The sequence below is a fragment of the Rhipicephalus microplus genome, chromosome 5, assembly GCF_043290135.1.
Source record: "Rhipicephalus microplus isolate Deutch F79 chromosome 5, USDA_Rmic, whole genome shotgun sequence".
NCBI lineage: Eukaryota > Metazoa > Arthropoda > Arachnida > Ixodida > Ixodidae > Rhipicephalus > Rhipicephalus microplus.
The window spans coordinates 145,549,683-145,621,771 of NC_134704.1; the positions used below are offsets into that span (position 1 = coordinate 145,549,683).

The 72,089-nt window shown below is 48.1% G+C and overlaps 2 protein-coding genes across 2 annotated transcripts; both read left to right on the forward strand.

Annotated features, from left to right (window-relative positions):
• Nucleotides 1-14,569: 14,569 nt before the first annotated feature.
• On the forward strand, nucleotides 14,570-29,118 carry LOC142817179 (calcium-activated chloride channel regulator 2-like). Its single transcript, XM_075894242.1, has 2 exons — nucleotides 14,570-14,998; nucleotides 28,904-29,118. The coding sequence occupies exons 1-2, from the start codon at nucleotides 14,842-14,844 to the stop codon at nucleotides 29,116-29,118; spliced, it is 372 nt and encodes a 123-aa protein (XP_075750357.1). The 5' UTR covers nucleotides 14,570-14,841.
• Nucleotides 29,119-59,324: 30,206 nt separating this feature from the next.
• LOC142817399 (uncharacterized) lies at nucleotides 59,325-60,899 on the forward strand. Its single transcript, XM_075894421.1, has 2 exons — nucleotides 59,325-59,600; nucleotides 60,283-60,899. The coding sequence occupies exons 1-2, from the start codon at nucleotides 59,339-59,341 to the stop codon at nucleotides 60,837-60,839; spliced, it is 819 nt and encodes a 272-aa protein (XP_075750536.1). The 5' UTR covers nucleotides 59,325-59,338; the 3' UTR covers nucleotides 60,840-60,899.
• Nucleotides 60,900-72,089: the final 11,190 nt, after the last annotated feature.

Below are 72,089 nucleotides of genomic sequence, written 5' to 3' on the forward strand. Positions count from 1 at the left end.
GAGAAGAATTCAGCTCCCTGGAGGCTGTCAAGGGCGTCGTCGATGCGCGGTAATGGATAGACGTCTTTCCGCGTCACCTTGTTTAATCGCCGGTAGTCGACGCAAAATCGAATCGATCCATCCTTCTTTCGAACTAGAACGACAGGAGATGCCCAAGGACTGTGCGATGGTTGAATGACGCGACGACGTAGCATCTCTTTGACCTGGTCGTTGATGACGTGACGTTCTGCAGCAGAGATACAGTACGGTCTTTGACACCGGTTCACACCAACCATTGCGTCAATGTAGTGGTGCACTGCGGAAGTCCGACCCGATTGCGGCTGAGAAACGTCGAATGAATTCGCGAAGTGCTGGAGGAGATTAAGAAGCTCGGCGCGTTCATGGGCACTTAAGGTGTCGGCGATAGAACTCGAGAAGGTGTCACTCTACGAGCATTCCAGTGGGGAAAGGGCATGAAGTTCGGTCGAGGCGCTACTGCACGATTCGTCTGGCATGTTAAGGAATAAAGAGGAATCGAGGTACTCCACTCGACCGAGACATTCGCCGGCAAGTAGCGTAAGCCGTGCAGAAAGGTTGTTGTGGACGAAAATATTGCTTCGGCCAGCAGTGACGTCAAATGCACCGAAAGGCAAGGAACCGGTTCTGCGGCTCATGAAGATGTCGGAAGGTGTAAACATTACTGTAGCATCGTTAAGGTCATCGCAGCAAACAGGGACAACGGCAAGAGAGGCTGGCGGAATTGCACTGTCTTCACGCACGACGAGTTTCGGGGACCACTCAAGAGTTTCGTGCAAAGGTTTGTCAGACAGGTGCGAAAATTGAACTTCAGCGCATGCGCAGTTGATGAAGGCATGATGATGTGACAGGAAGTCCCACCCGAGGATAACGTCATGCGAGCACACCGAAAGGACGATGAACTCGACAACGTACATAGAGCCTTGGATGAATATGCGGGCTGTACAGGTGCCGAGAGGTCGAACTGGTCGTGCGCTAGCCGTACGAAGCGATAGTCCAGAGAGCGGCGTGGTCACTTTGCGTAGGAAGCGGCAGAGCTGGGCGGCTCTAACAGAAACGGCAGCACCTGTGTCGATGAGGGGAAAGGTAGAAACACCAACGACAGATATGGCAACGACGTTAGCAGGTGGAGTGCGAGGACTTGCGCATTTCGACGACGGCGCAGTTCTTGCCTCTGGAACTGCGGCGTTCAGTTTTCCCGGTTGGAGGAAGCGGGTCGGGGACGCATTGGGGGCAGAGATCGCCTGCGAGGAGACGGCGAGCGGGGAGATTGAGTCAGAGATGGGGGCTAGGGTGACTGAGACTCGGGAAGGTTAGTGTAGCCATACTGCGGGAGGGGTAGGGAGCAGGTAGGCGCGTGGGCTGCGGGTCATACGGTAACGGCCAAGTAGCGTTGTGCTGCGATTGGAAGCCACGACGACAATATCGTGCCACGTGTCCTGGAGTACCACAGGCATAGCAGATAGGTCGATTGTCAGCAGTGCGCCAGGAACTGCTGAATCGCGGTGCGGCACAAGGTGTCGAAAGAGGGGTAGAGTGGGAAGCAAGTGCAGACATGGGTGGCAAATGCTGCTGGCGGGGTCTGCTGCGTACCACATGGGCATAAGTAAGAGGCGTGGTGACGGGCTGCATAGCCGGCGCATGGAGAACAGGCATGGCCACAGGCTGCTGGTGGGCAGTGACGAGATGCCTGAGCTATCTCTTCGGCAATAACGTCGCGGAGTGGGGAGGGCAGACGAGAAGACGGCGGCTGCTGCGTGAAGGGAATCAACGACAGCTGCCGAGCTACTTCTTCACGCACAGTGTCTTTGATCTCTTGCCGGGTTGTTGAGTAATCAGGAACAGAAATAAGACTAGATAGTGAGTCATCGTGTGAGGAAAATGGCCGAGTCAGGGTGCGCTGCTTCCTCAACTCGTCGAAACTTTGACATAAAGTCACAAGTTCCGCAACGGTGGCAGGATTGCGCGCCAGAAGCATCTGAAATGCGCCGTCATTTATCCCTTTGAGGATGTGTTGAATCTTCTCTGACTCCAGCATGGCGGTGTTCACACGGTTGCAAAGATCAATAATGTCTTCGATGTAACTGGTGAACGATTCAGATGGCTTCTGTGCGCGAGTCCACAAGCGTTGTTCGGCTCTGGACTTGCGAACAGCGGGTCGCCTGAAAACGTCAGCAAACGACGTTTTGAAGATGGACCACGTCGTAATGTCGTTTTTGTGGTTGTTATATCACATTTCGGCCACGTCAGTGAGGTAAAAGATGAAGTTGGTCAACTTGTCCGCGTCATCCCACTTGTTGTTTGCGCTCACTAGTTCGTAGTTAGCGAACCAGCCTTCCACGTCGGTCTCATCAGCTCCGCTAAAGACCTTGGGCTCTCGCAAACGAAGAACGCCGGGGTTGCTGGGGGATGGACGGGAGGTAGCGGACGGGAGGTAGCCATGACGGGAGGTAGCGTTCGGTTGCGCAGCTCCAGGTTTAGGTGACGGCGAATGGCAGAACCCAGGTTCAAGCGACGGGGAATGTCAGCACCCTCCACCAATTGAAAAGGGGTTTATTGGCGACTGTTGCGACGGTGGTCCTACGATGAAACACGATCGGGAAAGAGCAACGGTAGAGCAGATGCCGGCGATGATCAGCACGAGCCGACCGAGAGAAGCCCAGCACCCAGTACCCAAGCGGTGGCGATGTTGCTTGCCAACGATGCGCTTTCTTCATCACAATACATATATATATATATATATATATATATATATCATCAGCCTGACTGCTGACTACGTCCACTGCAGGACAAAGGCCTCTCCCATGTTCCGCCAGTTAACCCGGTCCTGTGCTTGCTGCTGCCAATTTAAACCCGCAAACTTCTTAATCTCATCTGCCCACCTAATCTTCTGTCTCCCCCTAACCCACTATATTATATATATATATAACCTGCTATATATATATATATATATATATATATATATAGAGGGAGAGAGAGCATGGAACGCGCTATTCGAAGGTCGCAGGGTTCGATTCCTGCCCACGGCAATTATCTTTTCATCCGCCATTCTTTCTTAATATTTACGTTACAATTCGGTCTAATATCGGTCTAATTCGGTCTAATACCTGTGTGCACATCAATTCAGTCTAATACCTGTGTGCACATATTCGCATCACTTAAAAAATAAGCCCTCCGTGAAGTGACTTGACGAGAAAGACTGTGCAATTTATAGCTGCTTTTTAAATAACATTAGAAAACTGCCTACCAGCAACATGCACTACTCTATATTTGGGTCACGTGTTCATGGTCTCCTAGACTTCCTGTCCATAGCCTTTTCTGACCGTGTTTAAAAACAGTGTAGCAAGGCCACTTTAAGAACTCTCGGTCAGAGTGCAGTGATACGCGCAAAACTAATTGTATTGCAGGTGCTCAACACTACAGATGAGAAACCGGAAGGTGGCATCATTGTGCTGATGAGCGATAGTGAAGAAAACATGACGCCCAAACTGAATGACGTCCTGCCAGAACTCATGGCGGCCAAGGTGGGAGTCAGTACGATGGCGATAGGAACATCAGCCGATCATCAGATCGAGAAGCTGGCAACCATGACCGATGGAAAAGCGTTCTTCTTCCCTGGCCTCCAGCCAAACACGGCGATTCTCTTGCAGATAGCCTTCGAGGAAAGCACCACTCGAGGAGAACGTAGTGTTGATATCAGGGTGCGTAACGAGTGCGAATCACTTGGGGCCTAGTTTATCGCGTGCAGTCATCTGCTCTCATCTTATGTCATCAGTTGGCGTCACCTCGGTAACGACATCTATAGCATATATCTACGTAAATTATAGTATTTCAAGCAACGTCAAGTGAAGAGACGGAGATTGGGGGAGGAGAGTAAAGATAGCATATAACCATACACTGTAAAAAATACTTCGAGGTAGGAGGAAAATGCTTTTCCTCTAGCGTCCCCCATATTCGGAGGAATTTTCGCTGCGGACCTTCGGAGCGAAGTGTTTACTCCGGCTGGCCGGTGCAATTGCGTGGCACATCCGGAGCACTTTTCACTGATATTTTCCTTCGGCGCCGGAGCGATTGCGTAGCGCCACAGGAACATTTTTTTTACCCGCCTTTCGCTCCGGCTAGCCAGAGTGATTACGTGGCACCTCCGGAGATTTTTGCATGGGTTTTTCCTTTCCGCTATCTGGAGCTTCTGCGTGGTGCCTCCGGAGTATATTACGAATGTCCTTACTTCATCCGGACCGAATTTAAGTGAGGTGCATCGGCATTTTTAAGTGTTTGCTCTGTATTTATTTATTCTATAATGGTCGAATCAGGCGTCGGTTATATGAAGAAATTCTCAAATTAAATGCAAGCACTGCAGAGTTGCTGTGTATTTTTTCTCACAGAGCTCTAGCACATAAAGTTCAAGAAAGCACTCAAGTTCATACTGTTCGATTTAATTAAAATAAGCTGCCGTTTCTGATTGATGACTACACATTCGTGAAAAGAATACAAGAAGAAAGAAACATACAAAAAGTTACCAAAGAGAAAAAAAAACACAAGACCACTCACATGAAGTCCACAGCATTCAAGTTTTAAGCGCAGCACTTCGAAATGAAGGCCAGAATTCTGCTAAACGATGCACGACAAACGAAGCAAGTATGGCCACCGGGAACAGCTGTTCACCATGCCCGAAGGATCATTTATCAACTTCATTGACGATGCAAGGGTTCCGCTGATTGCTTCTTGCATAATTTAGAAAAAAATACACGAGAACAGCAAATGACGCGAGAGACACGAAAACTGAGCACACTAAAGCCAGGGTACACATTATATCCTATAAAGTCTGCGAGTACACGAAAACAACTAGCTTCTTAAACCGGCCAAACACAAACACACACGCGCACACAAACACAAACTCACAAAAAAATACAGGACAGGCGTTCTATATCTATAGGTAGATCTCGATTTCATGTACTTCGGTGCCAGACAGCGGCTACGTTCACATCCTCGTGACGTGAACAAAAATTCAAAGCGGGCGGAAGTTTCCCATACATTTCTAGATCTGTAGCTCTACTTTTTCCGAAACATTTGAAAGCTTTTTTTTTCACTAAAATTTGCGAAATTTGGTACTCTCGAAGACAGCATCTGGACTCCCTACCTCAATTGTTTCTAATTTTATCGATGCTATTGCTGATAATTTCACTCACATTTTAATATTTGCTCATCGTCCCACTTCTCGCAAATTAGGCCTTCCTTTACAGTTTCTATGGTTGCGACCTGCCTTTAACAAAAGCGTACCTTCATTCTCCTTTGCGAATAGTCTTTGAGAGATGTTGGCGCTGTTTTTGTTTCTTTTTTTAATTTGCATGCCCGCTGTTTCGATACTTGTAGTGAACATTTTTCAAAGTTGGTATTGCGTGAATCGCTTCAACCTCAAGCCCAAAATAAAAAAAGTTTACTACAACGTAACAAAATAAATTACGATAAAAGGTACACACATCACGCCACCTAAGCCAGCTGCATTTTCATCATACTAACAGAAATAAGAGGAGGTTGGCCAGTTTACTGAATTTACAGGTGCGTGAAAAACGTCGGAGGTCATGGAAGGTGTTCATGTAGAGGCGTCATGACGCGTCCACCAGGATTCGAGGGGTTCGCTTTTACCCTGTCCTGTGTCCTGTTCACAGGCCAGCGTTGTTGCTTCTGGTATCCGAGCCTTGTTCGTTAGAGAGAGATTGAACGAAGCATTTTCTTTTCACAGAGGAGGTGGATAGGACGGCGAACATTATGAGTTTTACCTGTTTGGTCGGGAAAACTTGACTCTCGCTCTCAACCCTCCCTCCAAATAAAAAGAAAAAAAAAAGCTGCATTCACGGCCATGCCAGCGGGAATGAAAAGAGAGAAAAAAAAAAACGCTGCAGCGTACTTCCTCAACTCAAGAACACAGAAACTGCGGCTAGTTTCTCGAGACGGTGCCCTCTCTTTTCTCTCTTACTCTCATAACCATGCCCCTCCGTTCTATGCTGAGCTGTGCGGTCAGATGAGTTGCAGAAGTGAGTGTTTAAACCCCAACCCTGTTCTACAAAAACGTCGGATGTCCCACAACCCTTGTTGACGGTGTTTTACGCAAAAATATGGTTATGAAAGAGCACAGAGAGTGCCTATCTGTGCGCTCTTCCTTTTTTTGTTTTTTTTTTCTTTTTTGTGCAAAAAGCCGTTCGCATTGAAATTCAAACTCACCCAACGCTCGGTTCATCTAAGCTCTACAAACTGTTTTGCCAAGCGAGCCGACCCTCCTTTTTTTACGCATCATTCGTCACTGCTCTCGTCAGCTCCTTTCTTGCCTCTTTTTTTTTGTCTCTAAAGAAGGACAACGCCCGAAGCGCCTAATATTTTAGATACACTTATACAAGAGAAATCATTTCACCAAATTGAGTGTGTGTATCCGTTCTAAAAGTCTGCACTAAACAAACTGCCCTAGCTCAATTCACTATTCACTACATTTATAAAGAATAAACGCTAATTTCAGTTATTCAAGTTTTATCGGTGCAGGTAACACGATATATCGAAATAATTTATACGCAGTGGTAGATCTCGTCCAGGCGTTTGTTAATATGGAAAGCGCACAATTATTACTGCTTTTGTATGGTGACAATACCAAAATATTTTTAACCTGTTAAGCTTACTTATAACAATTATTACGTTTTTTATAGAAGTAATCCACAACCACGACATTTTCCATTACTGCACATCTGATTAGCGCTCCAAATATTAGAGTGTGATTGAAATTACCAATGCTATGCTAATAAAAAGACTCGTAGGCCAAACAACACGTTATCAGAATTTCCGCTGACGTTTACTGACGTCCTGTAAAATTACCCTACTATTGATAACCTGTTTTCTCATCAACCCACCATTACCTATATTAGCCTCACGGGACAAGAATAACGCAGATAATGCAAGAAGAGCTCACTCACCAGTTTTGCACCGCACCAGCGACCACCGAGTCGCTCATCATACGCGAGATCACAATGTGTCGTTCGCTGCTTGGAAGCATCACACGATTAAGATTCCCACAACTCCCTTCTGTCGATGACAACATTCGTTGTCATTTGTAGTCACCAGTGAAATCCAGAAGGCCCACAGAACAATTTCCTTTTCGCGAACGCGGTCGAAGGCTTCGCACAATCCTGACCGCGTTGGCTTTGTCTGCGCCATGTTAGTTTGTGTGAGGAACAATGGCCGCCTGGCATCGAGGCTGCCTACATTACTCCTCGAACAGCCAACAAATGCCGCTGAGAGATGAGCCGGAGCTTTTGTGGAGCATCCACCGAGGCAAAAATGATGAGCCGGAGCATTTCCGGAGCAACCACGTGAGCATAATCAAGGGATTGGCCCAGTTTTTCTCCGGTTTCCTTCGTCCGGCGACCACCGTTGGAAAATGGTGGAAAACGAATGTATTCGCTCCGGTACACTGCGGTTTCAGTGAGGCCACCGAAGCAGAGCGGGCGCATCATTCCCGGGTTCCTCGCAGCTGGGTATAGTTTTGTTTACAGTGTACATAGGCAAAGCCAGGTGTAATAAAATAGTTAAGCATAGTACAGTAAAGAAGGAGGTGCGAAAGAGTAATCAGGGTGAGGAGGCAGAAAGGGGAGAGATCAAATCAGTATATAACAGTGAATGCTGTCACGTAGGCAAAGTCCTTTAAAGCAGGCGCCTCAGCACAAGGCCTGCACATGTCTTTATCCGACATTCTTTTTTATGTTACTAATATGTATGTTCATTAATTACGCAGGCATTATTGATCGAAAGCATTGTTTCCGTGAGGTCCTCGTGTGAGCACGATGTGCTGAAAAACATAACCATCAAACGAAAACAACATTTCAGAATCGGCATACAGTCAACATTGACATTGGTATCGACGTGGTATTGGAATCGTGGCACTGAATTTCCTTGAGAAATGCTCCATATTGTTACGTTTCAAAGAGACTGGTAGACGTTGAAAGGGGCCGTTTATTAGGTCGTGAGGGGCAGCTCAGAAGCGGCCGGCTTGTTAAAGATCCTCCTGATCCTCTTCTTCCTCTCTCGCTCTGGGCGACCAGTGCGTTCACCGTATATGCTTCTTTTTCTTCGTGCATGTACGCAACATTCCTCTCCGCGCAGACGAAGGCCGCCGGACGAGTCAGTCGAGTTGTCGGGGCGTGTACAGTTTAAGGCGCGCAACATGAACCACTTGAGTTTTGGCAGCTCGTCGACCACTCGCCGTGAGACGAGCTATTACATAGTTGACCTCTGTAAGTCTGTCGACGATGACAAAAGGTCCATCGTAAGTGGCCAAAAACTTTTGGCATAAACCGCGCTTGCGCATCGGAGTCCACAACCACACCAGATCACCACGGCGATAAATCACTGGTCGATGGGAATGTCATAGTGTGCCTTCGCTTTGTCTTGCGATGCCAATGTGCGTAGTCGAGCTATGCGACGCGCCTCTTCGGCGAGGCAGAGAGTCTCGGCGACAGTGACGTTGTCGTGGTCACGGAAAGGCAATATTGTGTCGATTGTGTGCCGGGGCGAACGTGCATAAAGCAAAAAGAAAGGGCTATAGCCTGTAATCTCATGCTTCGCGGTGTTGAACGCGTAATTAATGAACGGGAGTACGTCATCCCAGTTTTTGTGGTCGCATGAGACATACAGAGACAACATGTTGATAATAGTGCGGTTGGTACGCTCCGTCAGCCCATTAGTTTGGGGGTGGTATGGTGTCGAGTGACGCAGGCGCGATTCACATAAACGGAGTAGCTCCTCCACGACATCCGCTGTGAATTGTCGTCCACGATCACTGATAATCAGGCGAGGTGGGCCACGTCGGAGGATGACGTACTGTAACAAAAACGACGAGACTTCACTGGCAGTTGCGGAGGGGACGGCTGCCGTCTCGCAGTAGCGTGTGTGGTAGTCGACGCAAACAATTATCCATCGGTTGCCCTTAGCCGATTTTGGGAAGGGGACCAGAAAGTCAATGCCCACTTGTTCGAAAGGTGCGCTTGGAGTAGGCATCGGCTGTAGAAGACCAGCTGGACCAGTTGATGGACGTTTGTGACGCTGACATTGCATGCAGCTTGCCACATAACTCTCAACAGACTTCTGCATACCCGGCCAATAAAAGCGCTCTTTAGTCCGGTGAAGCGTCCGCGCCAAACCTAAATGTCCAGATGTAGGGTCGTCGTGCATGACACTCATAATAACTGTTCGCAGGCTCTCCGGGACCACTAGAAGGAAACGCGCGCCACTGCTGGAGAGGTTCCTTTTGAACAACAGTCCATCACGCATACAGAAACGGCGTGAACTAGTGGAAGCGGATGCAGCGGCAAATAGTGGTGCTAGTTTGGCATCTTTGCGCTGTTCTGCTCTGAAACTGGGATAGTCCGGGAACGTAGGCGACACAGACGCTACAAGCTGGTCAAGGTCATCGGATTCACAATCTGTTGTGCTAAGTGGCATACGTGAAAGACAGTCCGCGTCAGCATGTCGACGACCACTCTTGTAAGCGACGGTAAAACTGTATTCTTGTAGCCGGAGTGCCCAGCGCGCAAGGCGGCCACAAGGGTCACGAAGGTTGACAAGCCAACACAACGAGTGGTGGTCGGTTACGACTGTGAATGGGCGTCCGTACAGGTAAGACCTAAACCGCTGAATTGCAAATAATACCGCCAGGCATTCTTGTTCGGTAACAGTGTAGTTTTGTTCCGGCCTGCTTAGGGAGCGACTTGCGTATGCGATGACGTGTTCGCGGTCGCCGTAACGTTGTACTAGGACGGCTCCAATACCTATGCCGCTAGCATCCGTATGAAGCTCTGTCGGAGCAGAAGGACTGAAGTGCTGAAGGACGGGTCGTGACGTCAACAAAAACTTCAATTGACGAAATGAAGAATCGCACTCCGGAGTCCACTCAAAGGAATTGTCCTTTCGTAAGAGGCATGTGAGAGGGTACGCAATGTCGGCAAACTTCGGAATAAAGCGGCGGAAGTATGAACAAAGCCCCAGGAAACTACGAAGCTCCTTGACGGAACGCGGCGCATTGAACGCCTCAACTGCTGCTGTCTTCTGGGGGTCAGGGCGGATGCCATCCTTGTCAACGAGATGCCCGAGCACAAGCGTCTGGCGGTCTCCGAAGTGGCATTTCTTCGAGTTTAAAATTAGGCCAGCGTTTCGGATGCAGTTCAAAACAGTGTCCAGACGAGAGTTGTGTTCACTGAACGTACGCAACAATATATGAGTCCTGGAAAATGCTTTCTTTGAAGTGACAACGTGTCCGACAATTTGTACAATATGCTGTTAGCCAGCACTTCGTCCTCTAGTCGTTCTTTTTTCATCTACCAACTCAGTTTTTCTTCTTTTTTTACGATGAGTTTTGTGCTCTGTCACACAATTCTCTATCCTAAAGACCGTAGCAGTGAAGCCTCTGGTAGCCTTCGCATGTGGGAGAGTCATGCAAGAACGTCACGTATGACGTCACTGCTAAGGCGGCACGTCGCTCTCTGCTCTGGCAGAAGGAATGCTATTAGAGTAGTGAGAACGGTGAAGCGGCTCTTCGTACTTTACTGCGACTGGACTTATAGTCTTGCTACCGCATGCTTAGCTTCGCCACTGCGGCGAAACTGAACTTATTAAAAAGTATCTAAAATCCAATTCACACCTGAATATGGAAGGTCTTGTACTAATATGACGTCACATTTTTGTGTCATCTACAGATTGCGAATTTTGCAAAGGCTTTCACGACCAGGTTGGAGGAAAAGTTCATTCTTGACTCAAGTTTGGGTAAAAGGACCGTCGTAATTTTTGACCAACTGAATACCACACCCACTGACGTCTCACTCGTCCTAATCGATCCGAGCGGGCGAGAATGTAAGAAGTGCGTAGAACATGGAAACAAGAAAACGAAGAAAATCTTTGTACCAAGCCCGGCGCAGGTAAATTACGGCTTCTTTTTCAGTACAGCCAATGCTACTGCTCCTGATCAACTGACACTGGTCAAAAAGGTTTAACACAGCGCAACTAAGTAATATGTCACCTGGAGAAAGTATGTCACGTTGTGTTTTATGTTTTGCAACGCAGAACGTTATACTAGAACGGACTATGGTAAAAAATTTTGTGAGGTGCAACGGAATATCATATCATATCAATCAATCAATCAATCAATCAATCAATCAAAGGAGTTTATTTCCATCAAAAAAGCAAACATTTGCGGTGAAAAAAGGTGGCCGGGAAAAAGCTGTCCAATGACAGCTTGACAAAGCCCCATCCACACATCAGCGGTGAGACGAGAGGGTACAGCATTTGATCTCAGAGAAATAAAAAAAAAGCTAAACATTTCAAGTGTGCGTTACGAAGTACAATGCGCGAACGAATCCAAATATGCATGCACGTATGATAGACATAAATATATTGCACAGTATATGAATACTGAAAGAAAAACAACTTGCAAAACACGCGTATCTTCCATTGTTACAAAAATATGTTAATTTGAGTAGTTAAGTGAACAGCCCTCTAATTTCTTTTTTGTGTGCAATATGTCTGTTTCTTGCATTTCGAAATAATTTATTGTTGTTAGGACGGTGTGTCGAATGCGTTTCATTCCATATTGCGTGCGTGAGAATGGAACGTATCAAGGTGGTTGATGTCGGACGTGATAAGAAACTTCGTTTTGTTTGAGGTTCGCGAGTTGAAGGAATGTGTCGGACTTTCCGAGTGCTGCCTTTTTATAGCAGCAGATCAATTCGAAAGTATAAAGGTCTGATATTTTAGCGATTCGATACTGTTTGAAAATAGGGACGGTGTGTCATAGAAGGGGAGCATTTGAAATCATTCGAACCATTTTCTTTTGTAACGCCCTCAGTTTTGACATGTTAAAGGCTGTTGTTTTTACTCCACACCAGGAAGCAGTAACTTCGACGGGAATTAAAAAGTGCATCGTAAAGTAACCTTTTCATTGTAGATGGTAGTATGTGCCGATGACGGTTGATTAGTTCCACGCACTTAGCCAATTTCAATTTAACCGCAGTTACTTGGTCATTCCATGACATGTGCTCATGAAAGATGACGCCAAGTATTTTAACATTTTTCGAATGCGAACAGTGAACGGACCTAGGACAAGCTCCCTACGTACTACAGCCAGCGTTCCGCGAGCACGATATGCAAGACAGTTAGTTTTGGCTTCATTTAATACAAGGCTGTTCACCTTGCACCAGTCATTCAGCTTCACGCAGAACGTGCTTACTTCAGCTTGAATACTGTGGAGTTCCTGGCCTTTAAAAAATATGGTGCACTCATCAGCGTAAATGATGAACAGACTAGTGGTGTTTGTATTGTGATATCATTTATGTATAAGAGGAAAATTATTGGCTCTCAAATGTTCATGTGTAGTACTCTACAAGAGATACGCGTCAGGTGTAATTTGTGAGTGCCTAACTCGGTAAATTGAAGTCTATCATGTGGGTAAGCGCGAAGAAGTTGTAATGCGACTCTCCTAAATCCATTACATTCCATTTTCTGTAAGAGATCATGATTGAAACAGTCAAAGGCTTTGCTGAAATCGAGATACAGCCCAATTATCTATGTTTTCTTTTCTATGTTTTGTAATATAAGCCCTTTTTGAAACAAAAGTGCATTCTCTGAGGAGCGATTTTTTTCTCAAACCGTTCTAATAGGTAGTTAAGAGATCAAATCCTCTACTAAAGCTCTTGATGTGGGTGTTAATAACTTTCTCGAGGCCTTTCGAAAACACTGGCAACATTGAGACTGGACGGTAGTTCGAGAAGCTATCTTTGTCTCCGCCTTTATGAATTACTGCGACTCTAGCAATTCGCAAGCTACTTGGAAAAACGCCGCATAAAATAGCCTTGGTATTTATGTGTGTAATGAAAGGAGCGATGAAATCTAGTGCATACTTAACAGGTTTAATTACTAATCCGTCTGCATCAGGGCTACCGTTGTTCCGAAGACCGGAAAAAAAGGGTAATCACATCAGAAACAGAAGTAGACTGAAAAAAGAAAGACTGTGGTCTCCTTGGAACATCTATGGAGGTAACCGGAGAAGTACCAGTGCTTTCCACCTATACAAAAAAGTCATTGAAACTGTTCGCAAGGGTTTCCCCGCTTAGTGTTACATGATCAACCACTATACAGTCAACGGTACCTCCTACTGACTTTTATTCAAAAGATTATTAATTTTTTCCCAGACCGCGTCACTCCTTGGTAGGCAGTCTTTATCGAAAATTTGCGGGGGGGGGGGGGGGGGTTATACGCCTATAACTCCCCGCCCGCCCTCGCCTCCGCCCATTTCCTGACTTTACGTCATTTTGGGATTTCATCCCACTACTGGCCTCTCTTACAGACTTGTGGCTTAATGCAAAGCGATGGGGACAGACGCTCTGTCATTTCAATTGATTGATTGATATCTGGAGTTTAACGTCCCAAAACCATCATATGATTATGAGAGACGCCGTAGTGGAGGGCTCCGGAAATTTTGACCACCTGGGGTTCTTTAACGTGCACCCAAATCTGAGCACACGGGCCTACAACATTTCCGCCTCCATCGGAAATGCAGCCGCCGCAGCCGGGATTCGAACCCGCGACCTGCGGGTCAGCAGCCCAGTACCTTAGCCACTAGACCACCTCGGCGGCGCTGTCATTTCAATTCAAACTCGAACCTTTACAATTAGCTCTACATTGTCACCGTGCTTTAACATATTTAATTAAATTTGTCTTCCACCGGCAGACTATTGAACTTCCTGACTTGCGTCTACAGCCGTCCTACAGATATAAACGTTCATGTAGCTCGGTTTACAACCAATGTTGGTTAAAGCATAAATGAATGGTTCAAAAACAGCAGGCTATCACAGCAGTTACTTGAAACTATTGTTTAAGCACGGCTTACATCTTGAGTACAGTTTTCTACAAAATCCACTCTTTCAGTAAAGCTGTTGTGCTCTAATGGGGATACACAAATGCTGAAGGAGTAATATGCAAATTTGTGCGTATGTGATAGAAAGACGTGCAAACACTTATCAACACTTATATTTCCTGCAGGCAAGTGCTAGGTTATCAAAAAATTCATTTTTTACGGCTGTACTTCAAGTGGTTGTCCCTGTTCAAAATTCTATACATTCAACTTGTACTTCTGTATAAAATATATTTCTCAACTGTGGTTCTTTTGCACATATATATCTATATAATGTCCTTGCCTTCACGTGTTTTGCTGAGCTTTCTTCGGTGCCTATCAATGTGTTTTAGTTATTTTTTTTCTGTTGTAATAATAAATTCGCCATACCTTGTACAATTTTATAGTTCTTGTTTATCAGCGTCTTACCCCCCTCTCCCCACACGCACACAATGTTCCAAACTTAGGATCCCGTGAGGTATTTGTATAAATAAATAAATAAATGAATAAATAAATAAATAAATAGATAATTTATTTATTTATTTATTTTTTTTTCATTTATTTATTTATTTATTTATTTATACAATTACCTCACGGGTTCCTAAGCTTGGAACATTGTGTGCGTGTGGGGGAAGGGGGGTAAGACGCTGATAAACAAGAACTATAAAATTGTACAATAACTGTTCAGGGCACCATGTGCCGACAGCTTAATGTCTTCAAACACGTGCAGCCCATATGCCTTTGAATGTCAAAGTTTGTTAATGATGGGTCTACGAACCCCCTTATAGGATGGTGAGTGGACGATTCGTTTGGACAGCCCCAGCTTGCAACAAGTGGCGGTCAACATCCAAGTAAAGTCCCAAGCAAAGGATCCTAACGACAAGCCGATTCTAGCGACCGGCGAAATGGCCAGCCTACAAGTTGCAAAACCGGACGACGCCATGATCCTCACCGACGTCTACAAGGGCGGGAAGGTTGTCCTCGATGCCATCGTGGTCGCCGATGTATATGGCCCCAACCCGCCGTACAAGACTACCGTACCACTCCATGACGACGGTAGCGGTAAGATTTAAATCCCGATTGCCTCATAATAATTTTATTGGTGCTCATAGGTTGAAAACAAAACATGCGCGAGAGCGAAAGAACGAGAAAACCGGCTCGTATTTCACCATGTAGCTACTCCGCTGTGTCTGAATCAGATTTAAAGATATATAGCACCTACGGGCCTTCAGTTTACTTAGAGGCTTGTCAATAACTTTAAACAACACCACCATACTTACCTTCCTACCCCCGCCCCTGTAACATAGGGCATATTTTAAGCGTCGCTTTTAAGAGTTGAACGCGATAGTGATATCCTGTGCCTAGTGCGTACTCCAAGAAATCGGTGCATACTTTTAACTGTATTATGCGGCTCAAGAATATTAAATTGTGGATTGCTACAATGCAATAAATAAGGTTAAAAGTGACTTCTGTCAGCAAGCTTTCGTATATGGCTGCAATGTGCGTAATGTGTAGTGTTGAAAATGAACCGGAACGTAGCAACTAATAATTAATATGTGTGGTTTCACGTCCCAAAACCACCATATGATTATGAGAGACGCCGTAGTGGAGGGCTCCGGAAATTTCGACCACCTGGAGTTGTTTACCGTGCACCCAAATCTGGGCACACGGGCCTAACACATTTCCGTCTCCATCGGAAATGCAGCCACCACAGCCGGGATTCGATCCCGCGACCTGCGGGTCAGCAGCCGAGTACCTTAGCCACTAGACCACCGCGGCGGGGCGTAGCAAATAGAACGTGTGACACCCGGAGGGAAGGAGAGAAAGCCGAAGGAACAGAGGTCACTAGGGACGGCAAGACAGATAGGTCGCAATGATTTCGGAATAAAGTCGCGTTTTTTCTTACGGTTTTAGAGCCAGTCATTGCCGCGAAACCCAGGACTGCCCTTCGAGAGACGCCTTCACATAACGGCGATGGCGAACTCGGACCAGCTGCGAAAGACACGTGGTGCACTCAAAGCTGGCGTCACGCGAGCCCTTAACCAGCTCACGGATCTTCTGCGGCAAATGGATCTTGCCCTCTGGGAACTTCACATGCACCTTGACTACCTCAAAGACAAGGAGCTTGCACTGTCGATACTGGACGACGCAATTTTTTCGATAACAGGTGAAGATGATGTTGATCGCGAAGTCGAAACGGCGCAGGATTATAGCGACAAGATCAGCTATACGCCATCACGCGCGCGAAGTAGTGGTTGCAAGGTCGTCAGCAAACAACCACGACGCATGCCGAAGGTTCTTGATCAGGATCAAGCAACGCAGACCTCCCGAGTTCCGTCGATGCTCCGGACCATAGAGAGAGCCACGCACAGATAGGTTGTACTGCCCAGGCTACATATACCTACGTTCGACGGCAACCTGCGTGACTGGCAGGCTTTTTGGGATAATTACGACGCCACGATCCAGCAGAACCCCGAACAACCACGCATCGAAAAATTCAAGTATTTCCTTACCTACATAATTGGCAGCGCTAAATGGTCAATCGAAGGAATCTCGTTAGCTTAACAGAATTACGACCTCGCAATTAAAAAGCTCGCGGATTGGTTCGGACGGCAACATTTCCTCATCAATGAGCTCGTGGATCATCTTTTGGCGTTGACGCCATTGAACAGCTTATCAGAAGTTGCCAAACTTTGAACACTTCACGACAATGTGCTGTTCCGAGTGAGTGCTTTAGTAGGCCTCGGCGTGTCCCCGGATAAATACCTCATGGTACTGAATCGGATTATGATGCGCTGCTTGCCAGGCGATCTGGCTATCATGTACCGCCAAATGATGAATGAGAATAACTGCGCCAATAGTGGGAAGGAGACTTCCGAAGACAGACTGCGCGGAGCGAAGGACCTGTTGGCATTTCTTCGCATCGAAGTAGAAGTGTGGGTGGAAGGTCGATTGCAATCACGCCGACACTCTTGCGAACGTGAAGACAGCATGGCGGCAGAACACACAGATGACACGCAATTCATTCCATCGGCTGCATCTCGTACGGGTTCCACTGCATTCATCAATCAAGTCTGCCTACTTTGCAACAGCCGAGTGCATTTCCAGTATTAGGTCCTGCAATGCCAATCTCTCAGCGGACGAAAAATGACTGAGATTACATAATAACTGCTGTTTCCGCTGCGGTACTCGTTACCACATCGCAAAGACATACAAAAAAGCCATCAGTATCACGTCTGGCTCCTGCAGTCATCGCCTCCTAACAACCCTGTGTGACCTTCCCGGACCCACCGTCCAGGACCTGGTGCCTGCTGTTGAATACGTTGCATTGCGAAGACAAGACGCACTTCACCAAAGCTTCGAACCATTACAACCACCCAAAGCACGCACATTGTATGCATGGCTGTACTACTGCAGACGGGCGCATATGGACTAGGTCCAGAAATCGACGCCTCCTCTTTCGAGTTCTGTTGCACAGTGGTAGCCAGCGTAGCTATATTCACGCAGACGCGGCCATAATCCTTGAGTTTTCTGTCAATGGAAGGGAAGAACTTTCAAGAATGACATTTGGAATCTTCAAAGCTCAGAAGCGACTTAGCGCCGGCCGTATCTCCGCCCGGCTGCGCAGCCGATTTAGCAATGCTGAAGGGGAGTTAGCAGCCCTGACGATTCAAGATATCTGCTCTGTAATGAGTCTGCCGCTAGAGCACCATATTTTGCAGGCGCTCCTCGAAAAGGAGTACCATGTGGCTGACGCATGTCAATGGAATACGTGGCGAAAAGGCGACATCACTGTGCTGATAGGATCTGACGCCTTTTAGAGGTGACCACCGGCAGGATTGACCTCATCAACGAGAAGGTAACAGCAAACAAATAACATTTAGATGGATTGTACAAGGACCCTTATCGTAGGACATCCAGTACCCGTCTTGTGCACTGTTCATATCGAGCTGCAATTCATCTTCACAAGACATAGACGTACCTTCGATGTGGCATATTGACGCCATCGGAATCGATGGAAGCTGTTTACAACCGTTGGAGATCTACGTGCACCTCTCCGCATTTGAGCGCTACAGAACGAAGCAATGTAGACGTTATAAGGTGCCGCTCAAGGTGGAACAGCCAGGACTACCAGCCGGAAACAATATCGCCGCGACTGGCAAAACGGTGACTACAACGCCAAATCAACTGTTTCCGAGAGCAGCCAACATTACTAGAGAAATACAACCTGGCTATTACCGCATGTTTCAATGACGGACATGCTGAGAAGGTGCAAAAAGAGCAGCCAGTCAGTGATAATGTATACTACATGCCTTCTCAAGCAGCAGCTCAACGGGATGCCATCACCACGAAGCTTAGAGTGGTGTTTGGTGCGTCATCACAAGAAGCTGGCCGTCCCTGCCTCAGCAATCGAAAAGGATCGAATTCGGTGTGGACAATGTCCAGCTACTACTAAACTTTCGCTGCCACTCTGTCGTTTTCCCAGCCTACATAAACAAGGCATACCTCCAGCTGTTGATTCCGCCAGAAGATCGCGAGCTTCTAAAGTTTTTTGTAGCTTGAACAACGGCCAACCAAGAAAGAGACCATGCCACCGAATACATCTTGGAGAATGACCAGAGTACCGTTTGGAGCTGCATCAAGATCGTTTTTTTTGGTCACTACAAATCATCATCACCTGTTATCTTGACAGCAGAACTATCGAGAAACCGCCCCACCGCGGTGGTCTAGTGGCTAAGGTACTCGGCTGCTGACGCGCAGGTCGCGGGATCAAATTCCGGCTGTGGCGGCTGCATTTCCGATGGAGGCGGAAATGTTGTAGGCCCGTGTACTAAGATTTGGGTTCACGTTAAAGAACCCCCGGTAATCGAAATTTCAGGAGCCCTCCACTACGGCGTCTCTCATCATATGGTTGTTTTGGGACGTTCAACCCCACATATCAATCAAATCAACGATCCAGAAACCGTAGTCTTATTAGAACACGCGTTCTACGTAGATGATCTTATCATTGGGCTAGCACGCAGGGAGGCATGAAGGTATATGAAAACACGAAACAAATATGCTACGAGGCAAGCATGGGAATTTGCAAGTTGCGACGAGTTGAAAGAAAGATTCTTACGTGACAGCTGCGCCATCGTATATGAAACTGGAGACAGTCACATAATAAAGATTTTAGGTGTTCCCTGGGAACGTTCAGGTGATCACCTTATCTTGAGCACCGAGAACGCAGCTAGGTTTACCGCCGGAAAGCCGGCTACCAAAGGTATAGCACTGGAAACATTGGCTAGAGTATACGACCCACTAGGTTACCTCAGTGCATTCACCATAAAGGCTCAAATGGTATTCCAGAATCCATGGAAGAAAAATCTTGCATGGGAAGCCAGTATTCCTGAAGATGAACAGAGCAAATGGAATAGTTGGTGTTCTGAGCTGTCTGAGCCATCCGTCAATATTTTACGGTATAAATTCATACGAGACAACAATAAGCACTTTTTATTTGAGGTGTACATCTTCGCAGGTGCCAGCCCAAAAGTATACGGTGCTTGCATTTACGAACGAGTGAACTCGCCACCCGAAACGTGCTTCACACGACTCTTGATCAGCAAGGCCCAACTTGCTCCTTTTAAAATGTTATCGCTTCCACGCCTAGTGCTACAGGCATGCACCATCGCGGTGCGGCTTATACGCTACGTACAAATAGTCCCTTTTCCTCAACAGGCCACTGTTATATTTTGGACGGATTCGCTTGTGGTGCGTAACTAGATAAAGAGTTCAGCCACCAAGTTGGAGCCATTTGTAGCACACCGTGTCACTAAAATCCAGCAGCATCTCAAGGGTTTTACCTTTTCAATGGTTTTCCTGTAACAACAAGAAAAACACCGCCGATATGATTAATACTCGAGGACTATCACTCTCGCATCTTACGAAATCATCCAAAATATGGCATGATCCAACCTGTCTGTCTGAAAAAAACCATGTCTTTAAAAAGTACAGACGTGAACGAATCTGCCTTAAAAAATACGGGTCACCGTAACGCAGCCACCGAAGAATGATCGAGGATTTTCCGCAAAACTTTACATTCGTTTGTTCATCCGCCATTGATGTTCGTTATGGTGCCGTGCCCCTGGAAAACTGCAGCTCTTCGGCAAGACTACTAAGAGTAACTGCATGGATACAGTGTTTAAGCCGCCATGCAAGACGCTTCCCATCAGCGTCTGGTGTTCTGACAGCAGAAGAAATATTTCAAGCTGAGCATTATTGGTTGCATACAATGCAGAAAGACTCGTTCCCAATCAAGATCCAAGTGCTTCCGAAAAGTCTTCCGTTGCCTTCAACATCCTTAGTACTTCGTTTGTGCCCGTTTATAGATGAGGACGGCCTACTTCACGTCGGTGGGCGACCACAAGAGCTGCATGCCGAACAGGACATCCGTCACCCCATCTTACTATCAACCGACCATAAGCTCACCAGCTTGCTTGTTTCGGTAGCACATTTGCGTACGGTCCACGGTAGCACCGAAGCAACCATCACAGAGCTTGGAGAGCATTTTTGTGTATTGAGAGGGCGTCAAACCGTGAAGAGTATCATTTTTTAATGTAGATTGTGCAAACGATAGAAAACTACAGTAAAGACAGCACCCATGGGCCAACATCCTCACGAAAGCATTACGGAAACCTGCCCATTCACGGTCGTAGGGCTTGATTGCTGTGGGCCGCTGTAAGCGAAATGAGCAAGCGGTCCAAGGACTTGCATAGTTTTTTATAGTGTGCCGTCATACGTGCCATTCACCTTGAGCTATCATGAGACATGACGACCGCCACAACTTTGCTCGCCTTTCGTCGTTTTATCGCTCACCACGGTGTACCCTCAGTAGTGCACTGTGACAATGCCCAGACGTTTCGGTGCTGTTCTAGGTAGCTTGCATCTGCGCTAACAGCTCTTCGCGAGTACGCCGTGGATATCAGGATACATTGAAAGTTCATCGCAGAACGCGCTCTATATTGGGGTGGATGTTGGAAGCGCCTCATTAGTACGACAAAAACCGCACTCAAGAAGTCACTCGGACGCTGTAGTTTTTAGGTGGAAATCTTCACAACGGTGCTGTGTGAGGTTGAAGCTGCGATCAACAGCAGACCGCTCATCCATCTTGGAAGTGAGCCTAACGAGCTACAGCCATTACAGCATCGTATTTCTGGCTGGATAAATGCAGCACGTCATTGCCACAACAGGTCGGCCCATCAGAGCCTCACGTATTCGTTGATCTGCAATGAAAGGCTTGTTATCGCCAGCTTCTTACAGCGGAACTTTGGGAGAGATGGGAACGAACATACCTGCTATTGCTGCGGTCGGCACACGATCGCTCGATATGCCTAACAACAAAGCTCCGAGTCGGTGATTTGGTGCCCTTGGAAGAAGACACAGCACCAGCGACGTCATGTAAACTGGGCAGAGTGCTTGAGTTATTGCCGGGGAGAGATGGTGCACACTTGCGCCATTCTTCCAGCCAACGGTTCAGTTGTGAATCACCCAGTGCCAAACATTTGCTTGCTCGAAGCCTACGATTCACTTTGGCCCGCCTCGGATGATGTTGAAAAGTGAACCGAAACGGGGCAACTTGTACGTGCGACACCAGGAGAGAAGAACCGAAAGCTGAAGAGACAGAGCTCGCTAGGGACGGAAAGACAGATAGTTCGCCATGACTGCAGAATAAAATCGCAATTTCTCTTACGGTTTGGGAGCCAGTCGTTTCGTAACAGGTAGCCTGCTTTACACCAAGAGCATTTTTTCGCGAGAAATATGTGCGCACTAGTGATGCACCCACTACGTTCCCTTAAAATAATAGGCGTTGTTGTACTCAGTGGCCAGCTTTAAGCCATGCAGTAAGTATGACAATGACATGTTGTGATGCGAGAGCGAAATGTACACTTGTACAACGCATTATTACCGCGATACTAAATGCATTGTGAGGCGTGTGTGACGGCCGTTGGATTTTTTATCCTGCGGTCATGTATATATATAGGTTGCGTTTGTTTGTAAAGCATCAAAATTACTTCACCTGCATTTCTAAGCAGAGGAAGTTACTTTCACTCCATTTCCAAGAAGACGTGTGGCATTGTGGTACTCAGAAATGTAGCCCTTGAAAACAAGTGAATGGTGATATTGTCTAACGCTGGGTTAAGCTGTCCTAGACTTTCAAAATTTACAGCGCCAGTTTAACGACTGCTTCAGAGCCATTTCCTCATAACCCGCAAACGCGCGAAGCGAAGTGTGACACAAACGCGACATACATTGGGTGGCATTTACTAAAAGTCATGTTTTCGGTAATAATTGCCTGTTTTAAAAATTCATTTTGAAAAGAACTAAATGTACGCAGACAGATAGTTTGGTATATAGCAGCTCTATACCCAAGAAAACACGTGTTGAAGATATTACAGAGATGAGTAAATATTTTCAAAAATTATCACTGGTGTATTTTTAACAGAACGCCCACTAAGTTGAGTGATATACTAGCAAGAGGGCCCGTATTCAGACTCAGCGACAGTGCTCTGATTTTCCCTCCGGGCTCACATGCTTGAGTACGCATAAATGCTCATGACGGCAACGAAGAAGCTTTCTAAGCAGAAACGCTCATTTTACCGTAATAATATTAAAATATATATAAACAAGCACACGAAGAAAATGTGGAGCTAAATTGACGACTACACAGCACATTTAAGAGGTCATACCCAAACCAGTACATGAGAAACACAGATGCGGAAGTGACAGGGATTCAAGTAGTCAATTTATTTCTCAACCATAAATGGTCTTGCCAAAAATATTTTTGTTGTTCTCGTAGTTGACTGAAAGAACCATGAAGCTACTGAGCAAGTGAATAATACCTGAAGTTTCACTTCCCAACACCAGGATATAATTACAAGAGACGCCGCAGTGAAGGGCATGAGAAATTTTAAACATGTGGTGTTCTTTAACATGCACTAACATTGCACAGTGCGCTGGCCTCAGCAATTTTGTCTCCACAAATATGTCGCTGCCACTGCCGCTTCAAACACGCAACCTAAAGGTCAGGAGCCGAGTACTGTAGCCACTGATCTGGCGTGGTGAACAGTGAGCAAGTTAACAAAATATTAAGGATAAAGAGAGTACATTGTATAAACGAGAGTGACGACCCATGTCATGAGGATATGTCATTTAAAGACGAATGCACACGTAGCCATTAGGGTAAAGATAAAGAGATTACAACATATAAGCCAGAGTGACTATCCATCTCATGAGGACATGCCATTTAAAGACGAATGCACACGTAGCAATTAGGTTAATAATAAAGAGATTACATTACATAAGCTAGAGTGGCTACCCTTGTCACGAGGATATGTCATTTAAAGACGAATGCACACGTAGCAATTAGGTTAAAAATGAAGAGATGACATTCTATAAGCGAAAGTGACTATCCATTTCATGAGGATATGTAATTTAAAGACGAGTGCACACGTAGCAGTTGGGTTAAAGATAAAGAGTTTACATTATATACGCCAGAGTGACTATCCATGTCACTAGGATATGTTGTTTAGAGACGAATTCACACGTAGCAATTAGGTTAAAAATAAAGAGAGTACATCATATAAGCAGGAGTGAATATCCATCTCATGAGGATATGTCATTTAGGGATGAATGCACACGTAGCAATTAGGTTAAAAATGAAGAGATGACATTCTATAAGCGAAAGTGACTATCCATTTGTTGAGGATATGTAATTTAAAGACGAGTGCACACGTAGCAGTTGGGTTAAAGATAAAGAGTTTACATTATATACGCCAGAGTGACTATCCATGTCACTAGGATATGTTGTTTAGAGACGAATTCACACGTAGCAATTAGGTTAAAAATGAAGAGAGTACATCATATAAGCAGGAGTGAATATCCATCTCATGAGGATATGTCATTTAGGGATGAATGCACACGTAGCAATTAGGTGAAAGATAAAGAGATTACATTATATAGGCCAGAGTGACTACCAATGTCACGAGGATATGTCATTTAAAGATGAATGCACACGTAGCAATCAGGTTAAGGATAAACAGAGTACATTACATAAGCCAGAGTGGCTATCCCTCTCATGAGGATACGTCATTTAAAGACGAATGCACACATAACAATTAAGTGAGTGTGCTAGATGTTTTTTATCTATCATTGAATACACATAGTGTTAATGATATTTAGAAGAACTTGTTGGTAGCTGAGTTGTGCATATAACCATAAAGAGGATAACTGCGATACACACGTACAAACGAGACACATAGGAGCAGACTTGCAACTAATATTTATTTCAAGCAGTCCACCTATAAGTACGTTTTGCAGAAACCATCACCACACATGCGCTTATCAGTAAGGTACTACCACAAAAATCTTCGACATCATAAGGTGCCACTTTAACCATACACCACACTCATCTTTAAATCTCATATCTAAACTATGCATCATTACACTGATGACTCACTGACGCATTCACTTCCCTTCTTCCTGTGTAGTACGTTTCACAGATTTCCCTTGTTCAATTGTCGTGGTAGTGGCTAAATACATTAAGGCGGCGGTCTCACTCCGGCGGCACGAACACATCGTTTTTGTCACTTTTCTAACTGACGTGGCGGCTGTTCTTCTTTTCTTATATAGTTGGTTTATGTGTCATTGAAAAGCTTAATTTTTGTACATTTTAAATATATCTATTAAAAATAAGTAAACATTTAAATTTGCGTAGGGAGAGCCAAGAATAAGCACTAGTTACATGGTTTGGTCTAACTGTGTGTCAGCAGTGACCATTTTCTGAAAAATCTGCTGCAGTTACAGCACTGTTCTTTGCGCAGAACATTTAAAACATATTTATCTATTTCCTCAACGTAGCAAATTATTCTAGCACTTTTACTGTATTGCTGATTAGCTTTTGAAAAGAGCCAAATTTAGTAAATGTCGATGCGGACTATCCGGCACCTATTCGCTAGAGAAAGTTCATTTTCTGGGTGTATATAGAGGATGGAATTTTCTGTTTGAGTGCTTAATTTTATTTATGTACGCCCCCTCACTTTTTAATTATATTGATCTAAATTGGGCAATATTCTCATTAGATAGACCTACCGTGGCCCATTTTTGCGGAGAACTACTGAAGTTCGTTAGCTGAATTTGCACGTGGATAAACTAGAACCCCTGATCTATTTCCTCAACGTAGCGTTTTTCAATAAAGCAAGCAGAAATGCGAAACAAAGCTCGCAAATTGTCTTAATTTATCGTGCCGTAAACATCAACAAAATCATTGTTATCTTGAAATAGCGCTGAAATCTAAGCATGCATAGCCTAAAATATAACAGTTATGGTCTTGTGGTATACTTATGCACACGAATCGCACACAAGAACTGCAGGAATATTGAGAAATCTACATTATTCCTATCACTACAACGAAAATCTTCTCCTGGCGCCACCTAAACAGAAATAAGGAAAGTGCTGAATTTGAAGGTTCCCTGTCTCCCCGAATGCGGCGTGCGAAAACATTTTGCCGTAGGAGGAAACGTCTTTTCTAACTTCAAACCATGCACCGTCATCTGTAAGCCTTCCTCCCTTCAGAGTCTCATAAGGCTGCGCGGTACCGCGGGAGAGCGTGAAAACAGGTGGGCAGTATCCTCCGAGAGAATGGGGTGAGCGTCTTCACGGGAACAGAAAGGCCGAATTCTTGGAAAGTCCCTCTTTTATGTGTGCACGTCTTTGTCGCCCTCCTCACCCCCCACGGACTATAGCGAAAAGCGAGGGCTGTGCGACGACAGTCAGAAGAACTAGGCACTGCGCCGTGCTCCCGACCGGGTTGCAGAAATTAGGTGCCTTTTCTCATCTTCTAACCACTACCACCACCAGTCACAAGAAAGCAGAAAAACGAACGACAAACAAGCGATACGAGCAAACTGAGCAGACGTGCGTGGGTAAGGTATTTGTGAATATCTTTTTTTTTTTGCCGTGAAATATACGGAGCTTCGGACGTGCTGCGCTTGTTGGTATGAACCCATCACAACAAACAGCACAAACACGAAACGAGGCACACCTACAGGAATGAGATGAAGTCTGTTTTGTACTTTCTGCGTGTTTATTTCATTTATTTACTCTGGGGAAAACTATGGTGCGGCAGGAATTGAGGACGCGTGTTCGCTTTCCGCCTTTATATACGACAAGCGCACATTTCCATGGCGCCGAAATGCGCGAACACCAATGTTCTGGAGTACCCCATGACGGCGTTCCTCAGAATCACTGCAAACTCGCTCTAAGGGGACGCGGGCGCTTGCAAACTCTTCTCTCGGAGTCGGCTGTGAATATCCGTCATCGGTTTCAATAAACCACAAAACCGAGCAATATTTATTCCGTTGCTCCCTGCATAAACTGGCTAAAGTTATGCTACTGCCTGAAAATCTTGCAGATTTTTCAGCCAGTAACAACGAAGCGAAGTGGCTTGAAATTTGCTGAATGCATGGCGTGGTGTAAGAAAGTACTTCGGTGTGGGGACAGCAATGAGGCACCAGGGCTCTTTGTTTTTCTGCTTTGAAGCACCCGCGACAAGTGAGGTCCTTCAGGGAGGCAGAAAGGCGGATAACTTTTGACTATGCTCCCACTGAGCAGGTCTGGTGGGAGAGCGGCAGTGGTGAAGCCCATCTATATTTCCTATGCACTGAGGGTTTATGCCACTCAATCTAAGGATTGCAACGTCGAGTAGGGAACTTGTTGGTTTTCTTCAGTGCCTGTGTACAACACCGTGCGACAAGGCACCCTGCCGACGCTTTCGCCTGAAGGAGAGAGAGAGAGAGAAAGGCAAAAGAAAGGCTTATATGCTACCCTACACGGGGAGGGAGAAGGGGAGAAAAAGAATAGCGAAAAATGTCAAGGGAATGCGGCACCTGCTGACAATTCGTCATTGGCAAGTCTGCCGTGCGGAGAACTGTCAATGCCTCAAGATAGCAGCTCCTTGACTTGTTAGCGTGAGTCATAAGGCTGACGAGTCTATAGAAATAGCCGATCTTGGACTTACGCCTAGTAGCTCGAAAAGAACAGAAACGTTTCTGAAAAGAATCCAGTGCGACAAGACCTTTTCTTCAACTCCTTTGCAACTATTGTATTTGTGTACTCATGTTTTTGCCTTGCATGCGCTTTACGAACTCGAAATGGGTACGACATAGAAGTAATACAAGCAGCGGCTGTGTAGAAAGATGCATGGGAGATGTACTGAGTCTTCCCCTCCCTTGTTGCACTCCTGGGAGGTTTGTGTGAATCCGCCCCAGTTTTTATCATGAGATGTTTATAGAGCTTGAGGTAACGGCCTCGAATCTACGAGCTTGCAGTCAATAACTGATTTGGGCGAAACGATCACTCTTCATGTTATTGCCATGACCTTTACAGGCAAAAAAAAATGATGTTGAAATAGCGTACGCGAATAGAGAAGTCGTTACTTGGACAAGGGAATAACGCACCTGGACCATTCAGGCCACGCATGTGCGAGTCTCGCTCATATGACACACAAGAGGTAATTGCTTCATTTTCGTCATAAAAATAGTTTGTCGACTAGTCCGATGCTTTGCGTACGGCAACGTTAACGCTGCATCAACCAAAACATGAGTTCATACTAGCCTGCTGAAGTTTCAATTCTAATGAAATAAATTACGCTACGTATAGTGGGGAAAACTAATGATTATGCAGTCGGCACGTGTTGGGCACCGTGAGTCACAGCGGCCGCACTTCTTAGCACGCAATTTGCCTAACTACCCTTTTTTTTTGTTTTGAAAATTCGGAAGCTTAGGTCATACTGGGAAGGAAGTATACATAGTCAAATATAATTTGCCTTCTCCTGTCCCACCGAACCGCATCATGCTCCAGCAACCCCAATTATTTGTAGAACGAACTGTTCCGTTGAACCTCGCATAAATACTCATAGTCCAAGTTTTGATCTCCGTTGTATACATTGTTGTGACCTCCGCGATAGAGTTTTTCACTCAACCTTGCATTCCGGCACTGTGTGGAACGTAGAGCAGCTGGCCAAGCAGGCTACGCAGCCTACATGAGGGATCTCTTGAAAAGCAGCGACCGCAGGGGTCAGGGGCTAGTGAGCATGGAGAGAGATGGAGGTGTCGTTGAAGGGGAGAAAAAAAAAAGCCCCTGCTCAGTGCCTCATTTCTTCGAACCGTGTCAGCGCAATTTGCACCCCCTCGTCATGCAGTGTGGTGCGCCGGCACACGTGTGGCAGTTCACCTCCGAAATGTTGGCCTTCCAGTCCTGACTTGGTGGCGCCGTCTGGTGTTTTTTCCAGAACTACTCGCAATATGGCGACAGTAGAACCGCCACCTTAACATCTTTCAGTTTCGGTGCGCGCTTGTACTCCTAGCAGTGGATGGTAGGTGCCTGCTAGTATTTTCTTTAGTGACAATTTATGTTTACGCGCGCGCACGTTCACACAACAACCGGTCTCTTTTACACAACTCTGCTTGTACTGAAAGTGTGAACTGAAACTGAAAGATGTTAAGATATTCAGCGGCTGGGGCGGTAATTGATCATGGGAAATTTATGAAACTTACTACATAGGAAGAAGGGAAGTGAATGTGTCACTAAGTCATCAGTGTTTTTGCTTAACTGAGAGATGAGATTTATCGATGAGCGTGATTGCAGTGATGCTTTATGACTGCGAAGATTTTTGTGGTGGTACTATCTCATAAGCGCATGTGCGGTGACGGTTTCTGCGAAACGTATCTAAAGGTAGACTGTGAAATAAAACTCAGTGGCAAGTCTGCACCTGTGTGTATGTGTCGCTTCTTTGAGTGTGGCACAGTTATCCCCTTGGTGTTACTGAACTCTATGAGCAGATTAAACTACCACCACATGGTATCTCTCTACTGAAACTCTGTGCTTTCGTAAATGGATCAATCGCCAATGTTATCACCGAATATTTTACAGATCCCGACATCCGGAAAAATGAAGGAACTTACAGCGGCTACTTTGTCCAGTTCACTGGGAAAGGGAGGTACGTCGTCACGGTTCACGTTTCGGGCGATGAAAAGACACGATTGGGCGATCCATGGAGGCACTACTACCCCACCAATGTGATTGTGGGTGGATGGGCAAATGTGATTGTAGAGTCACCTGGTAAGCGGCGCTCGTGCTCTCATTGAAGTATCTCGAAGCGCCCAAGAAAATCATAGTTTAGCTGCTAGAATGAATAAAGAAATGCGATAGGAAAAAACAAAATACGGCACTAGTCTTCGTAAGCTGCTAGCTTTATGAAGTAATGTTTGCGTCTTAGCAACGGTTGCGTAAGTAAATAAATTGAGTGTGGGTTCACGCTAGTTGGTATTCCACGAGAACCCACCTCTAGAGGAAATTGTTTTGCAAAACAGACAAAGCAGGAGCGGGCGCACACTTCTAAGTGAATTTATTATTGAAACGGGGCTTATCTTGGTATATATGACAAATTATCTTGGTATATATGACAACCTATGTCACAAGTGTGCAGTAGGACAGTGCGTACCACATGACCCTTTCTCCAAATGTGGTGCAAAGAAGGCCATTTTCTTTTTTTTGTCAGCAAAACCGACGTCATGCTCACTTAGCTTCCACACTCCTGTTCATGTCTGCCCTAAAATACTGTTCACACCAAGAAATGAAGAATACGAAGTAAAACCGTCACAAGTATGTTAACTCCAGGAAGGATGTGTTGTACAAGTTGCCACTCTCGTAGGGACGTCCCTACTTTTGGTGAACAGCTTGGTGTGTACACCACGTGCACCGCGAACAGGGTGGAAAGGGGCAACGATAAAAGTTCGGCCATTCAATTGACGAGTGTGGCTGCAAGCAGGTACACTAACACTGCGCTATTGTTTTCTATGACAATGATAAGCGCACGCGAGAATCTGTGGAGGCAGTCCAAATGCAACGTGAAGGCATCGACTGGGTCACTGTGACGTCTATTTTATTGGCAGTAAACGAAATTACCTTTTTGGAAAGGGCTAGCAGATTCGTTCTGTCGTACAGCGCACCTGTTACACCAGTGTTTTTGTTTGTGATACTTACATATATATGATTCGCTTGGATAACAAATCGACTTGGTAGTTAGCGCCTGTTCGTGTTTTATCTGTTGGCTGAAAATTTTAGGCAAGAATAGGTGATCATTGCGTAAGTCAGGCTTGCGACGACTTAAGGCTTCCTTGGTGTCCGACCTGAACAAACTCGACAAAACCTTGATGTAAGAAGACACGGTCGCTGCAAACAGTGACCCTAAATTTGTGCTCTCTCTTGTTTTATTGTACTATAAGCACTGAAAACAACACAGAAAACGTTATCAGCCATCCACAGTAGGGTGCCCACTACCTTCCCACGCTTACTCAGCCCCCTACCAAGCGAGTCACAGTGCATTGCTGACATTCTAATAACTTGCCACAAGGTAAACCAGGGACAAATTATTTGCCAACTAGGCTAATCTGTCTAGTTATTACCACAAGGAACGAGTTGCTTTATAAATGTTATGGCGAAACAGCACCAAAATTCGAAACAGCGAACAAAAAGAGCACACAACGTAATTTACTGCGTGTGAGTTGCCCTCTCCAGTCTGAAAGACAAAATGGTCTGAAGAAATGAAAGACGTTACAAACGCCGCCTATCACCAAAACATGCACACAGCTGCAAAAAAAGCACAAAAACGTATCTGCGTAAGCTCAAAGACGAATCTGTCAATCCAACACGCGTGAGAGTATACATGAAAGGTTAAAGCACATTATTTCTTCTTTGCACAAGCTTATAAAAAATTGGCTCTCGCATGCGGAACCACTGTTATCGATTATGTCAAGCATTAGTCACGTGTTTTCATTCCTGCGAATGTACTAAACTACGCATTCATTGAATTTGTGGTGCACTGACATGAAGACAAATTACAAAGTGTGCCTCGCGCAAAATGTCTATTGTGTTCCAGTAATCTCTTGTTAACACTGCGGCCCACCAGTCCAGCGCATACAATCGTCGCATCTTAAAGGGACCACATACACCACACTTGCAACAGCAATCAATGATTTAGTTGGTGATTTACCAAACAATATTTAGCCCATTTTGTCTATTATTGCACAAATTTTATCTAGCTTATTTTCAGCCGTAAAAACAACGTTCATGTCGTATCCAGCACCCACGTCCTTTAACCTGTGGGACACGCAATCGGTTCTCGGAGCACCTACGAAGACACATGTCCTTCATGGTTGACATTCGCGACGCGCTGAGTTGCAAACGAAAAAAAGGCACACGGTAGGCTCCGGTAGCACACACACGAGCGCGAACTAATAGCTGTTTAGTTGTTTATAAATCCACTCACCAGGATTGAAAATTTTGAGCTGACAAGCGCGGTGCGTAGATGAGGTGTTCGCGATCACGTCTGGCAAAAATTGCGAAGCTACGCGCCTCAGAAGTGGGTCAAATTTCAAGATGAACGCTGCTCCCCCTTCCTTTAGCAAGCGCGCACCCAGAGAATGAGTGCACGACGCGCGCGTATGAATGGCCCTTCTTACGCAGCATTGCAGTGACGTTGGTCTTCCACGTAGACGACTGTGCTCTGACGGGGCCAAAGGTGGCATGTGACATGGTAAAAAATATTTAACATGACATGCCTAGTTTATGTAATTTCTTGCTTGAAGAGACTAATAAAACTCTAGATAATAATGAGACGCAATAAGGGAATGTGCGCGTCTTTTTGTTTTAATTTTTTCCGTTAATTGCATGAGATGCGGGGCTAATGTGCCGGCGTTTCGCATGCGCACGTGTCCCCGCGGTCAGCGCATCGAGCAGACGACAGCCGTGGAACACTCCTACGCGTGTTTGCGCACTTGTTGTGCTCGTATATTCTACGGCGTCTAATACCCGTGCCACACGGGCATAGAAAATGACATTTGGTGGCGAAGGCCTTCAGTTCCCGAATGACATTTGTTTCGCCGGCACTGCTACACGTTCAAAGCGAATGACATTTGACATGATGATGTCGATCACAGCACCTTCCAAGTGAGCATTGAGTGAATAGCAATAAAAAAATTAAGAAGCATTTACAAGCTTCATACACATCAAATAATCATCAAATGTAGAAATTAGCGTATTACGCTGTCCTAAGTTTTAGTTTCTTGCTTTGTTTTACAACGTTGCAGCCGACCGTAGCAACCTAAGCCAACACTAGTCAGATCCACAGCGTAAATAGAAAATGGCGCCTGTCGCATCGCACCTGTCGCATCTCTCAGAAGAAGATGTTCGCAGAGTTCGTTTTTTCACGGCAGCACTTGTGTGTGGGAAAACATTAAATCGTCAAAGTGTTAACTGATGAGAAAAGCAGGCAAAGTCACGGAGAAAGTGAACTCGATGGCGATGGCAATGAAAATACCAGTGTTGCATGCTTGTTTGCCAAAGTTTCGCTAAAATTGGCAAGCGTTTCATTATCAATACTTTATTTTCTTCGTATAACGTTCAAAGCATCTTTTCAAGACTTTAGTGCAAATAAAAGACGGGAAATTTCATTTTTAGCCCAATATGATTTGTTTTGTATACTTTCAGGTAAATCGCACTTCGCGAGCTGTGTCGTCGAGAGTAGGCATTTCTCAGTCAACTGAGTTCTGGCGAAGGCAGTTGGTGGATGAATGCCATTTTGTTCGCCCGTGTGGCACCGCGCGAATGGCAATAAATCTGAAGGCATTCGGGGGTAAATGCCGTTTTTTCTGCCCATGTGGCACGGGTATAAGCCAGCGTTCACAATTCATTCCGCATAAACAGGACAGTCATAGACTGTCATACAATAATGCCTAGAAGGGAATCGGGCACTAGTGTCTACGCGGGCTCGTTCAGCGGCACTTGTACCCCCATGGTATAATGCCTAGAGTATACTTTTCTAGGCACTATGTCCGTGAGAAATATGGGAAGTACAGGCTTCGGATCCGCTTTGGATGAATCACGTTCTTTAGATTATCGAAGTTCTTTTCCGAGTATAAAACACAGCGATATGAAGTTTTATTTAATTGAAACTTGCTTCAAATATTCGTACGTCATTTTTATTGCAAAATTTTTTGTGATCAGGCGGCAAAAGTGAGACCTGGCCAAATTTATTCTCCAGGGTATGCATCGCTTGCCATTGCATTCCAGATTTGGCATCAAAATTTCATGATTTACTTTTTACAACACTTGAAAACAAACATACTTCTTTTTCCCTCAAAAAATATGTATTCTATATTTATGGAAACAACAATACACTATTAAGTAAGAAACACATATCGTTTTGCCCTCTGCGACCCAAGGTGCGTCTGTCCCAGCGGTCCCATTAGTCTGCCTCTCACGCAACTCTAGTTTTGCTGTGAAGTCGAGTCAGCGGAGCGTGACAGTGCGCCTACTGAGCTTCGTCATCGCTTTTCAGGAGATTTAAAACGAGTTTAGGCAAGAAGTGCTCGTGAAAAACATTAACTCGAAGCAACAATTTGCACTGGCATGAGGCGCTACATCTATGCCCCGCAGCGAGTGAACGACGCTTCGTTCAAACTGTCAAATAGAACTCGTAAAGTTCCAACGTCACAGAACATTAGGAGATCTAGTGATCATCAGTTTCTTCGAACAACAAAGGCACTAATTCAGCTTTTTGCACCACACTCCACTACCCGGGCTGCGCAAGAACAAAACTGAAACTGTAGAAGAAAGTGCACAGACAGCTCGATAGCTAACCCTATCCAATCCGAAGTCTGTACTTCCCAGAATTCCCATGGAGGTACACGATCGCAGCGCCAGATTCCTCTCTAGGTATTACTGTGTGAAACTTTATGCAGGCAGTCGGCCTCCAAACAACGCTGGTAAAGAAATTGGCAGATCCCACGTACAGTGGGAATCGATGATATGCGAAGCACGAACGAGAAAGCTTGATATGTCACTTTGAAATCAGCACAATGTTACGAGGTGTAGGTAAATGGTGCCGTACATGACTTCCGTGTCATGATTATCATGTTTAGATGTAACGTTTACCTTCGTAATCTATTCAGAACCCGAAATACTAAATTTAGTTTATGTGGAGCTAGCTAAATGCCTGCGAGCACGCTATGAGCGCGGTATGTAGTCTTGTTCTTACATGACACGCGTGGCAGGATTATCATGTTCGCGTCAGTCATATATTTCGTTGTCCATTAACATCACGTAACACATAATTATGTATATGTGGAGCTAGCAAAACGGCTGCGAGCGCATGATGAAAGGCCCAATATACTCCAATGTAGCGTTGATGCGCGGACGCTGTGCACAGCGACGCTAAGTTAGGAAAACGCGAGCACTCTAGTCTGACGCAATGTGCGACGCTTGGACCAGCGTCTGTCGGTGCAGCCCGACGGCAACCTGCGCGAAATGCGTCATACTGCATTTCTTGCCGATGCGTTACCCAGACAACACTGTGTCTCCCTCTTTTTGTGAGGGGAGGGACCCCGGACGCGCTGAAACGAGCATGCGTCAAAGCAACGCAGCGCGGCACGTGCCTGCGAGTATATAGCAAGACCGGCGCCTGGCGTGGCGCAACCAAATGAACGCCGGTGAGCACGCGCACCACGTCACGTCAAAATGTATTGGGGCCTTGACTGTGGCATGTAGTCATGTTCTCACATGAGACGCATCTCATGATTATCATGCATGCACCAGTCACATACTTCGTCATCCATTGACGTCACGTAATACCAAATTTGGCATCTGTGAAGCTAACGAATGGCCGCGAGCGCATCATTAGTGTAGCATGGAGTCATGTTGTTACATCACATGCATGCCGTGGTTATGATGTTTGGATGTGTCATTAACCCATGTCGTCTGTTCGCGTCACGTTATACCGAGTTTGGCATAAGTGAATCTAGCGAAACGGCCGCGAGCGCATCATGAGCGTGGCATGTAGTCATGTTGTTACATGATACGCATATCATGATTTTCATGTTAGGGTCTGTCGTTTGTGTTCCCCATGCAATCATGTCATGCCATACCAGTTTTTCAACGTGGCACGCGAACAATTCCACCGCAAGAGCTGTAGAACCGTGAAATGTAAGTCATGACATCATGACATACATGTCATTATTTCATGTTATGACTAGTCAAATATTTTCTTCATATGGTCATGTTTTGCCATACCAAGTTTGGTATCAATACCATTATCGAAACAGCCAGGAGAGATAAAGTCCTAGGCAGCTAGATAGATCGATAGATATATTGAAATACGATGGTTCAGCTGACCCTTCATTCAAGCAACAGCAAGATGGCACCGATGATGAAGAGGAACGGAACGAAGACTGATGATGGCTATTGTCAGATGAGGAAGATGACGTCCAATGAATTCTTACACTAATTTCCCCCGTCGACGGAAGCGGCCAGCCTGGCCGCGAATTACGCTGTGGGACGCATACGATAGGGCTTGAGACGCGAAACGTGCACAATCTCTGTCCCGCAGCAGCGTTGGTCACTGGGGGCATGAACAGGAGTGACAGGGTAGTTCACCGGTGAGGTCTGTTCGACAACTTTGTAGGGGCCAAGATAGCGTGACTCAAGCTTCTCGCATAAGCCAGGCGTTCGCGCAGGAGTCCACAGAAGTACATCGTCGCCAGGGCGGTAGAGAACGACGCGGTGAGTGGCATCGTAACGATGTTTGCGATCTTCTTGGCTAGCTTCAGGGTTTACTCGGGCAAGACGACGGCATTGAGCAACACGGGATAGAAACTGCATGGTCGCAAACAAATGGTGAAGAGTTGACGCGGCCAGAAAAGAATGAAACGTCGAGTGGTGATGTCGGTTGGCGTCCGTATACTAGGAAAAATGGAGAATAGCCTGTGGTTCGCTGAACTGACGTATTATATGCATACGTGACAAAGGGAAGTATGGCATCCCAATTGCGATGGTCCGGTCGGATATACATGGACAGCATGTCACACAGCGTACGATGAAATCTTTCCGTTAAGCCACTGGTTTGTGGGTGATAGCTAGATGTTGTTTTATGAACTGTTTTTGATGCTTGAAGAACTTCACTGACCGTGCTTGAAAGAAATGCCTTGCCCCGGTCGCTCAAATGAACACAAGGGGCTCCGTGACGTAGGTAAATAGCATTCAAGAAGAAAGTTGCTACTTCCGAAGCAGTTCCTGAAGGGGTCGAGGCCGTCTCAGCGTACCGGGTCAAGTGATCAACCGCAGTGACGATGCATCTCTCGCCATCTGATGTAGTTGGGAGAGGCCCGAAGAGGTCAATTCCGACGACAGAGAACGGCTCTGATGGACAAGGAAGTGGTTGTGGGGTCCCGACTGAAGCAGTAGTGGGCCGCTTGCGGTGTTGGCAAAGTGCGCACGAGGCAATATATTTAGCTACCGTCGTGGAAAGACCTGGCCAGAAGAACCGACTGCGGATGCGCTCGTATGTTTTGTAGTAACCCAAGCCTCCAGTAACCCAAGTGTCCTGACGTCGGGTCGTCGTGGGAAGCGCGCAGAACTTCAGTGCGTAGTGCGCGTGGTACGACGGGGACCCATCGGTGGCCTTCCGCGGGGAAAATGTATCGATATAGCACATGGTCCTCCAGTTTGAATAGTCGGAGTTGTTTCCGGGGCCTGGCATTGGGGGAAGATGGAGCGTCGGTAAGCCGACCGATGATGTCAGTGCAATAAGAATCGGCTCGCTGGTGAGTGGTAAGTACTGACGGACGGGTGGATGAATGTAGCGAGTAAATGGGTGATATCGACGAGGCGTCCTCCGTATAGCCGATTTGACAAGGGGATGTGACGTGCGCCGAAGACGGCGGCAAAGGGCATCGTGACAAAGCGTCGGCATCTTGGTGTTGTCTTCTAGTCTTGTAGATGACGTCAAAGTCATATGATTGTAATCGGAGAATCCAGCGGCCAAGTCGTCCCAACAAGTTTTTGATTGTGGACAACCAGCAATGAGCATGGTGGTGTGTCACAACAGTAAAATGTCGATCATGTATATACGGACGAAATTTTGGATGGATCAGATAACAGCCAAGCACTCTTGTTCGGTTATCGAGTACCTCTACTCTGCAGAGGTCAGAGTGCGGCTTGCATACGTGACAAGTTTCTCGCGAAAGGCATTGTCGCGCTGGAGGAGTACGGCGCCGATTTCTTGTCCACTAGCGTCAATGTGTAATATCGTAGGTGCCTTGTCATCGAAATAACAAAGCACCAGCGGGGATGTCAGTGCCTGCTTGAGTTCTTGAAATGAGGCTTCGCATTGATCATTCCAATCGAAGGAACTGGTACTAGCAAGGAGCTTGTGGAGAGGAGCGGCAATAGTGGCAAAGTTGCGAATGAAGCGGCAAAGGTACGATGCGAGTCCAAGGAAACTGCGCAGTTCTTTGGAACGAAAGGGTCGCGGAAAGTTGAGGACTGAGGAAATTTTGTCCGAATCGGGCTGGATGCCAGCTTTACTAACGAGATGTCCTAGAACTTTTATAGCTGTGTTGCCGAAATGGCACTTGTTTGTGTTTAGTTGAAGTCCAGCATTGGAGAGACATATGAGCACTTGATCTAGGCGTTGCAGATGATCAGCAAAAGTGGAAGAAAACACGATGATATCATCGAGGTAGCATAGACAAGTTTTCCACTTGAGGCCACGAAGTACATTGTCGATCATCCTTTCAAATGTGGCTGGAGCATTACATAGGCCGAATGGCATTACGTTAAACTCGTAAAGACCGTCCGGCATAGAAAAGGCGGTCATTTATTTGTCTGCTTCGTCCATTGGTATTTGCCATTGTCCATTGGTGGGTGGGTGGGTGGGTGGGTGGGTGGGTGGGTGGATGGATGGATGGATGGATGGATGGACGGACGGATGGACGGACGGATGGACGGACGGATGGACGGACGGATGGATGGACGGACGGATGGATGGATGGATGGATGAGTGGATGGGTGGGTGGGTGGATGGATGGATGGATGGATGGATGGATGGATGGATGGATGGATGGATGGATGGATGGATGGATGGATGGATGGGTGGGTGGATGGGCGGGTGGGTGGATGGGTGGATGGGTGGATGAATGGATGAATGAATGAATGGATGAATGGATGGATGAATGGATGGATGGATGAATGGATGGATGGATGGATGGATGGATGGATGGATGGATGGATGGATGGATGGATGGATGGATGGATGGATGGATGGATGGATGGATGGATGGACACGCTCAAAGTCGCCGAAGTTCGCTAAGAAATGCTTCGCATTGAAAAAAGCACCACTTGCGTGCACGGGAGTTGGGCTTGTTCGGACACGTCGTGCGCACGTGACCTCTTGGCCGGATGCCGGAGAGGATCGGGAAGAAATTTTGCTTGCATGGGCAACACGGAGGACCGGCAAGAGTTTCAAGCTTGCCTCCTCTCATCCTTGTTTAGAACCACTTCGAAAAACAGTTTTTTTGGAAATCATTTTTGTGATCGAAAACATTTTTGTGACAAAATGTTCCTCATCGCACATTGAACAACTTCCAAAGTTAAACGAACAATTTGTATGGGGCCTGGTGAGCGGCCCTTTAACAACAACTAACAATGTCTTTCACAGTGGTTTCGACAACCTTGCTCGCACTTGACATGAGAGAATTTTAGGAGCTTGCTCGGTAAGCTTCTTATGCTCACGCTTTGTCCGGTGAATACCAGTGTGTGCACCAGCGCTGCCAGTGTACACTTCTCTGGTACATAGAGTTTTCTAAGTATACACTAGAGGGAACTCTGGCGCTAGTGTCTACCGGAGCTGCAACGCATAACGCTTCAGTGAGCGTGGGAATTATGGGCATGACATAATATGACAGTCCTCGTACTTTGCGTTTGTTCTGCTCTCGCCTGGATTGAAGCTACTTTGTCACGAAACAAAAATCGGCGTATGTTCAAGAGTTACGTTTCACTACCTTCACCTTTTAGGCCTACTACTTCAAACCGGGTCAAGACGTGAAAAGCAGTTTGGTCTTCCTTTGGAAACAAAGCCAATACACAGCAATAAACGAAGGCACAAGGGTGTTCGCTACCTGCAAGCACGACGACTAAGCAAATCCATGACATACCCACAATTCTCAAGGTCGCTGAACGATCACAATGCCAGTGTCACCTCTAGTTAATTTTAGGAAACTCTGTGTTCCGGTCAAGGCTTCCGAGATGGCGGGCGCGCGGCGGGTTTCTCTCCGGCCATCCCAATCGCACGAAAAGAGTATTTCCGGAGGTGGGCGTTGCCCGCTCTTTTCTCCGCACCGCGGCGCTTTTTCTTTTGGTTGAAGAGCCTGTCACGCTGTTGGCAAAGCTTCTCTGTGGCTAGACAAAAAAGGTTGTGCGCTTCTATATAACTTTGTGTTCGTTAGGAAATGTCAGGTCAAAGATGCTGAGAGGCAAAGTCAATGCTGACGCGTTTAATTTCCAAATGGAATTTACTTTGTTGTAGATTGGCACCACCCATATTACAACAGTTGAAATTGCGATGATTCTGCAAGAGATCCACATCTGCTCGAAACTATACTTTAAAGTTTGCGGCTGGCGAGGAAGAAAGAATAATTGCAGCCGGATCCACAAGCGAGGTCAGAAGAGTGCCGCGTTTTACGTTCATGGATTACTTTTTACACTCGCTTGAATGGATTCTTCTTCCATTGAACTATAGCGCTGCTTTTCGAAGTAGCACTGTTTCGAGGATTAATGTAATCTAATGTAATAACAACGCCCTAATGTAATCACAGCTGCGCCACGGCGTGGTTTTATTGCTTCTTAGAAGCGTTCTTCGCTTCTTAGGCTGGCACGCCTGCTGTACAGCCGTGCTCACACCACAACTGGTCTCCCCTATAGATAAGACACGTTCAGTAGGAATTCTCAACGAGGAGCAAAACGCTGTTTGGCGCGCGAAGGATAAATAAACAAAATCATAAGATATGCACGGAGTGAATGATTATTGGGGCGAAGCGTCCATCCATCTGCTTGTCCGTTCATGCATTCATTCGTCCATGCGTCTGTCCACTTTTATCACACAACAGCATGCACCGGGCGGATGGACGCTTCGCCCCACTCATCATATTGCCACACTTCTTTCTCAAGTTTTCCTATCACCCCGTTACGCTGTACGCGATTCTCAGCACAAACTGAGCCTCCAGTGTTCGAGAATCTTCAGGGCTGCCGTAGTTCATTTCGTTGAGATTGCGCCCCCGTTGTGAGCAGTTCAGAATATTCTGGAATCTACGTCACCGCTAGCGATACCACTAGAATGTTCGATGGCAAGTGTATAAATGTCGACACGCTTCGCCGCTTGTCAACTGGTCAACAACCAATGCTCAGTTCGCCGATATCAGTGTTAGTGTGTCACTTTATTCTCAGTTTCTTTTTTCGTGGCCACAAGTTCGGCTGAATAAACAGTCTAATCTCCGACCTCCTGACTGCTCCCTTCGTCGTTGTCCTGACCCTGTGACATCCGGTGGAGGTGCTTCCTGATCCATGTGCCACACGCCCCTCTCCAACCATAAATTAAGTCGACGTCGTAGAGAAGACACCAACGCCAACCACGACCAGCGAGTCAACCACAGGGTTCTACAGCCGTAGTATGGGCATTTACCCAACAAGATTCGCACGTCCTCCAAAACAACTGCTTAAACGATGACTACCGTTGCACTACTGCCTGCGGCTATTGTGATGCAACCACCCCGAGAGCCACCGAGCTTGCATGAAGCACCAAATGAACAGGAAACGTGGCTCGAGACATACGACCAAGTCACCTCTTTGAATAGCTGGGACGCCGAAAAAAAAAACTGCGCCACGTATACTTCTACCTATAGAATACGCCGCAAAGACGTTGTTATAGATCCGGGAGTCCACGCTATCAAGCTGGGATGTCATTCGGACGACGTTTCTCCGCACGATCACGAGCTTCGTCCGCAAGGAGCGTGCTGCGACTATCTTGGAGACGCGTGCGCAACTCTCCAACGAGAACTTTGTTATCTTCTCCGAGGAGATGACCCGGTTGTTCCGCCACGCTGGCATCGCCACGGCCGAGGACAAGAAGGTCCGATTCCTTATGCGAGTTGTTTAAGAAGAGTTGTTCGCAAGGCTTATGCGAAACCCACCAAAGATGGTCGAAGAATTCCTCACTGAGGTTACCACAATCGTGAAGGCTCTGGAAATGCGCACAAGGCAATATGATCACTGCTCTTCAGCAGTACACTACTCCGAGGCTCATTCCCTCAGCAACGACGTTTTGTACGAGACGATCCGAGCGATTGTGAGGGAAGAGCTGCACAAGCGATTACCTTCGCCGCTGCCTCAAGTTAATTCAATCGCGAAAATTGTGCGTGAAGAAGTTCGGCAATCGCTTGGAATGCCCGAAGCTCCACAGCCTAAGCCGCAAGCGATGAGCTACGCTGCTGCAACCCAACGCTACGCTCCTCCTTCACGCCCATGTCAAGCGGCTGCACTATCGCCATTTCGCCGCCAGCCACCACCGCCACCGACGCCATATCATCCATCCACCGGTCAGCGCAAAGATCCGAGGAAAACCGACGTGTGGCGTGCCCGCGACCACCGACCTTTTTGCTACCACTGCGGAGAAGCTGGCCATAGCTACAGCCGCTGCCAGTACCGCCAAATGGAAATGCGTGGTTCTGCCGTAGATGCGTCACGTCCACAGCAGGGAGAAAGGCCCTGCGTCATCGCCCACTACTTTGCAGCACTGCAGTGAACACCCCGAGGATTTTCTCGTTCGCCGTCACCTGGTTCCTACAACCCGCCTTACCGCCGGCCGTACATTGGCCCAACCCGGGGCCGGTCTCCTAGCCCCTACCGGGAAACTAAAGGCAGCAACCACTGGAGGTGTGGTTGCTGTACGACGAACTGCCAAAATCTTCCACCGACGATGACGACGTCGCGAAGAACTTCTCAAGAACTCGCCGCAACATGAACGTTGCCCTGACATGAAAACTTGAGGGCCACAAGACGACTTGATGATGCAACGTCGAAGATGCGGTACAAATCGTCGTAGCTGAGATCCGATGCCACAATCTAACTGCAACACGAGGAGACAAACTAGCGACCTCGACGTTCTCATCGACGGCTACAGCGTCACAGCTCTTGTCGACACCAGAGCTGCCTATTCCGCCAAAAGCCGGACATTCTCTGCGAAGTTAAATAGAGTTGGAGAACTTGGGAAGGCCCCGAAATCCGTACAGCGGGAGGCCACCTAGTTACGGCAGCAAGAACCTGCACAGCCGGAGTCACCATTAACCGTAAGACTTATCCTTGTAAGCTTTGTCGAACTGCAGCAACACTCAAGATATATCATCCTTGATAAGGACTTATTAAGCCTTCATGGTGCCGTCATCGACCTGAGAACGAAGTCCCTAACCCTATCCACAGAAAAAGTACTGCCACCGCACACGTCATCAGTAAGGCCCACCCTGAATGTGCTGGAAGACCAAGTTACCATTCCTCCTCACTCCAGCGTCAGTATTTCCGTCGGTACTCGACTCGACAGACATGCAAGGCATCGTTGAGGGCAACCAGCACCTTTTGATCAACCGAGAAATTTGCGGCGCAAGAGGAATAGCCGAGCTGCAAGAAGGAAATTCAATAGTGATGCTCACAAACTTCAGCAATGAGTAGCACGTGAGCAAAGAAACGATGGTTGTCTACATCGAAGAGGTACATGAAGCCAGCAACGCTTTAACCCTCACCGAATCCGTCGAATCTACTTCGACAACTGAAACCCTTCAACCTGCATTTACGTTTACCCGAGCCTTCCAATGCCTAAACAAGAGCAGCTCGAATACCTGCTCCTGAAATACAAGAACTGCTTTTCCTAGTCACCAAGTGTTTGAGAGGCCCCTGTCGCGAAACATCGAATCGTAATTGAAGAAAATGCCAGGCTACTACGTCAGAGTCCATACAGAATTTCGACGCGAGAACGTGAGGCCATATAGAAACAAGTCGACGAAATGCTCCGCGCCGACATTATCAAGCTTTCAAAGATTCCTTGGGCGCCATCGGTGGTGTTAGTGAAGAAAAGGGAAAAGGGATGGAACACTACGCTTCTTCGTTGACTATCGCCGACTCAAGAAGATAGCGAAGAATGACGTATACTCTCTCCCCCGAATAGACGACGCCCTTGTTGAACTCCACAGCGCCAAATACACTTCATCGATAGACTTCAAGACAGGCTATTGGCAGATCGATGAAAACGTGAGAGACCGAGAAAAGACTGCGTAAATAACACCAGGTGGCATTTTCGAGTTCAAAGTCCTGCCCTTCGGTCTTTGCTAGGCACCTGCGACTTTTCAACGCGTGGTGGACACAGTGCTTGCAGGATTGAAGTGGCACACTTGTTTCGTTTACTTGGACGACGTCGTCGTGTTTTCCTTAAGCTTCGGCGAGCATCTTTGACGCCTTGAAGCTCTTCTTCAAGCCATTAATACTTCCGGACTCACCCTGAAGCCAGAAAAGTGCGTAAGAGGCATTTTTGCTGTTGGGCCACGTGATAAGCAAGTCCACAGTAAGACCTGATCCACAGAAGACAGCCGCCATCACTGCATTTTCGCCGCCCGCCGACAAGGAGGTTGTGCATCGATTTTTTGGCCTGTGCCCCTATTACTGGCGATTCGTCAAAAACTTTGCCCACATGGCCGAGCCACTCACAATCTTACGAGCACTGACGTCGAGTTAAAGTAGGACACCCCACAGCAGAAAGCATTTGGGGAACTAAAACGACGCCTGCAGATGCCTCCGATACTCGCGCATTTTGACGAAAACACCTAAACAGAAGTGCACACTGACGCAAGGAGTGTAAGACTCGTGACCGTCCTTGTGAAGAGAACTTATGGACTGGAAAAGATTATTACTTACGCTAGCTGGTCACTATCCAAGGCAGAAAACAATTATTCCACAACAAAAAAGGAGTGTCTTGCTGTCATCTGGGTGACGTCAAAGTTTCAGCCTTACTTCTACTGCAGGCCCTTCAAAGTTGTGAGCGACAACCACACCTTGTCTTGGCAATCTAACTTGAAGGACCCTTCAGGTCGCCTTTCCCGATGGCGCCTGAGACTTGAGGAATACGACATTCATCATCAGCCTGACTACGTCCACTGCAGGACAAAGGCCTCTCCCATGTTCCGCCAGTTAACCCGGTCCTGTGCTTGCTGCTGCTAATTTATACCCGCAAACTTCTTAATCTCATCTGCCCACCTAACTTTTTGTCTCCCCTTAACTCACTTGCCTTCTCTTTGAATCCACTCAGTTACTCTTAATGACCAGCGGTTATCCTGTCTATACGCTTCATGCCCGGCCATGTCCATTTCCTCTTCTTGATTTCAGCTATGATATCCTTAACCCCCGTTTGTTCCCTAATCCACTCTGCTCTCTTCTTGTCTCTTAAGGTTACACCTACCATTTTCCTTTCCATTGCTCGCTGCGTCGTCCTCACCTTAAGCGGAACCCTCTTTGTAAGTTTCCAGGTTTCTGCGCCGTAGCTAAGTACTGGCAAGATACACATACCGGAATACGACATTACCGTCATTTAAAAGTCCGGCAGAAAACACTCCGACGCCGAATGCCTGTCGCAAGCTTTCGTCGACCCACCACCGCCAAGAGACCTGAATGACGACTGTTTCTTAGGAACAATAACTAGCGACGACTTCGCTGAACTCCAGTGAGCTGACCCAGAACTTACGAGTCTCTAATCGAATACCTCGTGGGTAGGACCTTGTCACACAGGTCCCGTTAATTAGGGAGGCGATCGCCGGGCTAATTCCAAGGGCCGAAGTATCGGCCCCCCGAACCGCACCACGAAAGCGTGGACAATTTAGAATTGGTCCTTTTTGGCGCGCCAGCGGACGCCGGCTGTGGCCCAAAGAACAAGTCAGAGCCAAGAGTTGATAAACAAACAAAATTATATTCTCAATAATGGCAGATCGAAAACAATACACAAGAATGCACACTCCCCAATAGTTGCATACAATATGTCACCAATCTAACAACGTACTACACAGTACAATCAGCCACCCTCGAAACAACGGACACAGACAACAATACGCACTACAATGCAGTCGCATGCATTGAACAACCAAGACACTTAAAGACTAAAGAGATAGAAAACCTATTCAGTCCAAAGTTCTTGGAACAAAAGTCTGGATGATACTCTTCCGAGAATCACTCACTGAAAGTCCAGCGTTGTTGTCGTTACGCTGCCCCTGAAGTTTCTCTTCCAGGAAACCTCGCCGAAGTTTCTCTTCCAGGAAACCTCGCGTCTTCAATCGGCCTCTCTCCAAGCTTCAAACTTCTTCGCCGAAAACACGTCGGCTTCACACACGCAGCTGTTGCCACGCGTCTTCGCTCGATAGCGGTAACACACACTCTTGCCTGTAGCTAGAGTCGTCACCCCTCAGGTGGAAATCATCTTGTTCTCCTGCTTTGTCTCTAGGGACAAAACCTTCGCCAACTACACGGCGGAATCCCTACGCGCTCTGGCGCTAACTTCCGTCTTGTCCTGATCTCTCACCTCGGCTGCTCGATTAAATACCCTCCGCGTGAGATTCCAGAAAGTTCTCGTCATTTCGTCGGCGCGATACGCAGCGAAGGCTGGGTAGAGGACGAGACGGCTCGAAGGCCGTCCGCAATGAATGACTCAACCCTGCATGACCACGCCTCTTTCCTTCTAGAAATTTCGAGTGCTTGCTCGGCCGCCGATGTGGGGTGAGGAGGTTTGTCGGCGAAGTCACGCTTCCGAGAGGAGAGGGAGCGTGCCCGGGGAGCTTGTTTTCTTTTTTCTCTTTTTCTTTTGACCTCGTGGCGTCAATCCGGCGATTTGTCGCGGGAATTCGGCGGCGCGCCCTTTTTGAGCGCTCGTTCTGTGACACAGCCCCCCACTTTAAGAATATTATCTCATAATATTCAAACGCGAGCAACTATCGTACTAACTTTACGAGCCCTACGGTAGTAAAATGTTTTAAGTGTTGACAGACTGGGCACAAAGCAGACGCATGTCGAAACGAAGTGAGTCAAACTCACCAGGTATCCTGTGTGCTAGCAGCACCGAAATCCGATGGTGAAGCCGTCACCAACGGATTTGTAGAGTTGAAAAATGGGGAGAAAATCCCTATTGTGGGTGCTGTAATGACAAAACAGCCAACCGGTGTTTCGAAGGGAATGCCAACGCTGCCTGGAAAAGTTGCGGACAAAAAGATTACGGTGTTAAGATATACCGGCAGCTCCACTGTTATCGTGCGGAGAAATTTGGTACGGGAAAGTGAGTTAACAGGCAAAACGAAACCGGTTTGCCTAATTGACCGTACGGTTCGGATGCTTCCCGAAGCAGAAATTGAAACATCGGTCGGAAATCGGAAATCGAAACATCGGTCGTACGACAGATGTTTCGGTCGCACAATTCTTAAGCGAGTTAATCTGTAGTGCCCTGATAGGCATGCAGAGCACGGCTAAGCTGGCGCTGTGTTTCTGCCCGAGTGCTGGGGGGATTAAGAAGGCTACGAAATAGCAACCAGGTGCCTATAGAGCTCATCTGGTTCACCGCCTTCGTGCAGGTGTCAGCCCAATTTGAATCGGCAAGCTGCGCACAGCATGCCGCAGCCTAGGCAGTGAGTGCCTCAAAGCCAGCACGAAGTATTCGATTGAGTTTGTTACGTTTCCAGTGCTTTATAAGCCCGCGGCGAGTGTTCTAAAGATGTAAGAGGTGTGGGTCGATTGCAGGAGTCAAATTAGAGATGTTGAGGGTGCGAGTGTTTGCCCGCAACATATGAAGGACGTAGGACGCCCACGCTGCGTATTCGCCAGAGCTGGATATCATAGGAAATGACTGCATTTTAAATTTATTCCAGTCTGTGAGACGGGCCAGGCCCCAGTAATGGCGCATTTTCTGCCACGGTGTGAAGAAAATGCGAAGCGAAAAGTGGTCACTTCCCAAAGTCTCGCCCAAATTTTCCCATGTAGCATCGCGAATGTTTCGAGTCAGAGAGTTCAGGGCATGTGTCGCGTGTGACCGAATCGCCAGAACGCGTGGGCTGTGCTAGATCGGTAAGCAGCGTGAGGCTGTGCGAGGAAATGAGCTCTTTGAGTTCTATATCCCCGGGCCTTCTCATAGTGGTAACCCCAGTGAGGACTCGGGGCATTGAAGTCCCCGACAATCACCAGGGGTTGACGGTGTGCCGTGCGCAGCGCCCTATGAACCAGATTCATAAAGGAGGTCCCCGCAAGGCGACGGCGACAATACACGTTTATTATGTGAATTATTGGTTAAGCTTTCCGTTGAGACATATCTGAAATCATGCAGTAGTCCAATGGGAGATCCAGACCGAGGTCGACCTGTATCGCTGTATACGTGTTATGCACAAGAAGGCATGTAGTGGTGCCTGTTCTGAAACCTTCAGGAGTTCCACTGTATGACCTCAAATTTTGATGACAAACTTGAAAGAAATGTACGGTTGGTAGCCATCATGAATATCCTAGGTTTCATATTTCACCCTCCATGTCTTTCTCAGCGCCTTCAGAGGCAGGGAGGGGTATGGAGGCCGAATGGTCTGACGGTGAAATGATGACAGCCACCTTATAACGACGTCGCGGAGCTGAACCCGTACTGCAAATCGAAGAGGAGTGCGAACGCGATTATTTGGGTTGAAACTGAGCAATTGCGCATGCTTGAATGGCTTTAGCGACCTCTACTACCATGCGTTGGACAGAGAAGTTATCAATGAGTTCACTGATCGACGCTTCGACGCGCATAAGGCGATCCCCCTTGCGAGTGATGAGTTCTTCCCTGGGACACAAAACACACAAAACAGCACAAAGACGACAGCTTTCAGACACGATGACGGGACTATATATCCTGCATAAACTGAAAATTCAGCCCATACACACCACGGGAGGCAGAAAACCATTACCTCCCGCGATAAGACATTACCTACAGATTAAACCAATACCCTAAAACACCCTGGCGGGCAGACACGACGCCAGGAGGAAAGCCAGAGCAGATAGGCTAAGTGAAAAGCACAAGCAAGACCAAACCGCGGTCTCCGTCGATGCCGCCAACTAGGGACACAACACATACAACCTGAGTGCCGTGGACAGAAAACTTAAAATCGTAAATGTGGCTTCCAATAGAGCCGCATCATTCAAAGAGGCCAAAGAAATGGTCATAGCACTGGCCATTATGCATCCAACCACCCACACGGTCCTTAGCGACTCTTAGAGCACTATTCTCAGCTTTGTAAGAAGTGTGGGACTCGATACAGCCAAGGTCCAGAGAAACTTCAATCAGAATGATAGAACCAAAATCAATCTGGTCTGGGTCCCCGCTCACTCGGGAAACCCCGGTAACGAGGAAGCGCATAAAGTGGCCCAAGGGTTAGCAAACCGGGTCGCGCTTTCATTGGAACCGGGCTCCCCGATAGGAGAGGCAGTGACCTCCTATAATGAACTTACGAGTATGTATAAAGATGACAGGAGATTATATCCCATACCACACAGCAACCTCACGAGAGCTCAGGCCACTATCCTCCGCCGAATTCAAACGAACAGCCTAACCACTCCTCACCGCTTAGCGATATTCACAGGTGGACAGGTTGACTCAACATGCAAAAATAGCGAAAAAAACGCTATAGCAAACCAAAGTCACATCGTCTGGGAATGCGAGGGCCTTTCCCACCCGGAGAGCTTCTGCCAGCTCCCTCCGGAACAGCATGGGAAACCTTAGTACAGTCTCCCGATGAAAAACTGCAGAAAGCAGTCATTGCATGGGCACAAGAGTTCGCCGCAGACAAGCGGCCAGCTCGAAACCTATGAAATCTCTTTTAATAAAGTTGTATCCTTTTCCTCCCTGGGATGAATTGGGTAAGTCGGCAAGGGATCCTGAGGTGCTGCAGTAGCTACCAGACCTTCCAGAGTAGGTGCGTTGGCTGCTGGAACCGGAGGGTTATTCAGAGTGCGCGTAGCATGAGGGCTAGGCTTCGAGGTTTCCGGCGTAGCCGCCTGGACAGGGGCGGCAGTACCAAGGGGCTTTCCATAGCCTTGTCGTTGGGGAGCTAATTGCTTAGCTAAGAGTGCGAGCTGTTTTGTTAGGAGTTCTTTTTGCTTTTGAAGCTGCACAACCTGCTGGCTAAGGGTGACAAGTTCAGGTAAAGGAGGATTGACAGCGGAGGGCCAAAGAGGCTTAGAAGCAGACACTTCTGCCCAACTGCTCACCTGAGGTGCCGCCGCCGCTTCGAAGAGCGGTGGGAATGCTTGAGTGTGGGCCGGTTCTGAAGGAGCAGTCTGCTTCAGGCGGGTGCCTTCGTTCTGTTGTGTCGAAGATGAAGTGGGCCTTCAATGCGATGTTGAGGGCGACTTAGGTTTCCTGTATTTTTCAGCACAGCCACAGGTCCCAGTCTCGCTGGCGCCGTGGCAGAGAAGGTAATTGGGGTGGCAGTCATGTTCAGTGAGGCCTTCGGGCGAAAGGGATCCACACTTGTTACACTGCGTCGGAGTGGGGTGAGGGCACTCTGGCGCCCGATGGCCGATAGTGCCACACCTAGTGCAGGCCGGAACAGTTTTCTTGTAAGGGCGGATAAACGTGGCCACGCAGTGGCAGAAGAGGAAGCAGGGCAACTTTGTGCCCCCAAAATACCACCGCCGCTGCGGAGTCTCCAAGTTTTCGGACCGCGAGAATGATTCCCCGAGGGCAATACAGTTCCGATTTCATCTTTCTGTGGTGTTAGCAGGGTTGATGGTGATGACACCCCTGCACGTATCTCCTGACGCCTTGGCGTGGTCTCAGACAGGCAGCTGTCAATGCCTCACTTGCAGCTGGAAGTCACCGAGGAGTGTCTCTGCCATAGCCAGCACGGTAGTGCTGCCGACCTTGATGTCTTGCTCCCAGATTGGCCACGCTTGCACTAGTGTGGTGGTCTGGTCACCCAGGTAGCTCCGGATTGCGTCGCCAGCGCGATCTGCTGTGACAAATGTGCGCACCTCGATGGGAAACGCGTGGTGTTATGACCACGATGTAGTCATCTCTAGAGACGAGGTGTCTGGAGTGGACGCCACTTGCGTTGCTTCATCGGCAGCGATGAGGGAGGAGAGGTAGACGCACCCTCAGTGGGTCGGGGCACTGGCGTTCCTTGCACAGCTGGGGAATGACGGCCAGCTGCGGCGTCTCGCTGTTGCTGGGACCCAGGCTTGGATTGTGCTTGCTTGTGTTTCCGTATTCACACCATGCCCTCAATGTATTCGTATTCTGACGGCATACCTTGTCCAGGGGTAGAAGTGTCTGTGGACACTACTTGCGTTGAGACAGGGCCAAAGTCCGTAACCACGTTGGCAGCCGCCATCACTGGGCAGAGAGCCACACAAGGGGCTTTCCTAGCGAGGCGGCGTAGACGACGGAATGAAAATTGTCTCAAAGGGCCAAAGCTCGGCACGCCTGGACAGGAGTGGTGTCTAAGTCAAGCGTAGGACTTGTTGGGGACGAGAAACCCAGAATTAAAAGGTGTAAAGGCGGTGATCCGCAGAAATTGAAGAAAGACCACGGAGCTGATGGTGGATTGCGTCCGTCACCATTGAGCGCTCACAGTGCCCCCCTCACCACCACCGTTACAATCTTCGGCGACGCTTCGTGGAATACCAGCCCGGTGAACATGTTTGGGTATGGACAACGATACGCCGACATGGACTCAGTGAAAAACTTCTGCGACTGTACTTTGCACCAAGCAGGGTAGTACAACGTCTCAATCCAGTCGACATCGAGGTTGTCCCCGACGGCATTACGAACTCTCAACGGCACCGATCACTACCTGAAGTCGTCCATGTCGCGCACCTCAAGCCGTTTCATGAACGTTAATGGACTGAAAGAGGGTAATTTGTTGTTGCTATTATTGCTGTATCGTACTTCATTATTTGTACTTTCTTAGATTATTTTTGCACTTCATTCTTCTGTTAAAGCATACTGCCGCGTGCATAGCTGCATTTAGCGGCGAAATAGCGACGACAACAAAGAACGCGGATTTGCTCGAGAGGCGCAGCGCAGCAGAGTGAAGAAGATGACAATCTTAGCGGCCTTCTCTGAGAGCGTCTCTACAAGTCCCACTGTCCGTGTTTTAAATAAACCCCCTGTCATTTATAACCCGCGACACTAGTGGAGGAGCTGGGTACTACCACCTCATGATCAGCACCCCTGTGAGAAGCCCCGAGTCCAGCCCTACGAGACAGCCACGCGTGGAGACGCCTGTGCACCGCTCAAGCCGTCGCCTTCAAGGTCTTGAACCAGAATTTGGCTTTTTAAAGGGAGCAACACTTCCGACAACCACCCCTACTCAAGAAATGGCAAGGAGTCCTGCACAGATGACGGTCCAGAATATGCGCATTCCTGAACCATTTCATGGCCGGCCGAACGAAGATGCGCAAGATTGGCTTGAGCAGTTCGAACGGGTAGCTAAATCGAACTACTGGAGTCTCGATGGAAAGCTTTTCCACGTATACTTCGCCCTTGAAGACGGCGCGAAGACGTGGTTTATAAACCGGGAGGCAACATTGACGACATGGGAGGAGTTTTGTCGTCGGTTTCTTGACACCTTCGGTAACGCGGACCGACGCGAAAACGCACAACGCCTTCTTGAAGGACGCACCCAACAGCTGCATGAAAGCGCCGCCATGTTTGCTGAGGATATGGTGCGCTTGTGCCACCGCGCGGACCCCAACATGCCCGAGGCTCGAAAGCTAACCCATCTCATGAGGGGCGTCAAAGAGCAGCTATTTGTTGGTCTTGTGCGCAATCCGCCGACAACAGTGGACGAGTTCACCAGGGAGGCCACCGCAATAGAGCGTGCGCTACAGCAACGGTACCGACAGTCTGATCGCCCGGCCACCGGCGCAGCTGCAGGCGCCGCCGCACTTACCGCAAACGACGAGTTTGCTCTACGCCACCTGATTAGACAGATCGTGCGTGAGGAGATCGCGAAGGAGAACGCAAAATACACATTGCAGTCACAGGCGCCCCCGCAGCAGGAGTCCACGGTAGCCTCCGTCGCTGAAATTGTTCGCCATGAACTTCGACAAGCGTTTGCCTCTCCTCAGCAATATTCCGCTCCACCGCACCGTCCAAGCTCGTGTACCTATGCAGACGCTGTGCGTCTTCCATTGGCTCCAGAAGTGTCGTACCAGCCGAACGGATACAGCTAAGCCGACGCTGTTCGTCGACCCACGCCCATGCCAGCGCCACAGTACCTCTAACCGTATCCTGTGGCAGCCTGGGCTCAGCAGGATTCTGTCAGGCGACCCTATATGCGGAAGACCGACATATGGCGCACTGCGGATCGTCGACCACTCTGCTACAACTGTGGAGAGCCAGGGCACATTTGCCGTTTTTGCCCACATCGCCGAGCTGAATACCGCGGTAGTGCATCTAAAGCTACGCGCCGACAGCTCGACGAAAGCCGTGCCCCCATCGACGACGACCAGGCTGGCAGGCGGGAAGGCTCTTCTACCTTCCGGACGCGGTCACCATCACCGGCTCGCTTTGGTTCACCAAGCCGCCGTAGTTTTGCTGACGCCGTCAGAGGTCGGTCTCCCAGCCCATGGCGGGGAAACTAAAAGCAGCGACCTCTTGGGGGAAGGTTGCAAGCCGTCGAATTGCCGAAAAACCCCCACTGCTGCCGAAACACGTGAGAGACGACGATGAAGACTTCGCCGAAAAGACTGTGACTGCAGACCTCGCTGTGACGATTGACGGCGTTGAAGTGACGGCCTTAGTCGATACGGGTGCAGACTTCTCCATAATGAGTGAACGATTGGCAGACGAACTCAAGAAAGTCAGGATGGAATGGACGGGCCCTTATATCCGAAGTGCTGGAGGCCAGATAATGACTCCCACGGGAAAATGTACTGCAAGACTCACTATTGAGAATGTGGCTTTTGTAGCCACATTTCTGATCCTACCAGAGTGCTGCAAACCTATGATCTTGGGAATGGATTTCTTAAGAGAGTACGGTGCTGTGGTCAACATACGCGACGGTGTGATCACATTCGCCGCTGACAAGTCTGTGACCACTGATCCAGACCAAGAACCCAGGGTGTTACGTGTGGTCGACGACGACGTCTGCGTGCCACCACTGTCGTGTAGTCTTGTTTCCGTGTGTTGCGCCGTGCACTGTAATGAAGGCGCCATAGTCGAACGCATCACTGACCTTCTTTTTCACCAAGGCATCGCCATCGCTCGCGGTATCGTCAGCTTAGTGGATGGGCACACAGACGTGCTTCTGACCAACTTCACGAATGAGCGCCGGCACATCGGTAAAGGCACGGCTGTGGCGTACCTCGAAGAGCTCGACTACTCTCACGACTGTCTTCTAAAGCAAGGGGAAGCCACAGCTCAATCACCTCCACAAACACCACCAGTTGATATCGGTCCGAGTCTAACACCGACTGAACGATGCCGTCTTATGGAGCTGCTAGACCAGTTCAAGGACTGCTTCTCATCGACATCACGAGTGGGTCGAACGCCTCTGACTAAGCATCGTATAATTACGGAAGACACAGCAAGACCGATCCGACAGAACCCATATCGCGTCGCTCAGAAAGAACGTGAGGTAATCCAGCAGCAAGTCAAGAAGATGCTAGAGGATGACGTTATCCAACCATCAAAAATCCTTGGGCATCGCCAGTGGTACTCGTGAAAAAGAAAGACGGCAGCTTGCGTTTCTGCATCGATTATCGTAAGCTGAACCATGTTACAAAAAAAGACGTTTATCCATTACCACGGATCGATGACTCTTTGGACAGGCTACGGCATGCGCGCTACTTCTCGTCAATGGACCTTAAAAGTGGATACTGGCAAATATAAGTAGATGAGCGAGACCGAGAAAATACCGCCTTCGTGACGCCAGACGGGCTTTATGAATTCAAAGTCCTCCCTTTCGGTGTATGCTCAGCCCCAGCCACGTTTCAGAGACTAATGGATACCATTCTGTCCGGCCTGAAATGGAAAACATGCCTTGTGTACCTCGACGACGTGATCGTTTTTTCGGCCACGTTTGAAGAGCATATAAAGCGGCTACTGTCAGTCCTTCAAGCCATACGGTCCGCTGGACTCACACTCAAACCGGAAAAATGCCACTTCGGCTTCGAAGAACTCCAGTTCCTCGGACACGTGATCAGTCGCGAAGGTGTGAAGCCTGACCCAGATAAAACAGCAGCCATCGCAAAGTTCGCAAGGCCTGTTGATAAGAAAGCGGTCAGGCGTTTTCTGGGTCTCTGCGCCTACTACCGGCGATTTATAACAGGCTTTGCACACATCGCCTCTCCGCTCACCCGCCTTACAAGGGAAGACATCGCATTTGTATGGGGTGAAGAGCAAGAAGCTTCATTCAACGAGCTGCGACAGCGTCTACAAACTCCACCTGTCCTCGCTCACTTCGACGAGAATGCACCAACAGCCATCCATACAGACGCCAGCAATGTGGGCCTAGGTGCTGTTCTTGTCCAATGCCAAGATGGTGTGGAGAGAGTGGTTGCCTACGCTAGCAGAACGTTGACACGCGCCGAGTCCAACTACTCAACAACGGAGAAGGAGTGTCTGGCCGTCGTTTGGGCAGTTGCGAAGTTCCGACCGTACTTATATGGCCGCGCTTTCCAAGTCGTAAGCGACCATCACTCTCTTTGTTGGTTGACCAACATGAAAGACCCATCTGGACGTTTAGCACGATGGAGCTTACGGCTCCAAGAGTACGACATGGCCGTAGTTTACAAGTCCGGAAGGCAACATTTAGACGCCGACTGTTTGTCAAGGTCACCGATTGAATCACCGGCTATAGAGGATGATGATTTTCCAGGTTTTTTAGGAGTTGTTGATGCAGCTATCATTTCTCGGCAACAACAAGATGATCGGGAGCTCAACTCACTTATTGAATTCTTGAACGGACGAGCCGCCGATGCACCAAGAGTGTTTTCAAAGAACTTATCGTCATTCTGTTTACGGGATGGAATTCTGTACAAAAAGAACTTTTCATCAACAGGTAGAAGCTATCTGCTGGTAGTTTCTGGAGCTCTCCGCAGCGAAATTTTACAAGCCTGCCATGACGAAGCCACTGCGGGCTACCTCGGTTTCACAAGAACACTGACACGCATCAAAGAAAAATATTACTGGCCAAGAATCGCAGCAGAGGTTAAACATTACGTCTGAACATGCATTGACTGTCAGCGGCGCAAGGTACCACCTGTCAAACCCGCTGGGCTATTACATCCTGTGCCCGTGCCAGAAACCCCGTTTTCTCAAATCGGAATGGATCTGCTGGGCCCATTCCCAACATCGGACAGCGGCAACAAATGGGTTATAGTGGCGACGGACTACCTCACCCGATACGCGGAGACCAAGGCGATCGCGAGTGGCACTGCAGCTGAAGCGGCCCAGTTCTTCATTGACAACATTGTTCTGAGACATGGTGCTCCAGCTGTCGTCATAACAGACAAAGGTACCGCGTTTACAGCCGAGCTTTTGCGCACTGTGCTTACGCTCAGTGGCACAGCGCATAGGAAGACGACAGCTTACCACCCACAAACTAATGGGCTTACAGAAAGACTTAACAAGACAATCGCTGACATGCTTTGCATGTACGTTGACGTAGAACACAAGAATTGGGACCGAATATTGCCGTACATCACATTCGCGTATAATACGGCGCGCCAGGAAACAACAAAAATGACGCTGTTCGCACTAATTCATGGCAGAGAAGTTACGACAATGCTTGACGCCATGCTGCCTTACGATTGCAATGATTCAGAGACAGACGCCGCAGATTCACTGAGCGCGCCGAAGAAGCAAGGCAGCTTGCCCGCGTCAGAATAATGAACCAGCAGCAACTTGACGCCCAACGGTACAACCTTCGCCATCGATTCGTCATTTATCAACCAGGAGATAGAGTCTGGGTTTGGTTTCCTGTACGACGACGAGGCCTCTCAGAGAAACTTCTACGCCGATACTTCGGACCCTACAAGGTTCTGCGTCGTCTTAGCGACGTGACGTACGAAGTCGTGCCCGACGCCTCCTCCTGTTCAAAACGTCGCCAGCATCTGCCTGAGACAGTGCACGTGGTCCGCATGAAACTTTACCACTCTCAGTGATGTAAACACTCGATGGCCGCATCTCTACCTGTTGAGCGTCGGGACGACGCTCACTCTGGCGGGAGGGTAATGCCGCGTGCATAGCTGCATTTAGCGGCGAAATAGCGACGACAACGAAGAACGCGGATTTGCTCGAGAGGCGCAGCGCAGCAGAGTGAAGAAGACGACAATCTTAGCGGCCTTCTCTGAGAGCGTCTCTACAAGTCCCACTGTCTGTGTTTTTAAATAAACCCTCTGTCATTTATAACCCGCGACAATAGGGACGATGCCTTTTTCAGAGGGGGTAAAGCCACGCTCCTTCCTCAAGTTTTCCTATCACCCCATTACGCTGTACGTGATTCTCAGTGCAAATCACGCCTATAGTGTTCGAGAAGCTTCAGGGCTGCCTTAGATCATCTCGTTGAGATCACGCCCACTTCGTGAGATTTTCAGATTATTCCGCTATCTACGTCGCCGCTAGTGATAACACTAGAATGTTCCAAGGCGAGTGTGTAAATGCCGACACGCTTCACCGCTTGTCAGTTGATCGACGACCGACGCTCAGTTCACCGATATCAGTGTTAGTGTCTTGTTGTAATCTGAATTTGCTTTTTCATGGCCACAAGTTTAGCTGAATAAACAGTTTAATCTTCGACCTACTGTCTGCTCCCTTCGTCGTTGTCACGACCCCGTTACAATAACATTCATTCTGTGGATATGCTGGTACGCCGGATAGAAAAACGACCGACGAAGTGATGCTGTCAGGAACTTCGTCCCTGAAAGCAATAAAACCACGTCGAGCTACATGTCGCTGTTGTGATTACGTCAGCGCGCCTGTAATAATTCTCTCAACAGCGTTACAATGTAAATCAGGGGTAGTTCCGCGAAAGGAACACGAAAGTGACCTATTCATTTGCGTGCAACCCGTGAATCGAAGCCTTGCCACTATTGTATCGAAGCCTTATACAATATTCCGGAGGAATTACTTCACACGTACCTATTTCAATGACATGACCAGGGGACTCAGTTACCTGGAGCGTAACTGTGCTTCAGTTGGCCATCTCATAAATATACATAGACGATATAACAGTGAAATTATGAGAGAGGATAGGAGAGCAATACGAATCGACAGCGATAATTAGCCCTGTTTTGCTGCCACAGACGTATTAGTTACCGCCACAGACGTATGTTTTGCTGCCACAGACGTATTATTAGAAGTATTACTGCCACAGACGAATGGACACCCCCTTACAGTGACCTATCAGGAAAATGCTGCAGTTGTCATGCTTTTCTTCGTAAATGGGAGCAAAATAAATGCATCACCAAAAATACTTTGTTTCAGTTTAGCCAGAAGATTTTGGTGGGGACCCTCGATTCCACGCAAAAAAAAATTGCACGCTGGAATTCTATGTGCTCTGCTGTCTGCCATGGTGTCCGCAGAAAAATACTCTCCTTCAACTCGGCCAGAAGATTCTGGCAGTAATTCTTCTCGTACGCGAAAAAAAAGAAAACAAGCGCACGCTGTGTTTCTTGCGCTCTGCTGTCGGCCGCGGTGTCCGCCGCCGCCAGAATCTACGCCCTCTCGCGGTAGCCGGGCGTGCGAGGCGCTACTCGTTCATTTTGCTGAGAAGCGCGGCGATCGGGACGATCGAAGAGAAACACGCCGCACGCACGCCATCTCGGAGGCCATGCTCCTGTCGCTGCTCAAGGTCACCGTTCCAGTCACCTCTACAGTGACACCAACAATTCTCACTAGATTGCGCGCCACCTCCGAAGGGGGCACACTTAAATGGTCCGCGCGCTCACCTCTTCACGACTACGTCCACATCGTTCACGTCGCTGCGTAGGAACGGCAGCACGTGGCAAGTTACTGCGTTGAGTGTTACGAGCGGGTACCAATATCCTCCTGAGCCCCCTCACCTGTCTGTTCTCAACCTCGTTGAATAACGCCTGATAGCTCCAGGTTTGGCATTTATGAGCGTTAGGACTTTGACTCATGACAGCGGCCAGTATCACTAGTATGGCATAAAGAGCAGGTGGTTAACATGCCGATCAATGTGGCCAGCACTGCGCAGTGGCTGCCGCGGAACGTGCCTGAGAAAGCCGCCTTCGACGTACACATCATGCGCAAGAAACACCCGTGCCCCTCCGAGAAAGCTCCTTTAACATCATGCATTTTGTGGATATGACGTTGATTTTTTTTTCTTCAAACGCTTCGCAACAGTGGTTTCTGTCACGTGAGGAAAACTTCTAACAAAGTGCTTGATTGGGCTGGTTGGTGCTGCATGGTAGACGAAGAAAGTGCTTAACAGAGAAAACTACAGGAGGGGATAGAAGAGACGAGACCAGAGCCCTGACTCGTCTCTTCTATCCTCTCCTGTTGTTTGCGCTGTTAACTCGTCTCTTCTATCCTCTCCTGTCGTTTGCGCTGTTAAGCACATTCGTCGTCTTCCATGGGAAAAACTTCTATTTAAAAGGCATGTAACCTGTGAGCTAAAATTTGATGCAACGTCCATGGGTGCAAAATTGAAAAACACAACTAAGAGAAAATAGAGGAGGGAACGGAAAAATGGGGCGCCAAACTTCTACAGCTTATTCGAAATATCAGGCCACCAAATTACAACTCTGCGCATGCGTGCATCCAAATCGGCAAGCACTCATCATACTCCCATATCAACAAGCTGCAGCTCATTTTGGTAAAGTGAAACAGACGTATCACTGTTGCAACTCGTGCCTCTCTTTATAATTTGAAATGCCTCCAATAACTCTCCCGCTAAGTTGGCTGGTCTGTGTCCGCGGGGGAGAGGCGTTAACGAAAAACCCCGGATGCTAGAAAGGAAACCCGACTTTATGAAGACTGCGCGACGTGTGTGATATGAAAGATTGCTGTTGTGTGGGAATACGCATGTGTGCCAAACTGGACGCTTCTCTCATCTGTGTTTTCCAAGTTCGCACTGCTATGTACCATACTGCGAGTTGAAGCTGGTACTTATTTTTCACTCCCACGACTCAGTGAAGGAAAACTTGCACGTGTTTGCACGCCTTGTATTTTAGAATGAATATACGCCAAATTGCTCAGCCCTCCTTTACACTATCCCATTATTTACGCCGTTCTGCTGGGGGATTCTAGAACATCCACCAAAATTTAAATGCAAGGTTGTTTCTGCATAAGGCGCTTACAAATGCAGCCATTTGACCACATGTGTCCTATAATGATGGCACTAATATGACGGACTTCAAACTAATAGAAATCATAACGCATTCTCAGATGAATCGAATGCAAACAAGTCTATGACCACGAGGCCGGTCAGCCGCTTCAAGTCCGTCGACTTGCCCGACGAAATGACAAACCAGGCAGGCAAGCCCACCGGCGCCTTTCAGAGGGTGGTGTACGTCGGCTCCTTCGAGGTGACTGAAAATATCGTGCAGAGTGATGTGCCCCCAGGTAACATCTGGAATTTTGAAGCGGTCGAAAAACGCCCGGGAGCGAACGACATGTTGGAGGTCAAGTTCTCGTGGACTTGGCCCGGAGCTCACATGACATTTGGAACTGGTAAGCGTGTACAGTAGTTTGTAATATGCTGCTCCCCACGAACCTTTTCAAACTTAGTTGAGAGGGGCCCTGCAATACCTGTCAGAGTTATACCGACAAAGCCTCACTATCGCCACATGACGCTTCGCGCACAACATGCCGCGAAACTATTTAGACTACATAAATGACTTTCATAGTTACAGCTATACTCGTACCCGCGAGCGCGCTGACAGCTAAGCAGTCAGAAGGGGAATCGCTCTTGACAAAATCGACTGAATATCAGGTGACGTGCTGCGCTATAATCTTTGCCTCGCGTGTTCTTGGGAGCCTCGGCTACTGATCTACAACGTTGTTTGACCATGCTCAAGAAGTGTTGCAGGACCCCTTCAATGTTCTACTGACCTTCTCTCAATCAAGCTAGCTGGTGAGAGAGTATCCCGCTGCGGTGGTCTAGTGGCTAAGGCATTCGGCTGTTGACCCGCAGGTCGCGGGATCTAATCCCGGCAGCGGCGGCTGCATTTCCGATGGAGGCGGAAATATTATAGGCCCGGAAATGTTATAGGATTTGGGTGCACGTTAAAGAACCCCAGGTGGTCGAAATTTTCGAAGCCCTCCACTACGCCACCTCTCATAATCATAAGGTGGTTTTGGGATGTTAAACCTCGCATATGAATAATTATTTATTTAATTATTATTCTTTCAGCTTCAGCCGTGGATATTCGAGTCAGCAACGACGCGGCCAAGCTAGATAAGGAGTTCGAAAAGCAGAAACGAATGACAGCAGCAGATGTTGTCGAAGGTAATCTCGAACCTCTCCCTGCGGGCAGCAAACACGAAGTCACCTTGGTGTTCTCAAGCGAGTGGGCAGAACGTGAACCCAGCGGGGCCTTATGGTGGATGATATTCCTGGCGGCTCGCGTAGTCAACAGCGACGGGCTCAACTCGTACAGGTTTAACGTCAGACGTGTGCTTTACTTGACTCCTCCTGTAATGACCACAGTGGCCAATAACAATACGGTGGCTACAACTACGGAGGCAACAACGCCATCAAACACAACGGAAGCAGCCACACGTGGACCGTCGCACGTGTGGGTGTGGTTCCTGGTAACTGGTATCACAGTGGTGATCGTGATTGTGGCTGTGCTGATCGTGCTATTCAGATCGAGCGCGGAAACCGACAGCGTTTACGGTCCTCTGGTCGGCCAATGGCGGGGTGGTCAACCTTCATCTGACCCTGTCACCGATTCGGAAGTGCCATAGCTTCACACATTTTTCAGTTTACTTATTTTTGTATTATTTTTATATTACTACTGTCAGCATTACAACCAGTCGTATATGTCGGGTAATATATTTATAGTCCCACTGTGAAACAGCGTTCAGATACTATTGCGTCAGATTAGTGCAGGTGTGAATGTACCAGAAGTAAACCATGAAAAAATAGGAAATATAAGCTGTGCGCTTTTGGTCGTCTTGCATGAGAAAGAGGATGCTATCGCATAATTATATGCATGAGTTTCTTTTTTTAAAATTCGGCACTGAAAGTCACCAGAGCTGAGAAATGCTAAACGGTATTATAAGAAAGCTTCTATAAACATATTCAATAGGCCCGCATACTGGAAAATGTTTTGGGGTGGGGACCAAGGCGGCACATGTTGAAGGCCTTGAAGAACACCTACTCTTATTATTTGTTCACGGTAAAACGCCCAGCTCCATCTGAATTTCAGTGAAAGAGAAAAGTGCGAGCTCAGAGCCCCCCCCCCCCCCCAGGCTAGGCACCTGGCGTGGGCACAGAAATTTGTTCATTCAGGTAGATGTGTAACCTTTTAATTTTCCCGCATAGTGGAATGGACGCTGTTGGACAGAGCTTTGCAACCTAACCAAATGCGCATATAAAGAGATACAAAATAAACTGGCGGGTTTTTAATGGGGCACTGATATACTTTTTTGAGTAACGAAGAATTAATTCACTGGAAAAGCAACGCCGCAAAAATATTTAAGGATTCGTTCAGTTCGAGCGGAGTTACAAAGATTTGTCACACGCTGCAATCGCATTCTCTCTTCTCTCGTCCCGACGAAAGCGCGGGAAGCTGAGCAGAGAGAAATGGAAGGTGCAAACAAAAAACGTCACGCGCACCTCGTGACCTTCAGCTTTTTTTCCTTTTTTCCTTCGAATACGCGGTTTTTCAGTGCTATCGCATGTGCACGCGTTAGGGAGCCTACATGAACAGCCGTTTTTAGGGTGATGTCAGCCTTTGAACCACTACATGCCGCCAACGCACCGCCGCCCGCCAAAACACAATGTTGCCAGACAGCAACGCCACGCTGTCGCCCCATCTTGGTGCCTGCACTGCGTCTACGCCCGGTTGCGTTTAGTTTTCAATAATACGGCGTCGAACGTTGCGGTAGCGTGTTAAACACTGCCGGTGAAGCCTTAGAATGCCTGGATGCTGCGTACCGCTCTGCACTAACCACAACGGAAAGGGGGTGCGAATGTTCCGCTTCCCAGCGAGCCCTGGCCGACGACAACTATGGCTGGCTCAAGTGAAGCGAGACGGCGGGGAGCCCACCAGTGCGTCTCGTATTTGCTCTGTGAGTACTGCGTATTTCGTTCACTGTTTTTTCCTGCGGCACACGTATATGTGTTTCGCGGTGTTCGCGAATGAGTAGATAACCGAAGTTGTCGTTGCTGCGTCCACGCATTGCGAGTAGGAAGCCCACAGACGGGACGCGTCCGCGCGTTCGTACGGAGACGCGCTCGCTAGTCTGAGCTGTTGCCACTCTTGCGGTCGTGTCAGCGTAACCTCAGTATTATGTCGCAAATGTTTGTGTATGGGCTGCGAATTTCTTCGTGCGCTCACTTTGAGAACTGGGTCGCTTACACGACCCTGAGAACCGCCGCTGTCACTCGGTCGGCTCCTTTTTGTTGCGCCGTATTTCGCGTAGCTGGAGGGAGCGGCGGCTGGCTCCAAAATGGCGGCGCACAGAAAACTATGCTGAATTTGGTGGAAGCTGACAAGAGCGTGCCCCGTTGCCCGCTGGTTTTGGCTGAGTTTCTTGAAGGCACTTATTAATATGTCTCCACCCTAAAAACGGCCGTTCATGTAGGCTCCCTAGCACGCGTGAACATGTGACGGCCTCTCGTGGCAATCTCTGTAACAACCAAGCGTGCCCGCCATTTTCAAATTAGCCAATGGCTGATGGATAGGTAATATGCGTGTGATTTTCGAGCGTTTTCCGTCATTCGTCAAGGAAAGAGAAATCAATTTTTAGCTGTTTTTAGCTGAATTTGATAATTTATTGTGAAATACAGACCACGTGCTGCGCTATAACATTTGGTTTACGTGTTCTCTGGAGCCTCTACTACTGGTCCGCATCATTTTCTGACCATGCTCAAAAAGTGTTGCAGCACCCCTTCAAGCTTTGCCTTCAAGAGTTGAACGCAATAGCGATATTCCTTTCCTAGTGCTTACTTCAAACACCTTGAGGCCTTAAGAGTGCATTAACATGCGTGCCTTTTGCAGAGGGTGAGCAACTTCAGACTATGAAGTCATTACAATAATCCTATGTTCGGAAGCCAGATGACAATAAACACTGGAACCATGCAATATTACGGTAATATTTTTCATGTGGTTGTAGCGCCCTCGTTCGGGCGGCGCGCAAACCGGAGAGCGCGCGATGGCGACAGAAGAAAATAAAGAAGGCGCTAGGCGGTGGCACGTGAAGCCACGGCTCACGTTCCGGGCTGGCATCGGTTATCGTTCAGGCGTGTCTTTCTTTCGCTCCTGTGGCATAAGCCTACAAGTGGTGACCTCGGACGAAGACAATGACTGACTCGAATGCACCCTCAACCGAACAAGCCTAACGTCCGCAGGACGTCTCGGCCGTGCAACTGCGTCTCCCATCTTTCTGGCCACAGGACCCGCAAGTTTGGTTTCATCAGGTCGAGGCGCAATTCTCCCTGTACCGCATCGCCTCGGAAATGACCCGCTACTACCACGTAGCCTCCGTCCTCCCTCCTGACGTTGCCAGCGAGCTCTCCGACGTCCTCTCCAACCCCTCGGACACTACGCCATATCAGCACCTTAAAACCAAGGTGCTGGAACGATTCATGCCTTCGGAACGCGTCCGCCTACAGCAGCTCCTTGCAGAGGGGGACCTTGGCGACAGGCGCCCCTCCCAACTACTGCGCCGAATGTGACAGCTTCTTGGGAAACACGACGTCTCTGCCCATTCAGCGTTGCTTCGCGAGCTCTTCCTCTAACGCCTTTCTCAGCCAATCCGCCTCGTCCTCGCGGCGGCCGGCGACGTCAATCTCGACCGCCTGGCGGAGCTCGCCGATCAGGTTCATGAAGCAACCTCCCCATCTGTCAACGCTGTCTTACCACCAGCAGACACAGCGATTTCGCGCCTTGAGGCCCGCATCGACGAACTCGCCGCCTCCATTGCCGCACTCCGGAGCCCCCTGCAGGAGACTCGTTCGCCTCGTTCCGGTCGTCGAGCTCTTCCACGCACACGAGATGCTCGGAGTCCCAGCCCTCCACCCCTCTGCTGGTACCACCGGCGTTTCCGACACCGAGCCACGAAGTGTACACCCCCATGTTCGTGGCAGGGAAACGCCTGCCGGGATCACTGACGGCGGCGTGTGATCTCCCTTCTCGTCCCAGCCGCCTTTTCATGGTCACGGACCAGCTATCGGGTGCCAGGTTCCTTATAGATACGGGCGCGGAAATTAGCGTTGTGCCCCCGACTAAGGCTGATCGTTCAAAGTCACAGGGGCAAGTGCTTCGTGCTGCCAACGCCTCGTCTATAACAACGTATGGGCTCCGATCTCTCACCCTCGACTTCGGCCTTCGCTGCATTTTCCGGTGGGTTTTCGTCATCGCAGACGTGGTTCAACCGATCATCGGCTCGGACTTCCTCTCATACTTCGATTTGGACGTCAGCGTGCGGCGGCGCCGCCTCATAGATGGTAAGACTCGTCTCTCCATCTCGGGAGTCCTGTCCGACATCGCTCCAATGGCCATCCGCATGCTGATACCTTCCTCACCGTTCGAAAAAATCTTGGCGAGTTTCCCGGAGTTAACTAAACCGTGCAACCTCACTCAGCCGCCTAAACATACGGTGACACACCACACCGTCACCCGGGGTCCACCGGCAGCCGCTCGACCACGCCGCCTGTTCGGAGACCGCCTAGCTATTGCTAAACGGGAGTTTGACCACAAGCTGCAGCTCGGCATTATCCGCCCATCGTCAAGCGCTTGGGCTTCCCCACTGCATTTGGCGCCAAAGCGTGATCCTGGTGACTGGCGTCCTTGTGGGGACTATCGAGCGTTGAACGCCAAGACTGTCCACGACAGCTATCCTCTACCTCACATCCAGGATTTTACATCGCGCCTCAACGGCTGCACAATTTTCAGCAAAGTGGACCTTGTTAAGGCGTACCACCAGATTCCTGTCGAGCCCGCCGACATACCTAAGACCGCCATCACGACGCCCTTTGGGTTGTTTGAATACGTGCGGATGCCTTTTGGACTCCGCAATTCGGCTCAAACTTTCCAGCGGTTCATTTCTGAGGTCACACGGGGTCTTCCTACTGTGTTTGCGTACCTTGACGATGTCCTCATCGCCAGCCGCACACCTGAAGATCATGAGCACCATCTACGCGCTCTGTTCCAACGTGTTCAGCAGTACGGCATCGTTGTGAACGCCTCTAAGTGTACTTTCGGCGCATCTGAGCTCGAGTTCTTGGGCCATCACATATCATCCAAAGGAATACGCCCTCTCCGGTCCCACGTTAAAGCAATTCAGGATTATCCTCAGCCTACAACACTGCGCCAATTACGCCAATTCCTGGGGCTTGTGAATTTTTCCAGGCGCTTCATACCACACTGTGCCGAACTGCTACGACCGCTCACCGACCTCCTTCGGTCGACCGCCGGCCCGTCCTCCGCCATTCCTTGGTCGTCAGAGGCCCAGGCCGCCTTTGCTGCTGCTAAGCAAGCGGTCGCTAACGCCGTGCTTCTCATTCATCCACGCAGCAACGCCCCTACTCGGTTGATGGTGGACGCATCCAGCGTGGCCGTCGGAGCCGTCTTACAGCAGTGCATTAACTCCGAGTGGAGACCCTTGTCGTTTTACTCTCGGAAGCTACTTCCTGCTGAGACCCGCTACAGCGTCTTTGGCCGGGAATTACTAGCCATCTACGCTGCAATACAGCACTTTCGGCATTTCCTGGAAGGATGCTCGTTTTACGTGCTGACTGACCACAAGCCACTGGCGTATGTTTTCCGCACTAACTCATCCAAGTACGTGCCCCGTGAACTCCGCCATCTGGCTTATATATCGGAGTTCACGACTGACATCCGCCACGTGAAAGGAGCTGACAACACCGCCGCAGATGCCCTTTATCGTATAGCCGCGGTTGACTCTCCACCGCCAACCATCGACTGGGCCTCATTCTCCTCGGCACAGCAGGATGATAGAGAGCTTGCCGCTTTTCGGGAGAACCCCCGTTCTCTCCGACTATGCCTGGTGCCTCATCCATTATCATCTGAGCGCTTGTGGTGCGATGTCTCAGCTGACCTTCCCCGCCCTTTCGTTCCCGCTTCATTACGACGCACCGTTTTCCACTCCTTACACGACATCTGTCACCCTGGCATTCGGGCTACTCAGCGTCTTCTCACCCAGCGCTATGTCTGGCCCGGAATCAACGGTGATGTGCGCGCTTGGACGCGCATGTGCCTGCCCTGCCAGATGACAAAGGTCTCCCGTCATACTAAGACGCCGTCCCAACCTTTCCTTCCACCCGGCCGTCGTTTCGACCATGTTCATCTAGACATTGTGGGCCCTCTACCAGTGTCTCAGGGGTACCGTTATATATTGACCATGGTCGATCGCGTCACACGCTGGCCAGAGGCTGTTCCAATTCAAGATATCACAGCCGAGACAGTAGCCCGCGTTTTCATTTCTACGTGGGTATCCCGTTTTGGCTGTCCTGGCACCGTGACAACAGACCATGGACGTCAGTTTGAGTCCTCGCTGTTTACTTGCCTTAATCGCATCCTCGGAGCCAGACATTGCCGTACCACGGCTTATCATCCCTGCGCCAACGGCATGGCGGAACGCCTTCACCGACAACTGAAGACCGCCTTGACTACCCGCCTCAATAGAGCCACCTGGGTTGATGCCTTGCCACTGGTGCTCTTAGGTTTACGAGCTGTCATCCGGGCAGACCTGCAGTGCTCAATAGCAGAGCTGGTGTATGGCACTTCTCTACGGCATCCTGGAGACTTATTCACGTCAACGAAGCTACCAGACCAGCCACAGCAATTCCTACAACGCCTCCTCGACTGCGTTCAAGACCTCCGGCCCACTCCACCCAGACCTTCCGAACACAAGACCATATTCGTCCACCCTGATCTGGCCACTGCAACACATGTTTTCGTGCGCCACGACGCGGTCAGACCACCTTTGACACCAGCCTACGACGGACCATTCCGCGTCCTTCACCGCACCCCCAAAACTGCCACTCTACTTCAGAACGGCCGTGAAGAGACAGTCAGCTTGGACCGACTCAAGCCGGCGTACCTGGAGACCGCCCTAGAAAGCCTCTCATCTACGACTGATCTTCCGTTGGAATACCACAAACGACATGTCACATTCCGACTTCCAGTCTACACGGGGGGCCCTGTAGCGCCCTCGTTCGGGCGGCGCGCAAACCGGAGAGCGCGCGATGGCGACAGAAGAAAATAAAGAAGGCGCTAGGCGGTGGCACGTGAAGCCACGGCTCACGTTCCGGGCTGGCATCGGTTATCGTTCAGGCGTGTCTTTCTTTCGCTCCTGTGGCATAAGCATACATGGTGAAGGATTAATAGGACGTGGGTGTTAGTAAAACATGTCAGTTACTTTCACAGCATTGCCAAGCAGAGGAAGTTACTTTCATTGTATTCACAAGCAGAAGCATGTCTGTGCGGTAGAACCCCCTCTTACCATGCAATATGACCCATGTTCAATGCCCACTCACAGAGAATTTCGCATTTATTAAATACGATAGTCTTTCTTGGGGACCTTTGACAAAAAAGTTTGGGTCTATCTGTCGTTCTGTACATTTTTGTGTTTGTCCGCCCGAACGATACATCAAACGGCATCAAACGGGCAACACTGTTCGCAGCGCCCCCCAATATTGCTCAAGGTTTAGCGTTCATAGTTGTGCGATTGTCAATTAAAAGCAACTATTGCGCATATCTGAGGCGCCACAACAACACTTCAAAGTTTCGTATGTCTGCCTTTATACTAGAAGAGGCACACGCAAGTAACTCTGAGGAATGTAGCGCTTATTGCGCTGCACTGACAGTGTAACGCGTTGCTCAAAAAGGTGTTTCCAACGCTTTGCTACGACGGCACGGTGTTGGCATCTGCCCGTCGCTTTGCGTTCTACACCTTATCACCTTATCACGTACACCTTATCACCTTAACGAAGGCGTGCGGGCTGCACGCCTTCGTTTTCGAAGATAACTGCCAGATGGCGCTTGTGTCTAACGTGCCTCGATGCACTCGTTCGCCTTCACTACACGCTCGAGGCACTCCAACGCAGCGCCTGTAGAATACCGTTCACCGATTTTCTTGCGCAGAACATCACATAAACGTTTTGTTCACTCTCTCCAGACGCAAGACTATCGTCTTTCGACTACATCTGCGGTGTAACATACAGATTTGGAACCATTTTTTTATCGGCATCTTTGGCAATTTTTCGGTCCCGCAGTAATGATGATTTTTCGCTCACGACCAATGAAGCCAACGCCGGAATTTCTGCGAAACAAGCTCTTTAACGCATAGACGTTAAAATGCTAATCGGACTCTGGAAGTTTATATCTGGACACTCACAACTGTGTGGTGTCCTTGTGCATGTTCGTGTCCGTGTACCGTTCTGCGTTACGTCACAATAATACAGATGAATCTCAAACAAGTATGCATTGCAAACGGTTATGTGCACAAGCTTCATGACAGATGTACGCTATACATGCATTCAGAACTAAATGCAACCAGTCATTGGGGATGCGAATGCTGTCGGCACGTTAGACTTGTGGTCAAGAAATCAAAACTGGGTCCATCGTCATCCCTCGTCGCGCGTTCGTTCTTCCCTCTTCGTAGTCAGTCTTACGCTTTGACCTGGAAGGTGGTGCCGGCGGGATATTTCGCCTCTGCGTTATTGAACAAAAAAAAATTCGCAGCGTGCGTTCTAACTAAAAGCCGAATTCTCCTGTCTCTCATTCCCAACTAGCAGCCATTGGCATGTACATTGAGCACAATCTGACAAGAAAGGGTTGCTAGGTTATACTCGCTGGGCGTAACCTCCTTGGTTTTAGAAAGGCTTAGCGAGCGTTGGGTCGCAGTGAACTAGTACAAACCCTGAACTCGAGGTGGTTGAAGGTGGGAAGTAGACACGAAGCGCAAGCCGTAAGCAAATGTGCGTGTGCCACCTCTCTTTCAGTCCTTGGAATGTCCGCTGCATGGCGGTGCTTCTATATGCGGAATATGTGATAAAAAGATGCGAGATGGTGTTAATTGGAGTGTTGACTAGATGGACGAACGGACACAAAGAAAGATGCATGGACGGACGCACGTATGGCTGCACGGACGGATGGACGCATGGACGGATGCAGGGGCGGATGCATGGACGAACGCAGGGACTGACGCACGGATGGACGTGTGGACGAAGGAACAGGCACACGCGCGGACGGGTGGATGGACACACGAATGGTCACTCAGACGGACGCATATATGATGAAAACATGCGAGATGGTAGTACTTGCGAGATGGTGGTACTTCAAAAGATGCGAGATGGTGGTGCGAGATGATGGCACTAACAGGAAGACAAACCAACTAGCTCAGATCTGCTATTGTATTGCTCATGCCAACTTGTCTCTCCCTACATATTGTTGTCCAATTCATTACAGGTAACATAGATATATAAAATCTGGAAGCATTTTTAATGCATACTGATTGTTCATCATACCATGACAATTATACAGCAGCTTGTTATCTGTGTAAGATACGAATGCCTTTTAAAAACCCTTCATACACAAATATCTCTTAAGGCACTGGTTAGTGTGAAGTAATGTCAAATGTATCGTAATTTATTCAATGAAGAGCTTATCTTACCTGTTAATCATATTGGTTCATTTTGTTCGGAAATTGTCAACATTTTTTAAAAGTTACTATAGCATTTATTTAACTGATTGCCTACTTTTAAAACAGGTGCTTATTTTGTAATAACAGACAGTAATAGCTTACTCAAGCAACTTCAATGATCTTTTGACCTGCATCAAGAAGCTGTTATATGTTAACAGCACATCTTTAATGAAGTATTGAGCCTTTAGTTAACAATATTGTATTAGCAATCTACTTTGTGGTGTAATGAGCTAGCCTGATGAAAAACTAGAAGCAGTATTCAATTAAATGGCAAATATATTATAGAGAAAAATAGCAGAAGTTTACATATCAAAGAAGCTGTAGGTTTTGCGTTAAGAAATGTATGTTCTGTCATTGGATCTAGTTAAGAAGTGTGTCCTGTTGGGCAAGTAATAATTACATCTAAATAAACAATGTACTTTTCTGTTAGACAAGTTTAAAGAAAAAACAAATGTTTTATGTGGAGGGCATGGGATTTAGCATTGTTATATTGATGTCATTAGAGAACCTTACACATTGCATTGATTGAGAAGAGCCCATGCTCAACTACCATGACATATGTCAGTCTTTCGGCACCGTGAGTCCACTTAGTATGCGCATCATTCATCTGTGCGATTCCTGGAGGTTTGGGGGGGGGGGGGTTAGTTGTATTAGACGTGCATATTCAGATATTTCTTACACCTAACATGTTCCAACCACCGTGAATCACAATCGACATTGCAGGACCTTACAAAATATGGGTATATTCTCCAGGCACATTTCGTGAATCCACGCCTGCCAATTGTTGCCGTGGCATTCCTGTTTTTTTTATTTCTTTCCTGCCCACGTTGCTAAGCTTCTTAAATATCCTTCATTTCACAATATGTTTTGTTTTGGCTTTGTAAATGTAAATGTGAATAAAGAAAATTGGGCGAAAAGATAATTTGCCGTGGGCAGGGACCGTATTAGCAACCTTCGAATAACACGTCCGATACTCTATCAACTGAGCTACCACGGCGGCCACCTTTCCATTCACTTAATGGGGTATATGTAAATTAAATGTGAGAGCATGGCCAGTAGCCATGACGACGAGTGTGAAACACTTTTTTTGTGTCTGTTTGGCGTCGCGTATTTTCTGAGCCTATTATGAGTTGGCCGCTGACCAATAATTCATCATATACTACCTGAAGGCACCAAGACCGTCAGAACGACTCCCTCGTTATGAATGAAGGAAGGAAGTACATTTAAGGGCTTGTTTTCTTTGTTAGACACAATATAATGAGATGTAACAGACCATCATGGCATTTAGCATGATTGTTCATTAGATCTCAATATTATTCTGTCTAGCAAAAACAGGAACTAGCCCTTAAATGTACTTTTTTGTTTGACAAGATTACCTTTTCGATCTCATTATTGTGTCTAACAAAGAAAACAAGCCTTTAATGTGCGTTTACTTTTTTAGTTTCGACGCTATAGTCCTAATGGGCAATCTATTCATGTTACTACATGGTTATGCATGCCTCATTCACTGTGACGGATGCATTGCACGTGAACATTTGGGGTGTTTTATAACATGCTCAAGTCATAGCTCCGAATAACATTAGATTAGTTCACATGAAAGGCTGGGAGGTGAGTGCTCCCTGCCTTTTGCAAAATAGTGTACACTTACCAGCAGCAGCTTAGAAGTTTACAATGACGATGTTCCTGAAATAATTTTTTTTACATTTCTATAGCATCAACTTTAATTGCAATGGCATCCAGCCGAGTTGTGAGAAATGAACAAATATTCACAAGTCGCCTAACGTCTTTTTTTACACCGTAGTTGAATACGATTGCACTCATACGCGAGCAAAATTAAGTCCTAGGGTTTCTTGCGTCAAGGCAAACACATGATCTCCTGATAAATATTTCGCCAAAGGGGCATGCGCACGCTCCCGGATTTATGTTGTGCATTAATTCTCCCATCGCGACACAATCCGCGCATACGCCATGTCGTTCATCGTAAGAAGATCCGCGTTTACATTGCCAACAGCCGCGAAAACCTTTGGCAACAGAAATCCCGGACTTTTCGGTGTCCGTCATGCCTGCCGTGCACGGACGGCTTCTTCTGTACGGAGCGGGAAGTCCCTTGCGTGGTGTCGAACACCAGGCAAGGAACTTTAGGAGATGACGTAGGACGAGCCCAGTCGGCCACAGCTACGCTGACGTCGGAGATCGCGAGGGCACAACCGGTCGGCACGGAATCCAGCGAGCGAGTCCCTCCAGCCAACAGCGGCGCCGCAATTTCCCCACATTTTCCCCATACATCCCTTGGTATACGATACGGAAACACGCCGAAAG

What these genes read in the sequence shown, in the direction of transcription:
- LOC142817179 (XM_075894242.1), top strand. Translation starts at nt 14,842, where the DNA reads ATGGCCAGCCTACAAGTTGCAAAACCGGACGACGCCATGATCCTCACC. An exon ending in ACTCCATGACGACGGTAGCG is followed by an intron (nt 14,999 to 28,903) that starts GTAAGATTTAAA and finishes AATATTTTACAG; the next exon opens with ATCCCGACATCCGGAAAAAT.
- LOC142817399 (XM_075894421.1), top strand. Translation starts at nt 59,339, where the DNA reads ATGACCACGAGGCCGGTCAGCCGCTTCAAGTCCGTCGACTTGCCCGAC. An exon ending in TCACATGACATTTGGAACTG is followed by an intron (nt 59,601 to 60,282) that starts GTAAGCGTGTAC and finishes TTATTCTTTCAG; the next exon opens with CTTCAGCCGTGGATATTCGA.